General features: G+C 45.7%; 4 protein-coding genes across 6 annotated transcripts in view; 2 read left to right on the plus strand and 2 right to left on the minus strand.

The window, feature by feature from the left end:
* Nucleotides 1-1,410, minus strand: part of H3-4 (H3.4 histone, cluster member) — a gene marked incomplete at its 3' end in the record, with an annotated part of 3,631 nt that extends 2,221 nt beyond the window's left edge. The window contains exon 1 of the mRNA XM_082456325.1: nt 1-1,410. This exon is cut by the window's left edge and continues 2,221 nt beyond it.
* A 19,744-nt stretch (nt 1,411-21,154) lies between these two features.
* Nucleotides 21,155-21,910, minus strand: H2AC25 (H2A clustered histone 25; the record flags this gene model as incomplete). Its single annotated transcript, XM_082456754.1, has 1 exon — nt 21,155-21,910. The coding sequence occupies one exon, from the start codon at nt 21,908-21,910 to the stop codon at nt 21,281-21,283; it is 630 nt and encodes a 209-aa protein (XP_082312880.1). The 3' UTR covers nt 21,155-21,280.
* A 77-nt stretch (nt 21,911-21,987) lies between these two features.
* Nucleotides 21,988-35,265, plus strand: H2BC26 (H2B clustered histone 26; the record flags this gene model as incomplete). Of its 3 annotated transcripts, XM_082456755.1 has the most annotated exons (3): nt 21,988-22,364; nt 23,034-23,125; nt 24,399-35,265. In XM_082456755.1, the coding sequence occupies 3 exons, from the start codon at nt 21,988-21,990 to the stop codon at nt 24,545-24,547; spliced, it is 618 nt and encodes a 205-aa protein (XP_082312881.1). In that variant the 3' UTR covers nt 24,548-35,265. The 3 variants fall into 3 exon arrangements, 2 of the variants coding, with proteins under 2 accessions (XP_082312881.1, XP_082312882.1); XR_014262194.1 differs by lacking the exon at nt 24,399-35,265 and having other exon boundaries at nt 21,988-22,897; nt 23,034-23,057; XM_082456756.1 differs by lacking the exon at nt 23,034-23,125.
* A 13,510-nt stretch (nt 35,266-48,775) lies between these two features.
* On the plus strand, nt 48,776-54,443 carry RNF187 (ring finger protein 187; the record flags this gene model as incomplete). The annotated part of the gene is made up of 5 exons (XM_082454011.1): nt 48,776-48,793; nt 50,921-51,634; nt 52,988-53,080; nt 53,291-53,512; nt 54,113-54,443. The coding sequence occupies 5 exons, from the start codon at nt 48,776-48,778 to the stop codon at nt 54,113-54,115; spliced, it is 1,050 nt and encodes a 349-aa protein (XP_082310137.1). The 3' UTR covers nt 54,116-54,443.
* Nucleotides 54,444-64,657: the final 10,214 nt, after the last annotated feature.

A 64,657-nucleotide genomic window follows, 5' to 3' on the forward strand; every position in this document is an offset into this window, starting at 1 on the left:
ACGATGTGCCTTGGTATAGATGTTTTTGCTATTTATCCTGCTTGGTGTTCTTTGAACCTCCTGGATACGTGGTTTAGTCTCCATCATTAATTTTGGAAAATTCTCAGCCATTATTCACATATTTCTTCTATCCCTCCTCTCTTCTCCTTCTGCTATTCTAATTACATGTATGCCACACCTTTTGTAATTATCCCACAGTCCTTGGATATTCTGTTTTCTATTTATTGTTACTATTTTTTTTTTATTTTAGATGTCAGTTTGGGAGGTTTCTATTGACATTTCTTCAAGCTCACTGATTCTTTCCTAGATCATAGACAGTTGACTGATGAGCCCATCAAAGGCGGTCTTCATTTGTTAGTGTTTTCAATTTCTAACATTTCCTTTTGATTCTTTCTTAGCATTTTCATCTCTCTACGTACATTGTCTGTCTGTTCTTGTATGCTGTCTACTTTATCTATTAGAGCCCTTAACATCTTAATCACAGTTTTAAAACTGTGGTCTGATAGATAATTCCAACACCTGTGTCACATCTGAGTCTGGTTCTATGCTTGTTTATGAATTTGGACTGTGTCTTTTTTTGCCTTCTGAAATGGCTAGTATTTTTGGTTGAAAGCTGGACATGATGTACTGGGTAATAAGAACTATGGCTAATTGGCTTTGAGTGTGAGGATTTATGTTTTTCTGGATTGGAGTTGGGCTGGACTAGAGTTGGGCTGTGTTTAGTGTTGATTTTAACTCAAGGCACCAGAAGCTTTAAATTCCCCTGAGGTCCTTAGTTTTGTCTGTCCTGTTGTCTTTGAGCCTCTCTAAGAACTCTGTCTCAGATACAGTCTGCCTCTTATAGCTCTCTCAAACATGATGTGCTCTTATTATACTAGAGCCCTGTTAGGGTGGTGGTAGGCTGTGAGCAGGGGTAGTGTGCCATAATGCTGTGATTAAATCTCAATCTCTTGGTGATCTTGTGTCCCTGGGATATGACCTTCACAGGCGTTTCTTAGCTGTTTTGCCTTCTTTAGGTGAGACAAGAGGGTGAGAGGGGCTGGAGTGAGAGAAATGCCCTTCCCTGGTGGGATAAAGCTCTGCTTAAGTCTTCCCCTGTTGTGGAGAACATTCTGAGTATATTTCTTGCTTTTCTCCTCCCTTGGCCAGAACCAGGAGGGGAGTTTTCTCCTATTTTCACAAAGAGAAATTGGTGGGGTCCCTGAAAGTAAAACCAATGAATGTGTGTGTGATCTTATGATTTATTGTAAAAAGTATATATTTGGTCTTTGTTCCTGTTTCTGGCACAGAGCTCCTAAAACACCTAGAATTTCCTGTGATAAGAGCAATAAAGTTGTCTTTTGTTATCTTTATGAAGTGATTTTGGGAAGCCCCTAAGGATGGGGGCTGGTTGCCAGGGCAACCAACCATGTGATTCTAATCACCCATGTGATTCTAATCACTCCCCCCACCTCAAGGGAGGGGAGAGGGGCTGGAGGTTGAATCAATTGCCAGTGGACAATGGTTTAATCAGTCACACCTAGTACTGAAGCCTCCATAAAAACCCAAAAGGACAGTTCCAAGAGCGTCAGGGTTGGTGAACATGTGAAGATTTGGGGAGAGTGGTGCACTAGGAGAGGGCGTGGAAACTTTGCACCCCTTCCCTCATGCCTTGCCATCTGGCTGTCCCTGAGTTATATTCTTTCATAATAAACTGGTAATCTAGTTAAGTAAAATGTTCTTTTGAGCTCTGTCAGCTGCTCTAGCAATTAATTGAACCTGAGGAGGGAGTCACGGAAACCTCTGATCTATAACCAGTCAGTCAGAAGCACAGGTGACATCCTGGGGTTGTGATTGGTGTCTGAAGAGGGGGAAGTCTTTTTTAAGAGAGACGAATTTTTTTCTGAGCACGTTCCTGCCTAGTGCATTAGTAATAGGTGCTCGACCATCACTTCCAGAAAGGTACAGACAGCATGCACCTGCTCCTGACCAGCGAGCTGGCCAAGTACACTGTGTCTGAGGGCACCAAGTACACCAGCTCCAAGCAAGCATCAGAACCAATGGCTCTCTTCAGAGCTCCCTCCACTGTCAGGAGAAGAGCTGTGGCGCCCATCAGCTTTCACTCCAGTTTCCAGCAGGAAACATATCAACATAGGTGGATTCAGAAAACAAGTTTTAAATTGCTTATTAATTCCTTCTCCATTATGGGTTGAATTGTGTCCTCCCAAATTCATGTTAGAGACCTAACCGCCAGTACCTCAGAATGTGACTGTATTTGGAGACAGGGTCTTTAACAGATGTGATTAAGGTAAAATGAGGTCATTAAGGTGGGCCCTAATTTAATATAACTGATGTCCTTATTTAAAGGAGAAATTTGGACAGCTAGACATGCACAGAGGGAAGACAATGTGAGGAGAGACAGGGAGAAAATGGCTGTCTATAAAGGAGAGAGGCCTGAAACAAATACTTTCCTTGCGGCCCTGGGACGAACTGACCCTGCAGTCACTTTGATTTTGAACTTTTGGCCTCTAGAACCGTGGGACAATAAGTTTCTATTGCTTAAGCCACCCAGTATGTGGCATTCATTATATAACCCTAGAAAACTAATACACTCCTTGATAGATTTCTACTTTAACGTGTCTCCTTTCTTATATATCGCCTATGGCCATCCTGGTGGATTCACCCTTTATCCCCAAAGGGATGTAAAATGGCCTCATCCAACACACTAGCCAACACCATTTATGCAGTTTGCAATTGCAATTTGTTATTGTCGTTTTTTAATGCATTGGAATCAGTTTGCTAATATTTAAAGTAGAATTTCTGTTTCCTTATTTATAAGTGACTACGGTCTGTAATTTTTTTTTCCCCTTTGGTGGGTCATCTTTATTCATTTTAATAGCAAAATTATATTTTCTTCAGAAGGCAAAAAAAAAGGTTTTCTTTCATCCTTTATTTTGGGAGAATTTGTTTATCAGTAGAATTTTATATTTCTTAATAGTTTAGCAGTAATTTTCCTGGAGGCCTGGCATTTCTTCAATACTTCAGGCCTTAAAAATCTCTAACTCAGGGCTTTCCTGGTAGCACAGTGGTTGAGAATCTGCCTGCCAATGCAGGGGACACGGGTTCGAGCCCTGGTCTGGGAAGGTCCCACATGCCGTGGAGCAACTAGGCCCGTGAGCCACAACTGCTGAGACTGCGTGCCTGGAGCCTGTGCTCCGCAACAAGAGAGGCCGCGATAGTGAGAGGCCCGCGCACCGCGATGAAGAGCGGCCCCCACTTGCCGCAACTACAGAAAGCCCTCGCACAGAAACGAAGACGCAACACAGCCAAAAATAAATAAATAAATTAAAAAAAATCTCTAACTCATTTAAAATAACAATTTAGTTATGAAAAGTTTTATTACATATATATATATATGTCATGTAAAAGTTTTATTATAATCTTGCCGGAAGAGATAAGCTGTATCTCAAGCCAATTAAAGAATTTTCTTTTAAGAGAGATACTTAGAAAAACATGATAGAATACAGCATTAGCCTAGATTAGAAACAGTTTAATGACAGTCCCTAGGATTTTAAGTATAAGAAAACATCCAGATTAAAAAGGAAGAAGTAAAACCATCTCTATTTGCAAATCACATGATTTTTTTTTTTTTAAAGTAGAGGGAAGGATTATTTATTTATTTATTTATGGCTGTGTTGGGTCTTCGTTTCGTGCGAGGGCTTCCTCTAGTTGCGGCGAGCGGGGGCCACTCTTCATCGCGGTGCGCGGTCCTTTCACTATCGCAGCCTCTCTTTTTGCGGGGCACAGGCTCCAGACGCGCAGGCTCAGTAGTTGTGGCTCACGGGCCTAGTTGCTCCGCGGCATGTGGGATCTTCCCAGACCAGGGCTCGAACCCGTGTGCCCTGCATTGGCAGGCAGATTCTCAACCACTGCGCTACCAGGGAAGCCCCACATGATCTTATATATAGAAAATTCTTATACTTTGAAAGAATTTTCCTGCCTTCTCTCTATTTCCTTCTAGAGAAACTTTATGACTTTTTTTTTCACATAACAAAGAAAATCCTAATGGGATTATGTTGAATTTATAGATCAGTTTAGGGGAAAATGGATTTTTTTCTTCAAACTTGTTTTAATAGCCAAGGAAGCAGGTCCCTCTGTTTTATTTAAACCTTCTCTATAAACTTATCAACAAACTTTATATTTTTTGAGATCATCTTTGTTTATTTTATTTAGTATAATGAGTGAAATTTTCCCAGTAGATTTTCTACCAACTCTCATCTGGAGACAGGAAAGATAATGTATTTGTCTGAATTTCTGAGTGAACCCTTTTGTTTGTGTTTGAGTTGTTTCTCTAGGACAGTGGCTCTCAAATGTTAACATTCATCCAAACACCTGAAGAACTTTGCAAAGCAGATGGCTAGGCCTCATCCTGTTCTTATTCAGTTGGTCTGGGATGGACCCAAGAGTTTACATCCGTAACAAGTTCTCAAGTGACATTGACGATGCTGCCTCAGACCACACTTTGGATATACTGCTTTAGGCTTTCCAGGTTTTAAATACTTTCAAATACTTTGAAATGTATACCATTTGCCTAAAAAACCAAAAAAGAAACAAACGAACCAAAAAAACAAATCTTTTTTACTACATTCACTAATATTCTAGAATAAAGGTTATACTGGACTTCCTTGTCACTCAGGTAATGATTTATTTCACCATCATACATCATGCTGGGGCTTTGTTTGAGAGCTACTTGTTTTATCAAGATAAGAAATCATGAATTTATTATTATTTTACTAAATGCTTACTATTTATTAAAAAAGGTAACTATCCAATATTAGTAAATATTTATTTTAAAGAGGGAACTATCCAATATTAGCAAAAATACTTTTAGTAATGTTAAGCAAAATTCAACTGAGTAAATTTGAAGATCTAATTAGCATAGATTCATGCATCAGGCAGCATTCCATTTAGCAGATAGAAAGGAATTCCAAAGAGCTGTACAAAATGGAAGCCTTTTATAGGCAGAAGAGGGCGGGGCAAGGAAGTTATTCTAGCAAAGAGCTGATTGTTTCAGGCAAGGTCACCTTCCTTTGGGGAAAGGGAGTGGGGTGTCTATCAGGTAGATTACCTCACTAGTGCTGAACAGGTAATTCTTTTTTTTTTTTTAATTTTTATTTATTTATTTATGGCTGCGTTGGGTCTTCATTGCTGCGAGCAGGCTTTCTTTAGTTGCAGCGAGTGGGGGCTACTCTTTGTTGTGGTGCTCGGGCTTCTCATTGCGGTGCGCAGGCTTCTCATTGCAGTGGCTTCTCTTGTTGCAGAGCATGGGCTCTAGGTGCGCGGCTTCAGTAGTTGTGGCTCACAGGCTCGGTAGTTGTGGCGCACGGGCTTAGTTGCTCCATGGCATGTGGGATCTTCCCGGATCAGGGCTCGAAACCCATGTCCCCTGCATTGGCAGGCAGATTCTTAACCACTGCGCCACCAGGGAAGCCCTGAACAGGTAATTCTACATTGACTGGTTAAAGGTCACATTCTTGGGACGGGCTGAAACTGCAATTAGGTTAGGTAGTAAGTCTTAGTTTGTTGACATGGGACTTAGCACAAGTGACTCCATTTGGGGCTTGTTATTTCTTTTTTAACCAGTAATGATTATGAACTTTTTTCATCTATCAACACCGAGTCATATTTATAGATTTCCCCATGTTGAAAAGTCCCTGCCTTCCTGTGAGTAACCCAGCTTCATTCTGATGGCAAGAGTTCCACGCAGGGGCGCTATCTGAAGGGCCTCTGGAAGTATCTGTGTTCTGATTGGCTGACATCCCTAGCTGTTTTATCCAATTAGAGAGCAGAACTGTTCATGCTCATTTAAATGTTCTCTCAAATCCAATCAGATGTTCAATTTATCCGAGTCCTCATCTGAATGTAAACCATATAAATAGGACCTTCCATGCCATCCACTTTTTCAAGGACCTGTGCTGTCTCCACTGGAAGTACATTTCTGCACCTAGGAAGGCTTACCAGTGAGATGTGACTGCTGTTCTGAAGAAGGAAAGAGCAAGGCCCAGTGACTTTGTATCCCAAAGTACTCAGATACCCTCCAGGTTCACCAGCTGCAAGTGGACGCTTATTTCTAAAGCAAAGTAGATTCCAAGGGCCTCTCTATTAACCCAAACTCTCCTAAGTTATCTTTAAAACAGACTTCATATTAGTTTTCTGTTGCTGTCATAACAAATTACCTCCAATGTAGTGACTTCATTTATTATCCTGAGGTTCTGCAGTTTGGAAGTCCAGGCACACCTCACTCCTCTGTTGAGTCTCATTAGCTCAATTCAAGGTGTCTGCATGTTCCTTTCTGGGGGATAATTGTGCCCCCAGGCTCACTAGGTTTGTCCGGATGAGGTTCATTTCCCAGCTGACTGTGAGTGCTGGACTGTCTTTTCCCCTAGAACCTGCCCACATTCCTTCTCATGCTCTCCAGGTAATCCTCTCCACCGAGGGCAGGGCAGGTCCTCCTCCAGCTTCCAATCTTTCTGACTTCTGTGCTATATCTTTCTTCACTCCAGCCAGAGATAGTTCTCTGCTTTTAAGGGCTCCTGCAATTGAACTGGAAAATCCAGGATAATCTTTTTATCTTAAGGTTTGTAACTTTAATGACAGCTACAAAGTCCTGTTGGCTGTGTGACAGAACTTACTGACAGGTCCTTGGGACTAGGACATGGAGATCTTGGGAAGCGGGAGGTTGCAGTCTGCCTACCACAGACTTCTTTAGTCAAATTTTCCCTTAGGACCTATTTAGTTGTCCATTATTCAAATCACCGAGGATATGCAGTAAAAATGAAGCTCATTCTTCCACAGGTGGTAGAGTTCACATTCTCATCAGGGACATTCACAGATGGCTCGACAAAAGGGGATATAACAAAGCTGGACGTTTCTTTTTGAAAAAACTCACACATTGAAACTAGGGTGTGCCAGAGAACACTAATGAAGGAGCAGAAGGTATTATTATTTCTCTGAGTTTTTTGAGGGCAGGGGATTTTTGCCTGTTTGTATGAATGAATATGGCCATCACTGGAAACCTGTGGGAGGTTGGAGTGAGTGAACATTATGGTTACACAGGGATACAAACTATGTTCAAGGCAGAACTCATCTACTCTCAGTGGAAAGAAATGAGGACAATAATAAAATTACACACTCCTAGAACGAATGCTAAACATATAGATAGCCATGACTTTGGTTATGACCATATGATCAGGGTCAGGCCAAGTAGGGTGACCTCAAAGTCTTTGTGGCTGAGACTCAAGAAGAACCAAAATAATGTGTTAAATAGCTGAGTTCTTTTCTTTAAAAAAAAAAATGAGAAATTTCAAATATGTGCCAAGGTAGACAAAATAGTAAAATGAACTGGACTTCAGCAATTATCAGCCTAAGACTAATTTTGACTCATTTATACATCTGCCCTCCTCTCGCTTAGATTATTTTGAAAAAAAAATCCAAAATGTTGTATCATTTCATGCGTAAATATTTTGCTGAATTCTTAGACCGTCCCAGTCAGCTGAAAGAATTTGGTTTAATATTTCAGGGACATAATTAATCATACTCATCAACAAAAGACAGATCCTGACTTCTAGGTGTTTATCACCCACAAAACTTCTCAAGAGTATACTGCACAGAACTTATAAGCACGAGTGCTTTCAAAATGGCAACAGCAAAGCAATTTTATGAAACTGTTACCAGCAGCCGAACGTCTACCCAGAGTCCTGGTATATTAATTTACTAGGACTGACAAAACAAAGTACCACAGACTGGATGGTTTAAACAATAGAAATTCATATTCCCACAGTTCTGGAGGCCAGAAGCCTGAGATCAAGGTGTGGGCAGGGCTGGTTTGCCCTGAGGCCTCTCTCCTTGGCACGTAGACTCCTTCTTCTCCCTGTGTCCTCACATGGTCGTCCCTTTGTGGGGGTCTGTGTCCTAATTTCCCCTTTTTTATAAGGACACAAATCATACAGGATTAGCCCACCCCAATGACCTCAGACTTCCTTGAGACTGAACCTGCAACGCCAACTCTTCCCTTGTCTCCAGCCCAGCCTGCAGATTTCAGATTTGCCAGCCCCACAATCATGTGAGCCAATTACTTAAAATAAATCTCTCTCTTTATATAGGCCATTGGTTCTGTTTCTCTGGAGAATCCTGATTGATAAAACCTGGAATCAGCATTCTCTCTTTTCTCTTTCACCACGAGCCAAGTTCTTTTCTAAGCTTATCTTTTTATTTATTTATTTTTGGTAAAAACTTATGGAATGCAGCTAACAACATCCACTTGTGCTATTAACACTCTATATCAAAACAGGCAGTGGTATCACTAGACAAGGAGAAGTGCTGGTTTCCAGCCTCTATGAAGTTTCCTGCCATATGAGGTGGGGACCACTTTCCCTGCTCACCATTTCTTCTGTGATAATGCTGCATAAAGACAGCCTCGGTGACTTTCAGCAGCAAGCTCCAGGGCTGCTGGGCACCGTGGCTGCTGGCTCCAGGTTGCAGTTCCCACTCACTTGTTCTCTTTCTGGGCTCAGGAAGCAGCTCCTCCCTGGGATGTGCAGGTCTCGGGGTGCAGGATAGAAATGCAAGGCTGGTGGTAACTCATTGCACCAGAGGACCTTGCTCTGGAAGTGGGCACCATCCCTTCTAACCTGCCATCGCCCAGTGAGGGCCCATGATGTGCTAACTTCCTGAGCCTACCCTGACAAACTACCACAAATGGGGAGCTTACCACAGGAATTTACTCTCCCAGTTCTGGAAGCCAGAACCCAGAAACTCTAAGTGTGGGTCTTCCTGCCTCTCTCAGCTCCTGGTGGCTCTAGGAATCCCTTGGCTTGTGGCTGAATCACTCGAGCTTCTGCCACCATCGTCATCTTCTCCTTGTGTGTGTCAGTGCTCCCTCTGCTTCTCTCCTATAAAGAGACATTTAGGGCCCACTTGGGTCATCCAGGATAAACTCCTCCTCTCAAGACCCTTGATTTACTCATATCTTTTCCACACAAGGTAATATTTACAGGTTCTGGGATGAGAAAGAGAATATTTCATTGAGTGGCCAGTTTTTGAGCCCCATGTGGCTGCACCCAAGGTCATGGGACAGGGCAGTTCACCTCTGGGAGTGAGGAGTGGGGCACATGATTGGGGAACGTTTGCTGAACTCAAACTAGCACAAGCAGATTTAGTGCAAGGCAAACCTACCTACTATCATGACCAGAAACTAAAAGAAGGAAAAAGTACATTGGTGTCCTTTCTTAAATTTGTGTTGCTAAATGGAGTAATTTGGATGGAAAAAAAAAAATGCATGTAACCCAGCTGGCTATGCCAAAGAGAAAGACCATATAAGAGTTACATGGAAGGAACTTCTCTGGTGGCGCAGTGGTTAAGAATCCGCCTGCCAATGCAGGGCACACGGGTTTGAGCCCTGGTCGGGAAGATCCCACATGCCACGGAGCAACTAAGCCTGTGAGCCACAGTTACTGAGCCTGAGCTCTAGAGACCGCGAGCCACAACTACTGAAGCGCGCACACCTAGAGCTGTTGCTCCGCAACAAGAGAAGCCACCGCAATAAGAAACCCGTGCACCACAACAAAGAGTAGCCTCCGCTCGCTGCAACTTGAGAAAACCTGCGCTCAGCAACCAGGACCCAACGCAGCCAAAAATAAATAAATAAATAATTTTTAAAAAGAATTATGTGGAAGAAAGGAATGTTCTCATCATCAGTGGTGACACCAAAACCCACTGTCAGTTCATGTTGGGTAAAACCGCATGGATGGCAGAAAAACTACCAAAGTTGCAGTGGTTTTCATGAAATAATGCTAATATATTCTCTCCCTTGAATCGTTTAGTATTCACGTGTGGAACAGTCGCCAGAACCACTAGGCAGAGTCAAGCTCATGCTTTTAGAAATATTTCTCCTTTGTTTCTACAATGTCCTCACTGAGACAATCAAAGACCTGGAAATTATGGAGGACTGCCAGTGATCACAACGACTCTGAAGGTAAATCTATCTCCACAGGATGGACACATACATAACCACTGAAAGAACCGTGAACAAGAGAAACAAGATGGCTGAGTCCCAGCTCTCCACACACAGACAGATATCACAGACAAAAGCAACATTTACTTCCCTTCCCCTACAGCCAACAACATGTGTGTGCCCAGCTCTTCAATTCTGACCGTAATACTAATTTTCATGAAAAGCAAAACAAATTATCTATGGCTTGAGTGCAAAGAACAAAAACAAAATAGTTGAATTCATGTCTTAAGTCAAAAAAACCAAAATCCAATGTGTGTTTGCTAAGGTCACCAAGCAGTTCTGCAGTTCTCAGCGGACACTGAGTGTCCCACAAATTTAACTCAATTCTAACATCATCTACCTGGAGATAGTGTCAGACCTCACAGATTAAGGACTCAGATTAAAAAAATTAATTAATCAACAGTCAATGTAAGAAAGAAATAGAGAATTTTATTGAACCAACCTGAGGATTATAACCCAGAAGACAGTCTCTCAGAAAGCTCTGAGGATTGTGCCACCCATTAGAGGTCAAAGCACAATTATATAAGTTTTTGAGACAAAGTGTCATACATTAAAGAGTTATATATCAAAGTGATACATTGACAGTTTACACAGTTCAGCAAGGCAAGTGGTGGGTCATTGCGACCCCTTACAGGATTAAGGAAGGAATGTTACCTCCTAAGGAGTTACCTTGCTGGCACCAGGAGGAAATTGTTTTTGTTGCTGTTGTTTGTTTGTTTGTTTTGGTGAGTAAGCATTCCTGTGTTAAGGGGATCTAGTTAATGTATAATACAGATGCATAACGCACACTAAAAGGGAGAGAACAGGGGCTCAATTGGCAGAGAAATTTTTATGTTAAATTTTTCTTGTCCTGTCTCAAAATAATTTTGTTTCATCACTGCCCTCACTTCAGAAGCCAGTCGCAAGTCCAGGATGTCACCTGTGCTTCTGACTGACTGGTTATAGATCAGAGGTTCCAATATCCCTCTTTTGGGGTTTGATTAATTTGCAAGAGCAGCTCACAGAACTCAGGGAAACACCTTACTTACTAGATTACTGGTTTATTATTAAAGGATATAACTCAGAACAGCCAGATGGAAGAGGTGCACAGGGCAAGGCATGTGGGAAGAAGCACTGAGCTTCTGTGCCTTCTCTGGGCACACCACTGTCCCCAAGCCTCCATGTATTTACCAACCTGGAAGCTCTCTGAACTCATCCTCTTGTGTTTTTATGGTACTAGTACTCCAGTACTAGTCATGATTGAGTAACTCCTTGGCCACTGGAAATTGAGTCAACCTCCAGGCCCTCTCCCCTCCTGGAGGTGGGGGTGTGGTGGGGAGACTGAAAATTCCAACCCTCTAATCACTTGCTTGGTTCTACTGGCAACCAGCCCCCATACTCAATGAGTTTCCAAAAGTCACCTCATTAATGTAACCAAAGACACCTGTATGGTTTTCATCACAGGAAATTCTAAGTCTTTTAGGAGCTCTGTGCCAGGAACAGGGGACAAAGACCAAATATGTAATTTCTTATGTCACGATATCACACAAAACAAAACAAAAAAACCCAAATCAAAATTCCTTGATGGATCTGAAATAACTTGCTGCTGTCAGAAAGCAAAGATGCTTTCAACAATATCAGGGGCTACCCTTAAAGACAAAATAGCCGTTTTATTTGAAAGGGTCTCCCCTGGGCCACAGTTGAGAATTTGAGAATCACACAACGATAACAATGGTTAATTAGATTATGTTTAGTTTATAAAAGAAGAAAAGTTAATATATGCAATTACAAGCATACGAAAATTAAAAGACGTAAACAATATTGTGTTGAATTTTTATGGATTTTGGTTAAAGAAGAAAGCCGTTGACATATACGGGTATTTGGTCTTAGGCATATGTCTGTTAGTAACGTTTAGATGTGGACGTGTGTGTATCCCTTTAAGTAGGAAAGAGCGACCAGATATCTAAGACACTGTCTAGAACAGAGATCGCTTGGGGGCCGAACAGCGGGGAGGCGGAGATAAATGCCCTTGGGATAGCGCGAGAGGAGAGCAGGCTTTGCTGATGATGCTGAGGGGGTACTTGCGGCGCGCACAGGAACAGCGGCGTCAAGTAAACCGTCACCAGACAAGGGAGCATAGGCCGTAGCCTTTCTGTCTCGGGAATGAGAGACCCTGCGAGAAATCGGTGACATCAAGTGTGCAAAATCCGGAGAGTGTCCGAGATTCTGAGCCCGGGGAAGGATTGGAGAGGCGGGGTTCTCGGGGCGCAGGTCAGTGGCCGCAGCCGGAGGACAAGAGGTTGGATGCGTGACCAATGCCGTCAGGCCGGCGGTCTTTGAACTGACCAACCGGAAAACGTTCCCAAGTGCAAACAAGGGCAGCAAAGGCTTTGCTGTTTTATGTAGCGAGCCCTGACCACAGCACGCAGGAGCCAGAGCCTCCAAACCCACCATCCTCCCCACCGCGGGCACCAGAAGCCGCCAGCGACTGTTCCCAGCACCCTCCACTTCACGCACCGCGGTATCTCCACCCCTCCTCCCGCATACTCTTGCACCCCTGTATCCCCGCCCCCCGTAACCTGCACTCCTGCATCCCCAGCCCCTATAATCCCCTCCTCCGTACCCCCCACCACCCCCGCATCCCCGAAGCCCTATATCACCTCCTCCGTACCCCCGCAGCCCTGCATCCCCGCGCCCAGGTAATCCCCGCCCTCCGCCCCGTACCGCCGCATCCCTGCACCCCCATGCTCCAGTATCCCGCACTCCTTTATCTCTGTACCTCTGCACTTCTGCGCGCCAGTATCCCCGGCACCCTTGCATCCCTGTACCCCTGCACCCTTACCTCTGAACTCGTGCGCACACGCACCTTTTTATCTCCACCGCTCCTCTCCCCGGCCCCGCCCCCCTCCCCCCCCACCCCGGAGTCGGCCGAATCTCCCTCTCGCGCTCTGCCCTCCCAGGGCCAGCGGCATCCCATCACCTAGGACCCAAAGAGCGAGCCCCGCTGCAACGGCGCCGCTGGAGAGGCTCTGCAGAAACCTGGCTTGTGCGCCGCCCTGCCCGGCGCGTCCACTTTGCGCCCAAGGACCCACAGCTCACGCGCCGCAGCCTCCGGGAACTGGCCGGAAATGGCGACCCGAGATCCCCAAAGACATCAAGTCCACGTCCCTTTTTACGTTTCAACAAAAACAACTCTCTCCCGGGATGGTCTCTGAAGAAGCCGCGGCTTCAAAGTCCCTGCGGGAGTGTGACCCTCATCCTTGGGTTCCTAATTTTCTTTTCTTGGTAACTTCCTCCCAACCAAACCCGAAGTCGGCTCAATGACTGTTGTGGAAAAGGACACCCGGCAGCGGGTGGCGCCCAGAGGTGGGATGGCACACTTTCTCCCTGCTCTTTGGCTGTGTAGCTTTTGGAGCTCAATTCCATTCTTTCTCTGACTAGAGGGAGAAACACTCTTTTGGTTTTCTTTTTCCCTTTCATTCATCATATATTCATTTAGCACCTACTATGTGCCTGGCATAGCTCTGAGAACTTGGTTGAAAAGTGCCTTCCTGGAGTTATATCTAGTTGGGGAGGTGATGAGCCGTAGAGGGGAGATAGTGTCGTAGAGGTTTACACGCTGAGCAGAAATAGAGCACCATTGGCTTGGGGCGTGTTGCCCGGGACCGTGGAGACTTGAGAGGAAACTTGGAAGCCTTCGGAGTGGGAACCCGCTGCTCTGGAGATGGTCGGACGCCTGGGTTTGGAGGGACAGAGACTAGCTGAGGGTAGGAGGAGTTGGCGCAGGGGAAGGAGGCGTGGTCAGAGGTAAATGGAAGAGCGGCTCCTGCTGTGCCCTGAAAGATTGGGGCTTTTACTTGTAGGGCACCGCGCAGCCACTGCAGGGCCTGAGTGAAGTGACTGCCTTCAAGGGCTTTGCGCCCCTTTAATTAAGGCCTCTGAGGCCACACATGTGACGTTTTAAAGTGGAATTTCTACAAATAGGAGGGTGGTGAGTGTATCTCACACAGCGTTCATTCGTCATCAGACTTGGTGTCCAGCACACCTGTATGGGCGCTGGCTAGGCTGCTCTATTCCAAATGTGCAGGTGTCCTTGGGAATCAGGCCAGCCATGGTTTTCCTGCCCTCCAGGAGCTCAGCTTGAACGTCACCCCCCAATACCCGGCAGTGAGAGGAAGCAACCGAGCTGTTCCGTGGAAAGTAACCTGTCTGTCTCACCTGCCTGGGGGTAGCCTCCTATAGCTCTCAGGTGGAGGTACTAGAGGACATACCCTCCAAGGTCACTACAGGTCATGGTGCAGAAGGGCTCACAGGCCACATTAGAAAGCTCAAACCACGTGGTTTATTAAATTAATTTAAAACAGGCAACAAGAAGTAAGGGGGAAGAGATGGGGTGAGATGGGGTGACACAAACATAGGTGTCAGTGAGGAGGAAAGCCGCACCACCTGATCCTGGGCACACGTGGACATGTGTGTGTCCTGTTCTCCCTGCCACCTAGCCTCCCTGCTGATGGTGAGGTTATGAGGAACAGGGTCCAGGAGACACCAGGGGTCCTGGGCCAATGCATACAGGTGCAGCCACACAGGGACAGGCTCTCCTGTGGAGAGTCCCAGCAGTGGCTGCTTACGATCTGTGGAAATTGAGTGCCTCAGGGGTTCTGAATGCTTAGTAGCTATTGTATACTTAGTGATCATGAATCTTTAATGCCTCTGGTATACTTAATGATCACAAATATTTAGTGACCAGATGCCTCACATTTACTTACCTTTGTCTTGGTGTTTCCATCCCATCCATCAATTTCTGGATTATCGGCATCTTTGCTATGTTGAGTCTTCCAATCCACGAACACTGTATGTTTCTCCATTTATTTAGATCATCTTTCATTTCTTTCATCATCATTTTGTGATTTTCAGCAGCAAGTCCTGTACATGTTTTGTTAGATTTATACCTGTGTTTCATTTTTTTTGGAGTGATTTTACATGGCAATGTGTTTTTTTGTTTGTTTGTTTTTTGTTTTTAATTATTTATTTATTTATTTATTTATTTATTTATTTATTTATGGCTGTGTTGGGTCTTCGTTTCTGTGCAAGGGCTTTCTCTAGTTGCGGCAAGTGGGGGCCACTCTTCATCACGGTGCGCAGCCTCTCACTATCGCGGCCTCTCTTGTTGCGGAGCACAGGCTCCAGACGCGCAGGCTCAGTAATTGTGGCTCACGGGCCCAGCTGCTCCGCGGCATGTGGGATCTTCCAGGACCAGGGCTCGAACCCGTGTCCCCTGCATTGGCAGGCGGACTCCCAACCACTGCGCCACCAGGGAAGCCCCTGGCAATGTGTTTTTAATTTTGGTTTTCACATGCTCAGTGTTTATATATAGAAATTCAATTGATCTTTGTGTTGATCTTGCATCCTGAGACTTTACTGAATTCAGCTATCAGTTTTTGGGGTTGTTTCATAGATTTCTTGGGATTTTCTGTGTAGACAATCACGTCATCTGCAAATAGTTTTATTTTTTCTGTTCCAATCTGTATGCCTCATCTTCCTTCCTTCCATTCCTCCCTCCCTCCCCCCTTCTCTATTTCTTCTTTTTCTTTCCTTTCTTTTTTCTTTTTTCTCTTCTGGTCTTTTCTCTCCTTTCTCTTTCTCTTCCTTCCTTCCTTCCTCCCTCCTCTCTCTTTCTCTTTCTTTTCTTTCTGGCTTATTGCACCAGCTAGAACTTCCAACACTACACTGAATGAGTGGTTAGGCGGACATCCTTTCCTTGTTCCTGCTCTTAGAGGGAAAGCATCTAGTCTTTCACCATTAACTATATTGTTATCTGTCAATACTTTTTCTATGCTTTTTCTGCATCAATGGAGATGATTATATGATTTTTCTCCTCCTTCTTCTTTTTTCCCTACCTGTTGATGTGGCGGATTCCACTGAGTGACTTTTGGTAGATTTTATTCCCAAGGAGGGAAACTGAATTTTTGAGAATCTCACTTATGCTGTAGTGTTGGTAGCAGGAGATTAGTACAGAGGCAACTGAAGTAGTTCAGGTAAGAAATGATGGTGTACAAGTTTCCTGTGGCTGCTGTAACAAACTACCACAAGCTGAGGTGGGGAGGGGGTGCTAAAACAACAGAAATATTTTTCCTCCCAGTTCTGGAGGCCAGAGGTCAAGGTGTGGGCAGGGCTGTGCTCCCTCTGGAAGAGGCAGAAAGGGGAGGATCCTTCCTGCTTCTTCCAGCTCCTGGCACTCCAGGAGCCCCTTGGCTTGTGGCCACTTCACCCCAATCTCTTCCTCTGTAGTCATGTGGCCATCTCCTTGTATCTCTGTGTCTTCTCTTCTGTCTCTTGTAAGAATAGTTGTCATTGTATTTAGGGCCCATCCTAATCCAGGATGACCTTCTCATCTCAAGATCCTTGATTTAATTACACCTGCAAAGACTTTTTCCAAATAAGGTCACAGTTGCTGGCTCCAGGCCTTAGATGTGGACATATCTATTTTGGGGGGGAAGCAACCTTCAGCCCACTACAGGTGGAATCCAGGACTAGGGTGGTAGCAGCTGACATAGACAGAAAGATCTGTCTTCCTGATGTTTACCAACTTGCTATTGGTCTCCATGTGAGCAACCATGGAAAAGAACAAATGAAAGGCAGATCTGTTAGTGTATTTAGTTTACTTGAGTCGCTGGAGAATGGCAGGACCATCTACCTGACTGGGGAATGATGGGCAGGTGGTAGTGTGGGGGGGGTGTCAGGCTCAGAGTGCAGTCCAGCCATAACGAGTGGGTGGAAATCCCCAGCAGGAGCATTAAACCTGGCACTCTGGGAAGACATCTGCCATCAATGATGTTTGGACATCACTGAAGCCCATGACCTGGATGAGACTGTGAGAAAGAGGAAGGCTCTGGTCAAACCACAGAACCCGTGGTGGATGGCAACATGGCCAATTGCCACTCCTAGCATTGAGAGTGGAGGCTACTGGTCCACACATTGCGTCCAGTGGGCCTGGTGATTCGCCGAATCCCAGTTTGGGGCCTGAGCGCAGTGTGCAGGCCAGGCCTCAGGGGTCCTGAGCACTTTTTGTCTTCTTGGGACTGTGTAAGGAAGCTTGAATTAGCCATGGGGAGAGATGGTGAGAAGAACCAAAGTGTTCAGATATGTGAGAGAGGCTGCCAGACCAGCACCTTCCCAGGGACCCTCCCCCCACAATGACCCATGACTGATCGACCAACTGACCCCCCAGCTGGCCCCAAATGCCTATGAGCCAGCCTTCAGCATGTTCACTAACCACCAGCTTTCTTGGGGGTCCAGCTCAAACTGCTGACCTACAGGCCCTCTAGGACATTTGGGGCTGATCTGCCATCCTGTAGGAGAGAACAGGAAGGACATGACCCAAAGAGGTCTGCAGGTGACTGGGAGTGAGCTGAAGACAGGGCAGCTGGAGATAGAGGTGGCCTGGAGGCCCAAGGGCAGTGCTCACAGGAGTGGCTGCTGCGTCCAAAGTCGAGAGGGAGGTGAGAAGCACCAGGACCTGGTGTCCCCAGAGACCTGTGCAGGAGGCAGTAGAACTGAGCTGACCAGGAGGTGGGAGGGAGGGGAATGGGCAGAGAAAAGGATGCAGTTTTAGAGCTTTTGCTGGGCATGCATTGGAGAAAATAAAAGCCTTCATGAAGTTTTGTGAGCAATGCATGGAAACAAGACCCTGGCTGGGGGTAGGGGAGTGGTGGGGGCACTAGGCAGATTCTGATGACCAGGGCTGGGGCAGCCATGTAACAGGGTGACATAGGGGGAGAACAGCTCAGTTCAGCCCAGATCCGACGGCACTGGGAGCCAGGTGACCCAGTTCTCCAAGTTCTAATCCAGGGTCTGGGGGAGCACAGAAACTCGGGGAGAGGGGGAGGAGTCCATTTGCTTTTTCACTTGGGAGATTCTTGAATATGTTGGTGAACATATGGGAACTGATACAGTAGGGAGGAGAGACTAGATGTGCAGCAGGGGCTGGGTGCAGGCCACGCCCAGGAGAGAGGTGAGGTGGGCTATGTGACTTGGGCCAGGCTAAGCTGAGAATTCCAGAAACTGAGGACACTTTATCTGCAGTGGGCATGGATGTTTCTGAGGCTTCCCAGGCTGCATTCTTCCTCTGGGATCTCCCACCTCCTTTCTTCATCTTTCATAGAGACATGGGGAGAATGACCAAGATAATTCTGGTGAAGGGAATGTGTGACATGTGGCAGTTGGCTGGAGAAAGGGCTTGAAGCTCCATCGAGGCAGGCAGACGGAAAGGTTGTGGCCACCCAAAGGGACACCATGCCCCTCTTCCCACATGGTCTCTAAGGGATGCTACCGTGTGGCCAGGCCAGCCCCTGTCCATCCCACACTCCACCTACTGGATAGAATCGATGGAGGCACCCAGTCTCCTCCTCTTCTTTTTAGTGCATATCCATGTATTAGGTTCACATTTCTTTTTAAATCAAGGTGAAATTCACATAAACATAAACCATTCTAAAGTGAGCAATTCAGTGACGTTTAGTACATTCACAATCACCTCTTTCTAGCTCTGAAACATTTTCATCACCCCAAAAGTGAACACTCTGTATTCCTCCCTCTACCCGCCAGCCACTGGCAACCACTAATCTACTTTCTGTCTCTATGGATTTGCCTGTTACGGATGTTTCATATAAATGGGATCACGCAATATGTGACTTTTTGTGTCTGGCTTCTTTAACTTAGCACAATGTTTTTGAGGCTCATCCATGTTGTATGTGCCATTCCTTTTTATGGCTGAACAGTATTCCACTATATGGATAGACCACATTTTTGTTTATCCATTCATCTGTTATAGCATTTTGGGCTATTTCCACCTTTGGGATGTTACAAATAATGCTGCTCTGAATGTGACATGGATGTATGGGTATCTGAGTCCTTGTGTGTATCTGGGGGTGGAATTGCTGGGCCATGTGGTGCTTTCTTCTTTAAGCATGAGTCTGATGAGCTTTCTCTACCAAGGCAGGCAGCTCTGCATACTTTGTTTCTGAACCTGATAACCCTGAGAGATGATCAGATTTTAGACCAGAGCTACCCAACAGAACTTTCTGTAATGATGGAGACCTTCTATCTAATGGAGACCTACCTGTCCAATGTGGTAGCCACTAGCCATGTGTGGCTAGGGTGACTGAGAAACTGCACCTTTGTATTTAATTTTAATTAACTGAAAATTAAATAGGCCCTGTGGCTGTATTAGCTCAGCCTTAGAAGTGCCAAAAGAACTGACTACCCCTTAGAGCACCTCCCACCTCACGCTTTTTAAAATAATTAATTAATTAATTAATTAATTAATTAATTGGCTGCATTGGGTCTTCCTTGCTGCCCGCGGGCTTTCTCTAGTTGCAGCGAGCAGGGGCTGCTCTTCATTGCCGTGTGTAGGCTTCTCATTGCTGTGGCTTCTCTTGTTGCGGAGCACAGGCTCTAGGTGCACGGGCTTCAGTAGTTGCAGCACGCAGGCTCAGTGGTTGTAGCACACGGGCTTAGTTGTCCCACGGCATGTGGGATCTTCCTGGACCCGGGCTTGAACCCGTGTCCCCTGCATTGGCAGGCGGATTCTTAACCACTGTGCCACCAGGGAGGTCCTCATGCCTCCATCTTAACACTTCACTTGAGGAATTGAAAATCTGGAGCTCCATGATGATACTTGGAAAACCCAAGCTCCCTGCTCCCGAGAATCCTTTCTTTCTTAAATACCGCTGAAGGAGTTGAAGATATACAATGACCTACATGAATATCAATGCAAAGATCAAATTTAAGCTAGAATTGAAGGCTGTCACTGGAAACATAATGTATACCTCTCTAGAAGGCTCTATAATCTCTTCCTTAATTCCTTGCAATTTGTTTCACTGAACTGGGTCCCACTGGGTAATGTGGGTCCTGCTATCTCTACCTACACTGCAGGGGAGTCTGGTGTTTTTTCCATCCACATTGATAGTTCCTATCAATTTTTGGTGAGAATAGTCTCAGTGCTAGGATATTTTCTAAAGACTAGCAGATACGTGGTTAGCTCCAGATAGTGTCTAGGGAGCCCTGGTTTGAGTACATGTAATTTTAGTAAGATAACTATTTATTGTATAATATTCCTAAATTATTTTACTGGCCTGTATTTATTGTTATAATAAAAAAATTAATGGAATCACTAAGGATAATGACAGCAGGAATAGACAACATTTACTGAGCTCTTATATTGTGTTAGGGATTTTTAAACAAGGGGATTAGTATAGATTAACTCATTTAATCCCTTCACCCCATGAACTAGGTGCCATTAACATTCTCATTTCTCAGTTGATTTTGCAGGAGCATCTCTGGGACACTACAACCCCTATTTATAACAGAATGTGGAATCCATGAAGTCATCTTCTGAAATATCCACATATATATTACTTAATCTGGTCCTAACAATGTTCACTTTAAATTTACTATATTCACAAACGTAATTTTCCTCATAAACTCAAGGTACAAATTATTTTATTGACTTTAGCGATCAGTTTAAGGGGATCTCTGATTAACGTTTGACCAACCCAAATTTAACAATTTAAATTCTTTTAAATAATTATTCTATTTACCATGAGATTTTCTTTAAAAACTTACACCTACTTTCGAAGTATAATTTGACATTTTCAAATGCTGACAAACCCTTCCCAAGACCTTAGAATTCCCGGTACATTATACAATTCTGATCGCATGTTCTCTAAAAAACTAAGTCATACATTCATACATTTTAAAATGGAAATGTTTACCTATCAGACCCTCAAATGGTAAAGTTTCTTTCAAGATTAAACACTTTCAATACCAGATCAATCTACCAGATTTTCCCTGGGATTAAAAAAACTACGTATTTGGTGTCTAAATCTCAGTGATGACACTTTCCGGAACCAAAGTAGCTTGTCACCAGTGATAACAAAGGCACCTTAAAGATGAGTGGGATTGAAACCCCATGAGCTTGGTGGTGGCAAAACTCAAAACGGCCGCGTGTCAGACGGCATTCCCCGCACAAAATTAACACGAGCCCACTGTGCCCCTAGGCGCACCCAAATCATGCCTCGGGGTCGGTTTCCCGCGAGCCCTGCCTTGCGCAGGTTCGCACAGGAACGCGCTCAGAAGGACACAGCCCTCGACCAGTGCGGCTCTTTTCTAGAAGATATGGGTGGCTCTGAAAAGAGCCTTTGGTGTCACGGGGCCCCCGGGGCGCACGGCCGTTGCCGGCCCGCCTCCGCGGCCTCACTTGCCCTTGGCCTTGTGGTGGCTCTCCGTCTTCTTGGGCAGCAACACGGCCTGGATGTTGGGCAGGACGCCGCCCTGCGCGATAGTCACGCGGCCCAACAGCTTGTTGAGCTCTTCGTCGTTGCGGATAGCCAACTGCAGGTGGCGCGGGATAATGCGAGTCTTCTTGTTGTCCCGCGCCGCGTTGCCCGCCAGCTCCAGGATCTCAGCCGTCAGGTACTCCAGCACGGCTGCTAGATACACAGGCGCACCAGCACCCACACGCTCAGAATAGTTACCTTTTCGGAGTAGCCGGTGCACTCGGCCCACAGGAAACTGCAGGCCCGCGCGCGACGAGCGCGACTTCGCTTTCGCGCGCGCCTTGCCTCCCTGTTTGCCTCGGCCGGACATCTCCCAATCAGGCGCAGAATAGAAAAGAAAGCCAAAAAACAGAACCCCAGGCAACGAAGCTGTAATACTCAGGGAGTCCTTATATATGGTCTTGAGGTAGTGGAGCCGGCGCCTCCCGATTGGGTAGCGACGGTGGCCAATCAGAAAGGGAAGACGCCATCCCCTAATTTGCATGCGCCTTTTCCAGTGATGACGTTGCGCTGCCCTTGATCCTATCAGAAACTGGAAGCTCTTCATTCCTCATTTGAATACAGGACGTATAAGTTGAGTTGCTGGAGGGGTATAGTTTTTTCGGTTTGGAAAGATCTGTCGTAATGCCTGATCCGTCTAAATCAGCTCCGGCACCCAAGAAGGGGTCTAAGAAGGCCGTCACGAAGGCGCAGAAAAAGGATGGCAAAAAGCGTAAGCGCAGTCGGAAGGAAAGTTATTCCATCTACGTGTACAAGGTGTTAAAGCAGGTGCATCCGGACACCGGTATTTCTTCCAAGGCTATGGGTATCATGAACTCGTTCGTCAACGACATCTTCGAGCGCATTGCTAGCGAGGCCTCTCGTTTGGCGCACTACAACAAGCGGTCTACTATCACGTCCCGGGAGGTGCAGACGGCCGTGCGCCTGCTGCTGCCTGGTGAGCTAGCCAAACACGCCGTGTCCGAAGGTACCAAAGCCGTCACGAAGTATACCAGCTCCAAGTGAGGCACGCCCCGGCTCCCGGGAACCCAAAGGCTCTTTTCAGAGCCACCCACAAGATCGAGAAAGGGTTTCGAACACGTGAAGGGTTGTTATGTAAACGCATCCGATGTGTGCTCCTTAGCGGTTCCTTGGTTACTGGGAGGATGGTCTTGTTCTCCCTGCTCCCTGTAGACGTGTGTGCGCGTATGTATGGGAGCGGAATGAGAGAATAACTGCTGCTTACGGAGGTCGGGTATGGAATGGCGACCTAAAATAACAATGTGGGAGGCAATCAGAGACCGGGTGTCCACCCTCGTCTTCGCTCAAGGTTATTAACGCTTCACTAAACAAAGTAGGAATCCTGAACTCAAGTGTCCTTAGTGTGTGGAGAGTGCCATTTCCGGGGCTTGCGGGCATCGACTCCATGTCTAGTTTTGTGTTCGTGTGGTGTGAGCCTGTGGGTGAGGAACGCAGGTCACCTGCCCCCAGTGGGACCTCGTGCCAGTCTCTCCACCTCCGTGTCCCTGATGGGTGAACCCGAAGGACGCACTTGGTGAGGCCCTGGGGGTTGTCGCGCGGCTCTGGCGGTGGCGCCTGACGCTGCATCCCCGCCTAGACCAGACACCTTTATCCTAAGACAATGAACATTTCCGGGCGGATGTTTGCATGTCTGCATCCTTCAATCGCAGGATATTTGACAACCGAAAGGAAAACGGAAGCGTGGTGGAACGCAGCGCTCCTTGCGCAGGAGCCGGATGTAAAAAGCCGACCCCTGCTGCAGGTAGCTTTAACGGGGGGTGGGGAGGAGGACAATTTAAGAGGAAAAAAAACGTTTTTCGAAGCAAATGTAGTTTTCACACTTCAGCCACGTTATTTTCTGTGACGCACTAGTGACGCAGAACTTTCCTTTTTCTCTGAATTCATGGCATTCGTTTGGAAAGTGTCATCTTAGTTCAAGGGAAAGCGCTTTGGCATGAAGAGTCTTCACTCTGAAGAAGACATCGCCTACCTTTTTTCTTGCCTTGTTTTTTCTCATTTTTGTAAGAAGGAGATTTCAAATAATCACTTCCTTTAGCCGTTTTGAGAATTAGATTGAAAAGTCGTGTCATCATCTCAGGCAAGGAACAGACGTTCCAGTTAAAGGCTAATAATAGTGTTTTTGTGAATTATCTCCAAGGGAAGCGGGTTGTATGCCTGGTCCGGCTGGGCGGGCGGAGCTGGGGAGGAAACGTCGCCACCCCCACCGAATGTCCTCAGCCACGGCGGCTGGAAGCCCATCGGCACCCCCCTCCCCGCCCCATTCATTTTCCTACGTGGGTCCACTCTAAAAGAATTTCTAAAACCCCACACGTTTTAAAGTTGGCGTCCAAAATATTTTATGGCTAGTTCAAATAGTTGCAAGGATGCAAATCCCAAGGTAGGACATTTTACAAAACAAAATGGTCTCACATCAATCTTTTAAAGGTATCTATTGAAATAGCAATTCGATACCATAACCATAGCAACTCATGAAATACACTATTAAATTACTCGTTAACACTGAGCGATTTTAGATAATTTTTTCACCTTGAACTCATATCTCCATTCAACTTCTGCCTCAGAATTTCATCCTAATGTAAGATATATATTTTTTTACACTGTTTTATCTATCTCCTTTCTCTACAAAAAAGGATATTGAAATTTAAAAACACTTGTAGGTGACCAGAAGTCAGTGTTTAAAAATCATCTGGACAGTACACAATTGTTTAAACATAAATAAATTTTGATAGGTATATGTAAAACCGAAAATAAAACTTAAGTGACACCTGCCTCATTTAAAGAGATGGATAGTGGTCCCGCCCTTCCTCCCTCTCCCTCGTTTCTGCCTCAATTAGTTTGTGCATCTATGGGCATGTATAGAATTATTATGGTTACAATGATAGCAGTGTGCAGCATCATTTCTTTTCCTTTGTTCTCTTTTATAGATACGAGCTCTGAAACAGTATTAACAAAAATAAATACCTCGAAATGGGAATTTTGTCACAGCAGTTTAACTCATTTCTTTGCCTTCCTAGTTGTAATACAGAAATTAAACAGTGGGGCTTCCCTGGTGGCAGAGTGGTTGGGAATCCGCCTGCCAGTGCTGGGGACAAGGGTTCGGACCCTGGTCCAGGAGGATCCCACATGCCGCGGAGCAACTCAGCCCGTGCACCACAACTACTGAGCCTGTGCTCTAGAGCCCGTGAGCCACAACTACTGAAACCTACGTGACAGCTGCTGAAGCCCGCGCCTTGAGCCCGCGCTCCACAACTGGAGAGGACACCGCAGGGTGAGGCCCGTGCACCTCAGCGAGGAGTGGCACCCCGCTCACCACAACAGGAGGGAGCCTGCATGCAGCAGCGAAGACCCAATGCAGCCAAAGAATAAATAAGTAAATAGATAAGTAAAATAAATCTATTAAAAAAAAATTAAACAGCGATCTGTCATCAACAAGTCCACACCTTTAATTTTCTCAGTAGATATCTGATTCATATTAAAAACTGCAAAATTCAGTCCTCCACTTTGAAATGGGGACCTGCTGACTGGGTCCAAGCCCCCAGCCTCCTACCAAAGTAGATTGGGAGTCAGTATCTTAATGAAAACTTCTAGTCACATGAAAGTAGTCTTACAGATTCACGTGATTCTTTACCTTAATGAGCTTAAACCATAGGTCTAATAAATGAAAACTGTCTCCAGCAGAGAATGTGATAGTGCTAGCAGTAGGCAAAAGCACTGCTTAGTACCAAAAATAAAAGAAGCAAAATGAAGATTTTACAATAATTTGCAAATACAATTCTTTAAAAAATAAAATTTTCTGCGAATAATGCAAAATATCAATTAATTTCTCAGTATTGTTGACTCCTTTGGCACACAGAATTATCTTGAAGTTAAAAACGGCTGCCTCTATTTGCTGAACAGTCCAGCAGAGGTTGTACACACAGCCTCAGGTGCAGACTGGGCTCGATTTGACCATCTCCTAGGAGGGGAATCTGTTAAGGAAGAGGCAAGGTGATACAGAGTCCCTGCTATTGAGATTTTATGATTGAAAAACCTGAGAGAAATTGTATACAGAAACCATGTCTATCATATTGTTACAACAAAGAAATACATGTTCTGTTAAGTTGAAAGTCAAACTAGGGCAGTTAACCAAATACTTGAGAATACATAGAGGCAAGGAGAACTAGGACTCAGCACAATGGAATCATTCTCTGGATCTGAAATAACCAAGGTAAATGCTTAAACTAAGGACCTGGAAGGAACTGGAGGAATTTTGCAGGTATACAATCTGAAATGTATCTAGGAGACTCCTTTTTCATATCAGAAATTTCAAGTCAAATTTGTTAATTATTACGGAGTAAAGAAAGTATTTTGGAGGGGAAAAAACTGTCCTTTTAATAAGAAATTACAAATGCAAAACAGTATTTACTGTATAGGAGGTTAAATATTGATTAATGAGTGGCAGGCCCTGGAAATGATGTGTGTGAGTCCCTGAGGGAGGAGTCAGACGGCCATTGTCCACCTGAGGGAACACAGCTGTGAATCCAAATCTCACATAGCATTTTGGCTCTTGGAGACTGGGTTGTTCTCTGAAGGTGTTCTTCATGGTTTGGGAGTCACCAGCACTATGAGATATTTTTTAGAGTGAGAACAGCATGGACCCAGTAAGGCCTTGCATACCTTAGTTGTTATTAAACGTGTTATGTATTTTGCATATGGTTAACTGAATTTTTTTTTAAAGTGCTACGTTTGTTTTATTGAAAAGCTTCTTAAAAGGAGCATAAAGGAGAAGTTACAACAGACATCACAGAATTACAAAGGATCATAAAAGATTACTGTGAACAATTACACACCAATAAAATGAAAAACCTAGAAGAAATGGATGAATTTCTAGAAATATACAATCTTCCAAGGCTGAGTCAGGAAGAAATAGAAAATATGAATAGACCAATCACCAGGATTGAAACTGAGTAAGTAAAAAAACAAACAAAGCCTCCCAACAAACAAAAGCCCAGGACCAGACATTTTCACAGGTGAATTCTACCAAACATTTAGAGAAGAGTTAGCACCTATCCTTTTCAAACTATCCCAAAAAATTACAGAGTAAGAAATGCTTCTGAACTCATTCTATGAGACCAGCATCACCCTGACACTAAAACCAAAGATATCACAACAAAAGAAAATTACAGGCCAATATCACTGATGAACATAGATGCAAAAATTCCCAACAAAATATTAACAAACTGAATTCAACAAGACATTAAAAAGATCATACACTATGATCAAGTGGGATTTATCCCAGAAATGAAAGGTTGCTTCAATGTCTGCAGATCAATCAATGTGATACACCATATTAACAAACTGAAGAATAAAAATCATATGATCATCTCAATAGATGCAGAAAAAGCTTTTGACAAAAGTCAGCATCCATTTATGATAAAAACTCCCAATAAAGTGTAGGTATAGAGGGAACATACCTCAACAGAATAAAGGCCACAAGCTCACAGCTAACAAACATCATACTCAGCAGTGAAAAGCTGAAAGCATTTCTTCTAAGATCAGGAACAAGACAAGGATGTCCACTCTCACCTTTTTTATTCAACATAGTATTGGAAGTTCTAGTGACAGCAATCAGATAAGAAAAACAAATGAAAGGAGTCCAAATTATAAAGGAAGAAGTAAAAATGTCACTGTTTGCAGATGACATGATACTATACATAGAAAATCCTAAAGACACCACTAAAAAAATTACTTGAACTCATCAATGAATTCAGTAAAGTTGCAAGACACAAAATTAATATATAGAAATCTGTTGCATTTCTATACACTAACAACAAACTAGCAGAAAAAGAAATTAAAAGAATCCCATTCACAATTGCCTCAAAAAGAATAAAATACCTGGAATAAATCTAACCAAGGAGGTAAAAGATCCGTACTTGGAAAACTATAAAACACTGATGACAGAAATTGAAGATGACACAAACATATGGAAAGATATACTGTGTTCATGGATTGGAAGAATTAATATTGTTAAAATGACCAGACTACCCAAGGCTATCTGCAGATTCAATGCAATCCCTATCAAAATACCAATGGCATTTTTTTCACAGGACTAGAATAAATAATTCTAAAATTTGTATAGAAAGTCAAAAGACCCAGAGAATCCAAAGCCCTGTTGAAAAAAAGAACAAAACTGGAGGTATCATACTCCTTGACTTCAGTTTATGGTACAAAGCTACAGTAATCAAAACAGCATGGTACTGGCACAAAAGCAGGCAGATAGGTCAATGGAACTGAATGAATAGAGAGCCCAGAAATGAACCCACAATTATATGGGCAATTAATCTGTGACAAAGGAGGCAAGAATATACATTGGGGAAAAGATATCTCACACCATAGACTAAAATAAATTCAAAATGGATTAAAGACTTAAATGGATTAAGACCTGACACCATAAAACATCTAGAAGAAAACACAGGTAGTACACTCTTTGACATCAGTCTTAGCAGTATTTTTTTGAATATGTCTCCTCGGGCAAGGGCAACAAAAGCAAAAATAAACAAATGGGACTACATCAAACTAAAAAGCTTTTGAACAGTGAAGGAAACTATCAACAAAATGAAAAGACTGCCTACTGAATGGGAGAAGATGTTTGTAAACAATATATCTGCAAGGGATTAATATCCAAAGTATACAAAAAACTCATACAACTCAACATAATCCCCCCCCAACAACCCAATTAAAAAATGGGCAGAGGGCTCTAGAGCCCGTAAGCCACAGCTACTGAAGCCTGCACGCCTAGAGCCTGTGCTCCGCAACAAGAGAAGCCACCGCAATGAGAAGCCCACGCACCGCAATGAAGAGTAGCCCCTGCTCGCCACAACTAGAGAAAGCCCATGTGCAGCAACAAAGACCCAACGCAGCCAAAAATGAAATAAACTAAGTAATTCAAAACAAAACAAAACAAGTTCTTACTGTATAGCACAGGGAACTATATTCAATATCCTGTGATAAACCCATAATGGAAAAGAATATGAAAAAGAATGTATATATATGTATAACTGAATCACTTTGCTGTATAGCAGAAATTAACACAATGCTGTAAATCAACTATACTTCAACAAATTAAAAAGAAAAAAGAAAAAAAAAAAAATGAGCAGAGGACCTGAATAGATGTTTTTCCAAAGAAGACATAAAGATGGCCAACAGGCACATGAAAAGATGCTCAACGTCACTAATCATCAGGGATATGCAAACTGAAACCACAATGAGATATCACCTCAAGCTGTCAGAATTGCTATTATCAAAAAGACAACAAATAACAAGTGTTGATGAGGCTGTAGAGAACAGGGAACCCTCGTACACTCTTGGTAGGAATATAAATTGGTGCAGCCACTATGGAAAATAGAATGGAGTTTCCTCAAAAAAATTTAAAATATCAATAGAACTGCCATGTAGTACAGCAATTCCACTTCTGGGTATTTGACCAAAGAAAACAAAAACATAAATTCAAAAACACCCTGATTTTCATTTCAGCCTTATTTACAACAGCCATGATATGGAGGCAACCTAAGTGCTCATCAGTAGATGAATGGATAAACAAGATGTGGTTTATATATACAATGGAGTATTAGCCATAAAAAAGAATGAAATCTTAATATTTGCAACAATATGGATGGACCTACAGGGTATTATGCTAAGTGAAATAAGTCAGACAGATAAAGACAAATACTGTATTTCACTTATATGTGGTATGTAAAAAACAAACCAAATGAACGAACATAACCAAATAGAAACAGAGTCATAGATACAGAGAACAAATAGGTGGTTTCCAGGGAGAAGGAGGGTTGGAGGAGGAGAGAAATAAGTGAGGGAGATTAAGAGGTACAAGCTCTTAGTTACAAAATAAATGAGTCACAGATATGAAATGTACAGCATGGGGAATATAGTCAGTCAATAATTATATAATATGTTTGTATACTGACAGATGACAACTAGATTATCATGGTGATCATTTTCAAATGTTTAGAAATATGGAATCACCATGTTGTGTACCAGGAATTAACATAGTGTTGTAGGTCAATTACACTTCAGAAACAAGCAAACAAGCTCATAGAAAAAGATCAGATTTGTGGTTACCAGAGGCAGGGGTGGGGAGGGGATGGGGAATTGGATGAAGGTAGTCAAAAGGTACAAACTTCCAGTTCCTTAAACGTGTACAATGCTGTATGTCAATTACACCTCAGTAAGACTGAGGAGAAAAAAGCTCTTAAACCGTTTATGAGGCATATATTAAAAAAGTATACACTTTTTTTCGGATAAAAGAATACCAATCTAGTTTGAAGGATTATAGCTGAGTATGAGGATCTAGACCAGTACCTGTCCTCCTGCCGTTTTGATATTTCAAACAGGAATAGCGTTAGTGCTAATAAGGAGCTGCTCAAACTCAGTGCTGCTTAAATGTTTCGAGCAAGAAGCTCATGATGCTTTGCCTTGCAAACGCGGGAAGGACGGCCCCAAAAGTCGCTGCCTGGTCTGTGTTACAACACCCAGAGCCTCACCCAGCGTCATGTCCAGCACACCGCAGCCTGACCCACGAGGGGGTATGGGTAGAGGGAGAGGTTGGCATTAAGCCTTCTTGGAGGTGATCCGTGCCCCTCACCCGCAGGTCTCTCGCCACACGCAGACAGAAAGGCCTGGACTGGGTTCAACGGCTCAAGCGTCAGGGCTACACCCTCTCAGGCTTCTGGCTGGGGGGCAAGACTAACACAGCAGGTCTCTTTTTGGTGAATATGCCATTAAGAAAAGAAGCTTAGCTTTACTTCAGGAGCGCACTCCATCTCTCCCATAATCCCAACTGAACAGCAGTTCACGAGCACAACAGGTGGCACACTCTTTTTCTAAGCACGGAGACGGCTATGAAAACAGCCTTTGCTTTCTGGAGCACAGTGGCCCGCCTCACTTGGAGCTGGTGTACTTAACAGTCTTGGTACTTTCTGGCACGGCACACTGCTCATGGGGCTGCAGCAGGTGTGCAACCCTCTGTGTCTCCCTGGACCTACAAGAGCGGTTGTAGCGCGCCAGGCAGCAGGCCTCGCTGAAGCGTGAGCTGTAAGGTGTCCTTGATCCACGAGTTCATGATACCCACGGCCTTGAAAGAGATATGTGTGTTGGGAAGCACCTGCTACAGCACCTTATAGGCGTAAATGGATTAGTTCTCCTTATGGCCGCGCTTATTCTTTCGGCCGTCCTAAGCCTCTCTGACTGCCTTCTACGAGCTCTCCTTGGGCTGCGCCTCTGGCACAAATGAGGCAGCGGACATCACTATTTATTTTCCCCATATTCAAATGAAGGCTCCAAATCTCTAGAATCGGATTGGACAGCCCGCCCCGCTCTGCCTGGTCCGCAAAGAATGTATGTAAATAGTAGATGCCGGCGCTTCTTTCCTATTGGACAATAACCCAACCAATCCGAAGGCGCGTCTGCTGTGCTCATGGAGTCAGGTTGAGCATTTTTGTTCAAACCCTTTGTTGTAACGGGAGAGGGGTCTTTGTTTAGTTGCCAGTCTGGACCTGGGCAAAAAAATGAAGAAGGTAATAAAAACCCGTTTTAATCCCGTGTCTCCAGTTTTTCTGGATGGGAGACAAACGCAAGGGGACATTTCTTCCTTAGCTAAAGAGCTAGGGATGGGAAGCTTGTGCTTATTCAGCAGAGGGGTATGGCAGCTTCCAAGTGCCATTCCAATCATTTATTTCCTATCATTTCCCCCCCCCAATGGCCAAGTTGATAATTCCTTTCAGAATTCAAGAGTAAATGCGAACAGTTCTTTAGGAAGTACAGAAAATAGTACTGAAAACATACTAAGGTATACTAAGGTACTTACATTGGAAGCAACAGGGCAGATTTTTAACTGGAGGGAGGAAATGAATGAGTTTCAAAGGAAACACTAGTCCTTCATATTGTTGGTATTGTTAATACTGACTAGACAAACCCGTTTGAAGTGACAGCTATATGCTAAGCGTTTGATATGTATGGTCTCATGTGGTCTCCTAATAACTCCAAGAGTAAGATACTATTATTGTTCTCTACTTACCTATCAGAATGTAGGTTATGGAACCGTTAAAGGATAAACTGAAGTATATTAAAATTTTAAAGAGTTTGAGCAAAAATCGATTAGAATTGGGCAGCATCCAGTCTAGCTAATAGAAAGGAGCTCAGAGGGGCTGTACAAAATGAAAGGCTTTTATAGCCAGAGGGAGCAGGAACAAGGAAAATACACTAGGCAAGAAAGCAGGTGTTACTCCAAGGTTACTTACCTGAAGGGGATGGCAGGGGTCTATGAGGCCGATTACCTAACAACTAGTGCTGATCAGGCGATTCCTATTGACCCGTTTAAGATATTATTTCTAGGAAATAAGTCAAGTCTTGGTTTGGTGATGGAGAGCTTAGCATAAGAGACTCCATTTGGGGCCTGTCTTGTTTTTAACTGAAGTCACCAGTCCCCAAGTTTACTCCTTATTAAATTAATTCTTGTATATGCAAATATGAATTCACATTTCTCACTTGTTTCAGCACAGGAATACCTGGGGAGCCCATTAGAAATGCAGACGCTTGGGCCCCACCCCAAATGTATTGAGTCCGAATCTGCATTTTAAACAGATTCCTATGCACATCATAGTTTTTGAAGCACGGTTGTGGAGGTCATTTCCTGGCAACTTTTTTTTTTTCCATCCAGAGCATTATCCAAACAGGCTAGGAAACTTAATGACACCCACAAAGACGAAGTGGCTCACTGCATTCAGAGAAGTTAGCAAGGTGCTTTCAAGATACCTACACAAGCATAAGTTTGAAGAAGCCCAAATGGGATCCTATTTGCCTTAGAAGGTTTGGGTGTGAAGAAAGTGGAGGAGAGATGCCAGGGGGCCACTCTTTAGATAGCCTGTGCTTAGCTCCCTACCTGGGGCTAATAATTTACCTTCTCTGCCCCTCTACTTCCTCATCTATAAAGTGAGGATATCAATGCCTACCTAATAGGATTGCTGTGAGTGAATGTGTGTCAGGCAGATGGCGAGGTGTGGGCATATATTTAGTGCTCAAGTTCTCCTGGCTCCATTTCATCCTTTCCTTCTCAGAAGAGACCCAGCCACAGCCGGGGCTGCCTCAGCTGAGCTCCCTCTGAGCCATGGGCAGCTCCATCACATAAATATGGAGCATAAGGCTTTCTCTTGCCCACTAAAACATGGACTAAGCTGTAATCACCAGGGCAAGAGATGTGTCTTTCACTTCTAAATCTCCAAGGTGGAACATAGAGCTTGGCACATAGCATAGACACAATCAGTGTTTGTTGAATGAATATGTGTTTATTGAATGAATAAGCCCTGTGAGCTGAGGCAGTGCCCCCTGCTTGCAAATCTGTCCTCTGAGGTCCATCGGACATCTTGAGATTGTGTGTCCCCTGAGCTGCTTTGGGTATGCTCAGTATTAACTATTTTATCTGTTTACCTTAAAAATATATAGTTGATTTAACAAACGTTTCTGGAGAGCTCATTATGATCTAGGTAACCACTTAATGAATACTTAGTTCAATTTAGTGCTCATAACATCCCTTCCACGTATACACTATAATTAACTTCATTTTGCAGATGGGTGACAAAAGGCAGAAAAAAATACGTCTCAAGTGAAACAGCTGATGAGGTGGGGAACTGGCCCTGGAAGTCAGGCCAGTGGTACCAAGCTCTGCACTAACCACACCTAGATATTTTTGGTTTTGGATATTGAATTTCATTTTGAAGAGAGAATAATACATATGATGTGATGTGTAGGGAAAAAAATATTATCAAAATCAAGATGCATTGCTCTGTGTTTAAATGTAAGTTTCTAGGGAAAAACACCAGTCAGATATCTTAAAATTTCTACTGCAGTAGAAAGCTGAAAGTACTGCAGATGAAATTTCACTCAATTCCACAATCTCCAAATCAATTTTTTAAAAATAGTCTTTGAATACAAGGCACCTTAATAACAACTGTGTGCTTCTGGATCATTTATTCAAACTGTTTTTGTAACCATTATTTTTTTATACCAGAGACTTAATGACCAATGTATATAAATGATTGGTCTCACCCTGACCCCCAGCACCATTAGAAGAGGTCTGAAGCTTGATCTTGCACAGGAGATACACTCAAAGCAAACACCTCTTTCCTTTCGCCTGTAGATCTAGTTGGCACAGACTTCTCTGACTGCAAGCTGCCTTTTATTCTTAAAACTCAGTTAAGGCTCATTGGTCGTAGTTATTGAAGCTGTTAACACGTCTGTAATGTTATGGAGAAAAGACTTTCCTTCCACCCTCTTGGGTTCAATAGATGGGTCTATGAAGTAAACTGACAACAAGCAGAGTAACAGGAGAAAAGTTATACAAATTTATTCATTTTTACATATTATGTGCATGGGGGCATTGCAGGGGAAAAAAAGTGAATACCCCAAAAAGCGATGAGATTTGAGACCTTATATACCATCTTAATAGGAAAAGGGGAGAAGTAGTCATCTTAGAGGAGAGTAAATGATATTAGGAAAGATGACTGGGCCCTTAGGAGACTAGACAGGAGATATGATATCAATAGTTTGTGACAAAGTCTGTCTGGGTGAGGCATTGACTTCTAGTCTCCTATCCTGTGATGAATCAATCTTCCTGTGCTGATGAAACTCTCAGGAGGGAATTAATGGCAGTTGAATTCATTTTGAAAAAACTTTTTAGGCAGATAAGGGGAGTTCAGAGAAAGTTTTTCCCGGCATTTGCTGTTTTTCAAGTGACTTCAGCCCAAAATACTCAATATGCCAAATGCGGCATATTTTGGGGTGGTATGTCCGGAACCCCTTCAGTAGCAAAAGTATTTATCCCAGGCATCTGGCATAGAAAATCTGTGACTTGAGGTTTGGGTAGGATATGATTTGGGTATTTTGCGGAACCAGCAACATGATTTCCAGGGCCCAGAGGAAAATGAAAATGTGGGTGCCTTGTCAAAAAACTATTAAGAATTTCAAGATGGACACAACAGAGCACTGAACCAAGCACAGAGTGCTTCTCAGGGCTGCTCTAGTGTCAGCCCAGGTCACTGGACCATGAAGCTGTCTCTGGATGGCCCTTGGCCTGCAGGCCATGCAGCAGTTTGTACAACCCACAGTCCCCTCACCTTGTCTGGTTGCTGCCAGCCCCTGGAAAGCTGGTCCTTGCACTGGGTCCTGGTGAGGTTTCTTGGCTTCCTTGCGGCATAGGAAGGCTTGGAAGAAAACTTGGCGTGGGATAGGAAATGAGCATTTCGTGGAAGGGGTTTGGGTAAGAAATTGTCTTTCCATGTAGGTGCTAAGGTTTGGAAACTGCTATCCTCCCACATAGAGGCTGGTTAATGCCAGGAAATCAGAACCAGAATCTCATGGAATGAATGTTTGTGTTCCCCCTGAATTCATATGTTGAATGAGAGTAGAGCCCCCATGAATGGGATTGGTGCCGTTTTGAAAGAGACAGGAAAGAGCTTTCTTCCCCTCATCTTCCACCTCCCATTCTCCTCCTCCTGTTTTCCTTCTCCTTCTGCCTCTTCGTCTCCCCATCCCCTTCCTCCTCCCCCACCCCTCCTTCTGCAATGTAGAAGATGGCCCTCACCAGAAACCACCCACACTGGCACCCTGATCTCTCTATTCCCAGCTTCCAGAACTATGAGAACTAAAAGTCTGTTGTTTAAGCAATCCCAGTCTATGGTATTCTATCATAGCAGCCCGAATAGACAAGGGACAGTCCTCTGGATCAAGAGCAACATTTTGTATTGACAGATGGAATACTACAGTGCAGGCTTGAGGTTTTCCAGAAATAAGGAAAGAAAGAGAGAAAGAAAGGAAGGAAGGAAGGAAGGAAGGAAGGAAGGAAGGAAGGAAGGAAGGAAGGAAGGAAGGAAGGAGGGAAAGGTGAAAAAGTGACTGAAGGAAGAAAAGAGAGGGAAGGAGTGGTGGTGGGGGGGGGGGAGAAGAAGGCAAAGAAAGAACAGAAAAAGAAAGAAAAACAAAGAAACAGGATCTCCAGCTTAACAACCAGGGACAGACAGTGCTTGGGCATAATAGCCTGGAAGAGTAATTTAAAAAGGAGTTTGGATGATTTTTAAAAACCCCAAAATAAACACTTTTTTCCCCCTTGTTATCATTTCTAGAGTACAGTGCCTAGATTCCATATATACATTGAATAAATTGTTGCATGCATGATGCCAAAATCTTGGCTCTCTGTGCACTGATGCCAAAAAGAAATATGGAGACAGTTTTGGAGGAATGAGAAAAATGGCTTTAATCTTTGCCTGGCAAAGGGGATAACACAGCAGGCTAGCACCTCAAGAACTGTGCCCCCCTCCCTGGGGAATAGGGAAAGGTTATATAGCCTGGGCGTCATGGTCTGGGGTAGGTGATAAGGCTCAAAGTAATGAAGGTCTTGCATTCCTTTTCTTCTGCAAATTCATGGCCAAAGCTGGCGTCAGGCGTCAGGCAGCAACCGGGTCTGGTGTCCCTGAAGTTATCGGCCCGTGACCTTCTTTCTGAAATGAAGAGTGCTACAAGGGAGTGTAGGGGGAGAAGAAATGCCAGGTGCAAAGGGAAATTCTTATGGAGTCAGAGAGTAATCAGCTTTGTGAAGACAAGACTAGCTACAAGTGTTTTTTTAGTAGTAACAGCTGAAGAATAACCAAGATTGCTTAACTCTTTCAGACCTGTGTATGTTGTTTCCCAGCCTGTTCATTGTTTCCTTATTTTCCTTGTTTATCAGAAAAGTCTCATTTCTATTTTTGCTGCAACAAAGTCCCCACTGCTAGTTCATTCCCTCCATATTAATGGAGGAAGGGAAACGGGCTTCGTTCTTGTTTTGTCCATTTGACAAACACCAGATCTTTGGCCCAGGGGCCCATCTGTTTCCTACTTCATGCATGAAATGAGCACGTTTTATCATCCTGGATTTTTGTGATGCACGAATGAAGCCATTCTTTTCTCCTAGGGGAATGTGCAGTAAGTTCCTCATTCAGGCAAGAAGTCAAATCACTTTAAAATTCTCACAAACAAGCATTTCATATAACTGAAACATTGCAATGGCAAACACATATATTTTCCCCCCCTCCCTCAATAGAATGCTGATTCTTTCCATATCGGAATTGTAACACTTGCTATATACAGAGCTTGCTGGGAGGGAGGGAGGAATCTGCCTGGAGACAGCACCCCGCAGGTACAGAAAAGACAACACGGAGGCTTATTGAAGAAGAGTTTTAATTCTTTAGGGTTGAGCGCTGCAAGAAAGTGAGTAGTTGAAATTACAGGGCGTGCCGTGGAGCTCTGCAGAGAAAAAGTAAACCTCACAGAATGCAAGATTGCGAAGAAGGAAAAGACGGTTTAGGCAGCCTTTGTCCTTCAGCACAGCTTCCAGCGGACACCCTGAGGACAAAAGCCATCCTCCTGCCACCACCGAGGGATGCCCCGCGTGGCAAAGGGCTGGGGATCCCAGTCTCCAATGCCTTGCCCTCCGATGCGCTGGCATCCAGGGCCCTTCCGGCCGCGCGCGCGCGCGCGCGCAGGACGCAAGATAGGCAGATGCTGGCCCGCATCCTGCGCAAGATAACTGAGTGGTCTTTTCCAAACACCCGTGTTGGCCAAATGACTTCTTTGCCCATTTTATTTCAGCAAATTAGAAAAGAGTAGGGCTGAAATCTAATCCCAGAGCCAGGTGTGAATGAAGGACAGGCGACCACAACTGCAGAAGTGAGATAGGACCGCGAAACGAAACCTGAGAAGCAGCAATGGACGCACAGCTTGCGGACTATGTCATTTCCATCTCAGCGCCCACGCAGACACACAGACACACAGAGGCAGGGCACGCTCGCCCATCGGCTTCTGAGCTGCGACAGTCACACCCGGATAGACCGTGCGGACGCAGAAGGCGTCAGAGGCAAGGCTGGGGTCAGTGGGCACAGAAGGCACCCAAGCCCCCTCCCCAGCTCGAAGCTGCACCGGTACATGGGCGGTTCTAATTGTTTGTTCTTCCAGGGGAATGTCACCCCTCCCCATGCATACACCGTGTTTTTCTCTTACTTCCTATTTAACTACATTCATTAAAAGATCTTAAGGGGTGTTGAAAGTGAATCTAGCAACTTCCAGCGGTATTGAGAAAATACAGAAAACACAGACGAGATTTTATGACAATAATTTTCTTTTTTTATTGATATATTTTATATTTTTGGTATTTTCAGGAGACCTAGTCGAAGGGAAGGTGACGGAAGGTGACTGGGGGATGGGTGGGCAGACGGCCTCACCCCTGACACACACAGGGAACATCCCAGGGCTGGTCTGGGTGGTTTTGTCCAGCCCCTCCCCCCCGACCCCTCCAGCCCCCGCCCAAAAGCAGCAGCATTTCTGTGTTACGAGCGTGTCAGGAAATCACGATAATATCCAAAGACAGGGGTGAAAACATTAAGGCACAAATGTGCAAAAAATACAAGAAATTCCAAACTCACACGCCAAATTGAAGGACGCCGCAGAGGTGGTGGAATAATAGAAAGCCTTGGAAAGCTCGAGGAGGCGCCTTAGCCAATAGGTTTGTGTGAGGGGCGGGCAAGATTGAGTTTGAACCAATCCAGATGAGCCCTTTCAAATAAATACCGGAGGCCACCACTCTTTCCGATCCTGCGCGGGCAGTCCCCAGACTGTAGGCGGGAGCTGGTCTTCAGGGAAGGTTCCCCTCCACCTCCACAACCCTACCCCCCATCTGCGTCTTTGCACGGTGTGTGCCGCTTGCCATCCCTTTGAGTCCTGGCGCTGCGGCACTCCTACGCCCTTGAGCTCCTCTATCTAGCACCCTTGAAATCCTGTGTCCGCGCGTCCCTGTATCCCGCACCCTTGCACTGCTGCAGCCCCTGAGCCCCAGCGCCCTCCCGCGTGCTACTCTTTCTGTGTCCGGGAAGCCGCGTCGCGCAGGATCCCAGCGCCAGGACGGCCTGGGTGGGTGGGGGCTCTGCGGTCACCCTCCTGTGCACCATCGCCGCCCGTCGCGTCCGGGTCCTGCCCAAGGACCCTCATCGCGCGCGCCGCATCCGGGTCCTTGGGCGTGAAATGGAGCCGCTAGCAACGCGACTGGCTGTTCTGAGGCCGCCCGCGCGCGGTGTCAAGTGACTTGGGGGGGTTTTCCGAGTGTCCTTGGCTCTTCTTTCGTTGTCTTGGCGGGGAGGGGGGCGGTCCAGAATTTTGGGAGGGACGGAGCTTTTCCCACACTTTAGGAGGCGAAGAGCTGGGGGGAGGGGAGCGGAGCTGGGATGATGGCTTCGAGTTTGGAACTCTTCAATCGCAGGCCTGGATATGGTAATGAGCTCACCACCAGGTCTCCCTTAGAGAATCCCTCGAGTCAGGACCCGAGACCCCAGGCTCATCTTCCTTCGGTGTTGTCTGCAGCCTTAGATTCTGTGTACAGCATCCTTCCCAGAGTCCTATGCTGGAACACCAAATAAGTCCTCATACCTAAGCGCAAACTCTCTTTTCTAGAGAAGCAATAACCTCCTGTAATATTTTCCAATGTGGAATGGGCTTGAAAAATGATTTTCCAGGCAGGCTGGGAGTACAGTGTCCAGTGGCTGTGTTGGGTGGTGCCTTTGGTTGGCTATTTTAAACTCCTGTTCCAGGTACCCACACCTGCATGGGTTTATCAAAGGGCATATGCTACTACCTGCCTGTCCTCCTGCTTCTCATTTCACTTCTCTTCCCCATGTAGAGTAACAGCTTTCCATGAATTCTTCCTTATTAGTTATACAGGTATTGTTTTTGTGTAATTGTTTCACAATATGTGATTCTGATATGCATAGATTTACCTAGTCTTTCTTAAGGCCTCCCTTCAGATTTTCTGGGAAAGCTCTAAATCTTTTCCATGACTGCATAACTCCTGGCTGCCCAGCATGCATTCTATTGAACTCAACTTTTCCCCTGTAGATTGATATTCACTTTATTTACGTGGTTTTGTTTCTCTACAACCAAGAATTGGTTTTGCCTTAGAAGTAAGCAGTTTTAATGCTTTTTGCAACTTCCTCAGATTCTAGAAAGGGGCTGGGTGCTGTTGCTCCTGGAAAAATGGCAGATAAACTTACTCTTAGCCTCCCTTACAAGCCGGCATCTGAGCATTGGGATATTACGGAACCTGGTCACATCCCCCTTCTGTGTAAGCCCTGGCTCTGCACACAGCCACTGATGTCCACCCATAATTAGGAACTTGTCTCCCAGCCATACCCACTGCTGCCTCTCGCTCTTGGCTTTGTCTCACTTTTAAAATACAGCCAATTTAAAAAATTATTACTGTTGTTATTCAGGTATGGTGAGGCCAACAGATCAAGACATGACTGCCATTGAAAAGATAGCTGTTATACTCACAGTTCCCAAGAGGAGGGGCACAACACACCTCACAGGGCCACACTGAGAAACACCAGGGTCTGCTAGGAAGCCGGGGGAGCGAGGGGAAAACTTGAGCAAGACCCTTGTTGTTTCTACAGGAAAGACAAGATAAGGTAGGGCAAGCAGACTCAGGATTGCCTGGTTTGAGTAGTTTCAGCTGGCTCTGGGGCATAGGGCCTGTCCCTAGTTGTGTGGTACCTGCCCTGGGGTGATGAGGGCAGGTGGACAGTGGCCTGCCCATGAATGTGAGAGGAGATGCTTAGGGTGTGGGCTATGGATTGGTGAGCTCACATATGAAAGGCGTGGTGCTCCTTGGTGAATTGTTTCTGATCTCTAGGAAACATTCCCTTCAGTGCCCTATCATTCTTCCCTTCAGAGCCCTGGGAAAGAAACTCCTATTTGCTTGGGTTGGGATGATGGAATAACTTTATATGAGCTGTACATAGTGACTCAAGCCCCTAGAAATATTCTTAATATTGCTTTAAGCTTAGAAATACCATTGGGATATTTGGATTTTTTAGGATATTGAATTATTTAAAAGTTTTGACTAAAATATCTAAAAAAGTTAGCACTATATTTGCAATTAAAACATTAAATTGAGTCATTAGTTTTGACATGATTTTTGAGTTGAAAAAGTTAAAACATTGTCCAAAGTTTGTTTTTAATACTGGAGCATTAAAAGAAACTTAACATTTTCTATCTGTAAGTTTAATCATTAATTTTACAAAAATTATTCCCTTCTCCTGGAGGGTGGAGGTTGCAGCGAGCACGTTCTCCAGGAGCATCCTGGCAGTGATATGGGCTCTGGCCGTGGCTCCTGGGTATGGATAGTGGTCTCTCCTCACCTGGGTTATCTCCTGGAGTTGTGAGGTCATCTCCAAGCCCGTCAACTCCCCAGCCTAGCAGGTGACTTCGTAGGCCTTCCACTGTTCTCTTACTCATCTCCTCTCTTTCTTCCCTTGGCCTCCTGGCTAATATGTGGCTCCGTGTGGTCAGGGCTTGCCCAGAATTTACTGCCTTTCTCTGGCTGGTGCTGGTCCCAGCTCCCTGGAACCATTCTGGGTGTTTTGGAGCTTCCATTACATAGGCATAATTGATTAAATTATTGGACATTGGCAGCTGATTCAATCTCCAGCCCCTCTTCACTCCCTGGAGGTCAGGGGGTGGTACTGAAAGTTCCAACCCCCTGATTACATGATTGGTTCCCCTGGCAACCAGCTCCCATCCTTAGGGCCTTTCAAAAGTCACCTCATTAACAGAACAAATGACACCTTTATTGCTTTTATTATAGGAAATTCCAGTGGTTTCATGAGCTCTGTACCAGGAGAAGGAGGAAGACCAAATATATATTTCTTATTATAGATCACAATAGCACAGTTTGCTAGGCTCAGATTGCTTTTAGTAGAAGCTGAAGGCTGCCAATAGGAGACACCTGCCTGGGGACTCCACCAGAAGGAAGAGCTTGGAGAGAAGGCATGGCATATATCCTGAAGACATTCGGCCATTAGAGCTCTGCTGGACAAGAGCTGTATGGCACAACACCCTTTCAGGAGTGCTGTGGTGTGAATAGCACTCCCCGCCAAAATTCATGTTGAAATCCCAGGGTGATAGTGTTAGGAGGTGGGGCCTTTGGGAGGTAATTAGGTCGTGAGAGTGGTGCCCTCAGGAATGGGATTAGTGCCCTTATAAAAGAGCGCTCCCTTGCCCCTTCTGTCATCTGAGGACACAGTGGGAAGTCATCCATCAATGAATCAGGAAGTGGGCTCTCTCCAGAGCCCAAATTTGCCAGCACCTTGACACTGAACTCCCAGCCTCCAGAATTATGAGAAATAAGTGTCTGTTGCTTTTAGTCCACCCAGTCTATAGTATGATAGCAACCCGAGTGGACCGAGATGAGGAGCCAAGGAATGTACCTCCTCCATTTTCAGTTCTATGGTTCAAATTAGTTTCTGTCACTTTTGGTCCTGATACATCAAGATGAAATGGATTTCACTTCCTAGAAAATTTACTTGTGCCATTTTATTAAAGTATTACACTGGTATTTACTTGAGCTGATGCAAACTGGCCCATTTTTTTCATCCTAGATTTGAGAACCCCATGAGATAAGGCAGTAGTCATTCATTTGACTTATTTTAGTTAAGCAAGAACAGACTTGAACAATGCAATTGAGGTTTTAAAAAATCCAGGAAGAAATTTCAAATTTTATTTATTTATTTTATTTTGGTAAAAAACACATGAAATTACTCTCTCAAAAGATTTTAAGTGTATAGTACAATATTCAATTATTATTTATATTTTGCTATTTGTTCAATGATTGAGTTACTAATCATACTTCACAGCTCAAGGCTCATTACCATCATTGGTCTGTGTAACGATCATCTCTTGTTTATTTACATATATTCCCAAATATCTTCCCTGTTATGCCCATTTTCCTTGCTTGCCTGCTTTCCAGTGCACTTTTTACAAAAGTCTAATGAAGTACTGGAAATATTTTGAAGGTGTGGTATTGTGATGTATAATAAGAAATATATATTTGGTCTTTCTCCCTATTCGTAGCACAGAGCTCCTAAAACCCCTGGAACTTCCTAAGTGATGAGAATCATAAAGGTATCTTGATATTCAAAATGAACCTCTGTCGACGACACCAGACTTTGTGTTAATGAGGTGACTTTTGGAAAGTCCCTGAGGATGGGGCAGGTTGCCAGGGGAGCCAACCTAGTGAGATGGGGTTGGAAGTTTCAGTCCCACCCTGACCTCCCAGGAGGGGAGAGGGGCTAGAGGTTGAATCCATTATCAATGGCCAATGATTTAATCAATCATGACTATGTAATGAAGCCTCCATAAAAACTCAAAAGGATGGGGTTTGGAGAGCTTCCAGGTCAGTGAACACCTGGAGATTTGGGGAGAGTGGTGTGCCCAGAGAGGGCATGAAAGCTCTGCACCCTTTCCCCATATCTTGCCCTATTCATCTCTTCCACCTGGCTGTTCCCAAGTTATATGCTTTTATGATAAACCAGTAATGTAGTAGGTAAAATGTTTCTCTGTATTCTGTGAGCCACTCTAGCAAATTAATGGAACCCAAGGAGGAGGGTATGGAAACCTCTGATCTATAGTCGGTGGCTCGGAAGCATAGGTGACAACCTGGACTTGGGGAGGAACTAAAGGTTCTTGACTTTGTTTTATGGCTAAACTATTATTTTGTCTTGCTTAACTGTTTTCCTCTGTTTCTGCATTTTCTCATTTCTCTGATTAAATTAGTTCTTTGAAACTCGGGGGAGGCCTAGGAGGCTAAAGCTTTTTTACAAACAAGAGGCAGGGGACACAGGGGTCAGCTGGTGTCTCTCTCTGGGAAGGCCCCGCAGAGTCCTGCTGGGTTTCCTAAATAGAGTTTGGAGACCAGAAGAGGGAGCTCTCATGTGCTGCAATGACAGCAGAGCCCAACAGGAAGAAGAAAGAATGCTCCTCTCTTCTGACAAGGACTCAGCCAATGAAGACAAGGACTCTTTGTTTACTGTGGCCCTCCCAACTTTCTTTTCCTCTCTATAAAAGTGTTCTCCTTCCCTTGCCATGTGGGGATTTGCATGAGGCTCACCATGGTTGCAGACCCCAAGTTGCAATTCTCTGCTGATCCCGAATAAACCCATCTTTGCTGGAGAAACACTAACAGTCTATTTGTTTCAGGTTAACAGACTTCAACACTTCTTTTCATATTTTTGCTGGACCCAATTCAATCCATAACAAATGGTTAGTTCCTCTCCCCAGCCTCCATCCCCATAAATGAGTTTAAAGAAACATTTCCTTTAAGTACGGCTTATTTGGGTCCCACGCATTTCGATGTAGTAATTTCAATATAAATGATTTCTAGGGATTTCTGATATTTCTCATTTTCTATCATGTTTATATCTCAGGATCTAAAAAAAGTATAATTTGAGGTAAAAATGATCATAAATGACAAAGATGGACGTTACATTCTGATACAGTGAACACTAGATCAAGTCAACATAATCATCTTAAGCATAAACGCACTTCATATCACTTCAAAATACCAGCTAATTGCAATCCTTGTGGAAATGGGTAGATCACCATTGTCACAGATTTTGAACACCTATCACACACAGACACTGAGAAATCAAATACAAACTAAGCAGTGATATATTTTTTAAAATTAATTAATTTATTTATTTTTTGGCTGTGTTGCGTATTCTTTGCTGCATGCGGGCTTTCTGTAGTTGCGGCAGGCGGGGCCTGATCTTCGTTGAGATGCATGGGCTTCTCATTGCGGTGGCTTCTCTTGTTGCAGAGCATGGGCTCTAGGCACGCGGGCTCAGTAGTTGTGGCTCACAGGCTCTAGAGCGCGGGCTCAGTAGTTGTGGCGTATGGGTCTAGTTGCTCTGCAGTATGTGGGATCTTCCTGGACCAGGGCTCGAACCCGTGTCCCCTGCATTGGCAGGTGGATTTTTAACCACTGCACCATCAGGGAAGCCCACTGAGCAGTGCTATTGAAGAGCTCAATAATACAATTAATAACGTCAAGATGTTGGAACTATAACCAGTAAGCAGAGGACCCACTTTCCTTTTGAGCACACAGGCACCATTTGCAAAAATAACCCATCCATTCAGTCATAAGAGGAGAGCTCATTAAATTCCAAACTGTCGTGTTCTACATCTGTAGTGTAGTAAACTATAAATTACTAAGCAAATTGTAGTTACAAATTCTGTATATTTGGAAACTAAATAATGTATAGCTAGATAATATTTGGGTTAAAAAAGAGATCATATGGGGAATTAAAAATATTTAGATCCTAATAAAAAGAAATACCACCTAAAAGAATATATGTGATAGAGCTTAGCTGTACTTAAGAGTGGATACAGCTTTAAATGTATCAGGAATAAATACAGGTTTAGAAACAAGTTTTCAAGCATATTATTATGAAAACCTAGAAAAGTCTGGAAAATTATTCTCACAGATAATACCATACTTGCAATTTATATTTGCCACTCACCTTTTTTCTTTCAATACGTTTAATTTGTTGGAAACCAACAAATACCCCACCCTGATTTTTTTCCCTCTTCAGTTCTAAAATGAGACAATAATTTTCTTTGAAGCAGAAAAATACAAATGAAAATATGAAAGAGTCCTTATTTAAGGCAGTCTGGTAGTTTTGTGGAGGTACCAACCTGACGTGTGTGGCTTTCAGCCTCTTTATGTCAGACATGGAATGGACTGAACCATCCGGAACACCAATCTCAGCTTTAACACTCCGTGATTCTTTTTTTTTTGTTTTCATTAGAACATGGAAAATTTGGAGGAATATCATTCCAAATCTGACACCAATTCTGATGTTTGTGTTTTTCTCACAGGCAGTTAACTCAATTCTGTCACTACCTAACTGGAGATAGCATCAAGTCTCACAGGTTAAGGGTTCAGTTCTACAAGCCTGTCCCCAGTTCAGACTCCAATAGAAAGTTCAGGTTGTCACCTGTGCTTCTGACTGACCCCACTGTAGATCAGAGGTTTCCTTGACTTCCTCCTTGGGTTTGATTACTTTGCTAGAGCAGTTCACAGAACTCTGAGAAACATGTTACTTACAAATCACCAGTTTATCATAAAAGGATATAACTGGGGAACAGCCAGGTAGAAGAGATGCACAGGGTAAGGTATGGGGAAAGGGCACAGAGCTTCCATGCCCTCTCTGGGCATGCCACTCTCTCCAAATCTCCAGGTGTTCATCGACCTGGAAGCTCTCCAAACCCCATCCTTCTGGGTTTTTATGGAAGGTGGGACTAAAACTTCCAACCCTCTCTTACTAGATTGGTTCCCCTGGCAACCTGCTCCCATCCTCAAGAACTTTCCAAACGTTACCTCATTAACACAAACCCTGATGTCACTGACAGAGGTTCGTTTAGAAAATCAAGACAACTTTATGATTCTCATCACTTAGGAAATTCCCAGGGTTTTAGGAGCTCTGTGCTAGGAATAGGGAGGAAGGCCAAATATATATTTCTTATTATACATCACAATATCATAACCATAACGACTTCAAATTTGCTTCCTAGTAAGTTGTATTTCTTAGTCCTATTTCTGTCTTTTCTGAGAAATAAGAATTGCTTTCTATTCGTTTTCCACATGCCGGACATGAAATTTCCACAGAGTTCTATCTTCTTAATCTCAACACCCTCAGCTCTTCAATCATTTCTCCTACACACGTAGTTGAAGATCTCTTTACCATCCCCTTTTGTTTGGTTTGTGAAAACAGAACTTAAAATAGGGCAACTCGAAATGCAATAAAACACACATCAAATCATTAGGTTGATGTGCGATTACGACTTCCTGTAATGAAAACTTAAGAGAAAAACTTTTCTCTCTTCTCATCTTAGTTTCATTGGCTGAGGCCCCATAAATTAGACTGACAAAAAAAAAAACTCATCAGATCAACAAGAGAAAAATAGTTTATTAATGCATGTGGTGCACGTCACACGGGAGAAATCTCAGTGATGAGTAACTCAAAGGGATGGTTAGAACTTGGGCTTATATAACATCTTAACAAATAAATCTGTAGAGAAGTGACAAGAGAAAGGAAAAGTGTTTTAGGCTTCCAGGGGTGTCAAGCTATGGGAAGGTAAATATTTGGGGGGAAACCAATGGAAGACAAGTGTCATTAGTGCAGGTCCATCTTGGCCCTGACTTTCCATCATCTTCACAGCCAGGAGACTTCCCCAGAGAGGGCATTTATGGCAGTTTTCATTTTTCAGAAGTTTCTGCTTTTAGTCAGTTAAGGAAACTCTGGGAAGGCATCTTTCTGCAACTGTTGATCCTCATTTGCCTCCAGCTCAAAATAATCTTTATGCCAAAGTGACACATTTTGGGGTGGTATATTCTGCTACCCTTAGAATCCTTTAATTCTCTTCTAGTGGTCTATTTTTTTGTTACCTTAAAAAAAAAGAACTACTTTGTCACACTTGTAGAAAATATTCAGATTTTTTCATTATTACTAATTTAATCTCAAAACTTTATACTAATCTATTTAAAATACAATATTGAGAAATATGGAATATGGTTCAGAATCAGCAAAACTGGGAATTCTGCCCTTTCATGGTGAGGCATTCTCTTATTTAGTTTTTTTTTTTTTTTAAATAAAGCTTTGGGTTTTTTTGTTTTTTTAATTAATTTATTTACTTATTAATTTATTTATTTTCGGCTGCGTTGGGTCTTCGTTGCCGCACGCAGGCTTTCTCTAGTTGCAGCAAGGGGGGGCTACTCTTCATTGCAGAGCATGGGCTCTAGGCGCGTGGGCTTCAGTAGTTGTGGCACAGGGGCTTGGTAGGGGCTCGTGGGCTCTAGTGCACAGGCCCAGTAGTTGTGGTGCACAGCCTTAGTTGCTCCGTGACATGTGGGATCTTCCCGGACCAGGGATTAAACCCATGTCCGCTGCATTGGCAGGTGGATTCTTAACCACTTCGCCACCAGGGAAGTCCCTTATTTAGTTTTTTGATGTCTTTGATGTCAGCATCAAGATGCTCAGAGCCTGCCAAGTGTCCTACTGTATCAGTGGTATTTATGAAATGTTATTCTGAGCAATAATTCAGACCATCACCCACTCTTATTCTGCCTCCGACCTGAAAGTGGGAGTCTTCAGTTCTCTGGATGGTTCAAGAAGCAGATGAGGGAGAGAATGTACATCTCTTCTTTGCCCTCTCTTCTCCCATTCCTTGTCTCTCATCTGTAGGGTACAAAGGAAGCTGGAGGGAAAATGCCAGTTTGAGTCTGTCTTGGAGAATGGGAATTCTGCACAACACAATTTTGATTCTGCTGGTCTTAATGAAGGATAGTGTGATACCGTGATGAGACCCTCTGGTCTATAGACATTTGTGATACTATAGTATCACAGGTGATGCTTGGATTTGTGATTGGCAACTGAAGTTGCAGGGGGGCAGTCTTGTAGCACTGAGCCCTTAACCTGTGGGGTTTGATGCTATCTCCAGAAGTGTCAAAATTAAGTTAAATTGTAAACACAGAGAATTGCCTGGTGTGGGGAAAAATCCACACATTGGAGTTGGGAGCAGGTCATGGATGGGTTCTAACAATATTTGCCGTTCCTCATTTCCAAAAATCTTTCATGCACACATCTTCAAATTGATGGCTACTATAATTTGCTGAGTCATTCCCCTATTATTGGACTTTAAGCTTCCCCCCCTCCCAAATAGTGATATGACAAACATTTCTCCAAGCCAAACCAAATGATGATTTATTTCCACTTTGGGTTATTTTTATAGAACATATTTTGAGAAAAGGAATTCCAAAGGTTATGAAAAATCTGAAGATCCTTAACACATACTGCTACATTGTCTCCCAGAAGCAATATCTGCAAAATCAGGGTTTTTTTGGTTGAAACCCAGCAGGAGGGACCTCCCAGGTACAAAAGCCCCTCCATATCCCCCATTTCTTGTTTGTAGAAAAAGGCATTAGTGTCCCAGGCCTTCCCTGAGTTTGGAGGAGCAGACTCAGGCTCTAATTAGGGAAGTGATGGAATGCAGAAACAAAGGAAAAGCATTAAGCAAGAGAGCTTGAAAAATAGTTCAGCAATAAAACAGAGTCCTATTTCCTCCTCAAGGGACATAATAATAATCTGATGCAAATCCTTGAGTTGTTCTGCAGAAACTAAGACCCCCACTCAGGTGGAGGATGGTGACTACATGCTGACAAGCAGGTAGACCCAAGACTGGTTGGAACCAGTGTTGGAACCAGATGTTTAGGATTCCTGAAACATCACCTTGTTACCTCATCACCAGCCAGCCAGAAGAAAGTCCACCAGCTGCTTACCCCAAATGCTGCCTTTAAAAACCTTTCCCTAAAATCCATTGGGGAGTTTAGGCTTTTTGAGCATGAGCTGCCCATTCTCCTTGCCTGGCACCCTGCATACTTTCCTTCACCACAACTCAGTGTCAGTAGACTGATTGGCTTTGCTACGACATGGATAAGTGGACCCAAGTTTGGTTTAGTAACAGGGTCTGCCAACTTAATAGTGAAAAAAAAGTCTCACTTTATGTTTCTCTTTCTTGGTAACTGGTTAGATTGTATATTTTTTCTCATGTCTATTCAGCATTTGCGTTTTCTCTGTGCGCTGACAAATTCCATGGGGGCAGGGGGTATTTTTCCGTTGTACTTTTCTGTTCCAAATTTTATGAATTCTTTGTATATTTGTGGCTGACATTTTCCTAGTTTGGTTATTTGCCTTTAATGGTTGTGCCTGCTTATTTTTCACACTCACTGGATTATCATGGCCTTTGCTCATTGATTTTTTTTTTCCCCCCACTTTTCTCTCCACTGTGTTCCTAGTCTACCCAACAAATCAACTAGGCTCGGCCTGAAGTGCTTTTCTCCTTCTAACCATTGCTCCACAGAACTAACCTCAGTTTGCCAGTCACACTTCCGACTGCCCATTTAGTGCATTTTCAAGTCTATGCCAATGTAAACAAAGAGAATAAAGAGTGTCACTCATCACCCTGTTATAGAAAGAGGTAAGTTGCAACCCACTACAGGTGCCCACTGACAGTGTGCCCTGAGGGGAATTCAAGATGGGGGAAAGAATGATGAAACATTCTGCACTTTGGATTTACCAGGCCCCCAGACAGTTAAAATGCATATCTAAGGAATAATTTCAATGACCCCATATTCTTGCATCTTCCCATAGATAGAAAAACACTAAAATCAGTAACTTGAGATATCTGTTCTTTGTGATTAGCAGTAATCTTTTATGTATGCTTGACTACAAGTATTTCCCAGCCAAAACAATTCTTATATATACTGGCTCCTCCACTACCTCTTTGGACCAGTCCCTTCAGAGGTAAGGAGAGGCTGTGTGGATAAAGACAACCAGCTTGCCTTATCAGTAAACAAAGGATGTTGTGGCACCACAGCCACCCCAACTGTGCACCCTGAGGGGATTCAGAAAGGAGAAAAACAGGGTACTGGCCCTAGATAGTTAAGGTCCCTATCAAAGGAATGATTCCAATAAGCCCAGACTATTGCATCTTCCCATACATTAAAAAAAACACTAAATTCATTAAGATGTCTGATTTTCTTTAACAGTAACCTTTTGTTGTTCCAAACCTGGTTTTTGTTGCCAAAACTCCTATATACCTGGCTCCTGAGAGGCTCTCTTCCTGGCTTAGGTCCTTAGCAAGTCTGCCAAATAAAATGTAACTCTCAACGTTTAGGTTGTGCATTTTCTTCAGTCAACAGCTATTTCCTGGCTACAGGCCTCAGTAAGGTCCCTGAATAAAACTTAACTTTTACGTGTTTTTTGTTAAATCAACATCAGATTTAAAAAAAAACAAAAACCCCCCCACAAAACCAAAGAGCAATACCTAGGAAGATTTTGCACTTATGCGGAATAACAGATTCACTTTTAAAAAATTAAAAATTGCATCTTTTTTTAAACCACGTGCTTGGTTGTTTAAAACAACAAAAACAAAAACAAACCACCAGACCGCTCCTTCCCTAAACCTTTTTTGTTTGTCTTTTCTAAAGAAATGCTAACGAATTTCCTGGTATGGGCCTGGTGACTGGTAGCCCTGGGTCTTATCACAAGTCTTCACTCTAAATCAATGAGTTTCCTCGCCGCTGGATTCCCCGTGCCTGAGGCTCAGGGGCGAACTGGGGACCTAAAGCCTGGGCTCCAGGTCGGACGTTGGCCACCCACGTGGGGTGGCCCTCACAGGACGTGTTCCTCTGAGAGTCCACGCCGGACCTACGCACGCGGGGAAGGCCCACGCGGTTCGGTGCATGCAGAACGATTTCACGTGGGATGGTGCACACGAGGGGTCCCACGCAGGCCGTATTCCAGCCCAGTCCCCACCCCGCGTGGGCGTTGCGCCCCGGAGGAGGTGCTTGAAGCTCAGGTCCTAGCAGCTTACAAAAAGATGTTTAAAATGGACTTTTCAAATAAAACTGTTTCCCTTTCTCACACGAGTCATTTATGGGAGAAGTGACAATCCCTGTAAGATTTCAGCGTGCAAGGACATGGGTCGGCCCGCGGGGGGAGACTGAAGCGCGCCACTGTTAGCTGGGAGGGAGTGGAGTGTACACCGCTGCCAGGACCCAGGCGGAGTGTAGCAGCCTGTCAGGACCCGGGAGGCTGGAGTAGACCGCTGCCAGGACCTTGCGTGGAGCACAGCGCTGCCAGGACCCTGCGTGGTGGAGCACACCCCTGCCAGGACCTTGCGCCGGGCGCCCAGCCATCCCAGTCGCCATTCTTGTCCTTCGTCCCTGCTTTCCATCCTTGTCCGCGCATCAGCGTCCTCGGCTCTCCGGCCGCGCTTTTCCTGCGTCCCGGTCCCCGGCATTCCCCCGTGTCTCCGGCCTCGCCAGCCCAGCCACCTGTGCTCCCCGGTCTGCGTCCCTGTCTGCGCCCTCCTCGAGGGCCCCGCCGCCGCCGCCCTGGCGCTTCCCGCGGGCCCAGCCGAGGCCGCCTGCGCCCTGTGCCAGCGCGCGCCCCGCGAGCCGGTGCGCGCCGACTGCGGCCATCGCTTCTGCCGGGCGTGCGTGGTGCGATTCTGGGCGGAGGAGGACGGGCCCTTCCCGTGCCCCGAGTGCGCCGACGACTGCTGGCAGCGCGCTGTGGAGCCCGGCCGCCCGCCGCTCAGCCGCCGCCTGCTGGCGCTCGAGGAGGCTGCCGCGGCACCCGCGCGCGACGGCCCGGCCTCTGAGGCGGCGCTGCAGCTGCTGTGCCGAGCCGACGGGGGCCCGCTGTGCGCCGCTTGCCGCATGGCCGCGGGGCCCGAGCCGCCCGAGTGGGAGCCCCGCTGGAGGAAGGCGCTGCGCGGCAAGGTGCGCGCGGGCGGCGTCCCATGCGCTGCCCTTCCCCGGAGGGTGCCCTGACCCCCTTCCCATCCCCAGACTGCGCCCTGTTCCCCCTTCGTATTATCCGGTTGGCGCCCTAGTCCCCAATCTCCATCTTTTGGACGGAGCTCTGACCGCCGCCCCCCCCCCCCCCACCATACCCCAGTTGTTGCCCTGTCCCTTTTGCTTTCTCTGTACGGTGCCCAGTACCCTTTCTCCCATCCCTGAACGGTGCCTTGTTCCCCCATTCCCTACCCCCAGAGGTTGCTCCCTCTCCACTCCCCTACCTTCGGAAGGTATCCAGTCCCCCTTTCCCCAGCCCTGGACAGTGCCCTTTCTCCCCGTCGTCCCCCGCTTCCCCCCAGGATGCCCCTGCCGCCTTCTCAGTGTTGTACTGCCCTGCCCCACCCCCCATGGGCAGACAGTCCTGCTGGGGCCCCGCCCCCATGCCTTGCCCCTTTTGTGTTACTGCCCTGCCGCTGGCATGACGTCACGCTATGGTAGCCCTGCCCCAACGAGCAAAGTCCCTTCATAGGGGTCGGGACTTGAGGCTATCGGCCCCTCTGGGGTCCTGTGCACCCCGCTCCAATTCCGTCTTCTCCCGAGTCCCTTAACCTACTTTGTTCTGGAACCTTTTCCACTGTGCTTTCAGCCGTTACATGTGGCACTGGATTCTGGGTCGGAACCCGCCATCGGAGAGTCTGGTCACAGCTGGTGTCTCGGGATGTGTGTGTGGGGCTCAATTTTATTTCTTAGAGAATAAAGACAGCCAGGCCCCGGGAGTGGAAACAGTGTGGTCCCTGCCCACCAGAGGGGAGAGAGTAGCACGTTTGAGGGTACATGTGTCAGGGGTTGGGTCCTGGGGTCTCCTGGGTAAACAGTGGAGTGTAGCATCCAGGAGCTTCCTTGGGGCTAGAGCATGTGGCCAGGGGACTGGAGTTGGTCTCTCCTCCTGGTGAAGGACCCCACCTATCCAGTCAGTGCATGGAGCTGGGCAGGCCCTGGGTGTGGCCATCCTCACCCCAAAGAGACCACCCTCCATCCCTGCGCTGGGGAGAGTAACACTAGGGACCCCAATGGATGGTCTTGTGTACAGTTACCCTGTTGGATTCTTAGCACAAATATTTCTCTCAGACTGGAGAGAGCATAGTGGGTCACTAAGACCCCCATCTCTGGCACCTGCAGGGTTTTGAGGTGTCTGGTGGGCCAAGACCATGAACTGAGGCCTCTGGACCGTCGGACAGGGGATTCTGGTGGTGCAATGTCCCTCTGGACTGGGCTTAGGTGGGCCCCAGACCTTCAGAAGTGGCCACACACCCCATAACCAACATCTCTTTCCAGGAAAACAAGGGATCTGTGGAGATCATGAGGAAAGATCTGAACGATGCTCGGGACCTGCATGGCCAGGCTGAGTCCGCCGCTGCTGTGTGGAAGGCAAGTGGGGTGGGGTTGGAGTCCATGTGAACAAGGAAACGTGGCTGTGTACCCGGACCCTATTTGCCAGGGCCTTGGACCACAGCTGAGCACTGTACAGTCAGACGGTCAGGGGACTCTCCTCCCCTGAGGTGGTCGGTGGTGGGGTGGGGGCTCTCGGGGTAGCCCGAGGACACGGGTATCCCTCCCTGCCACCCACCCATCCTGTAGGGACATGTGATGGACCGGAGGAAGAAGGCCCTGACGGACTACAAGAAGCTTCGGGCCTTCTTTGCCGAGGAGGAGGGGCGCTTCCTGCAGGAAGCAGAGAAAGAGGAAGGGTCCCTGGACGACGAGGATGAGGACCCAGCGGAGAGGTTCAGGTCCCTGCTGCAGGCTGTGTCGGAGCTGGAGAGGAGGCACCGCAACCTGGGCCTCAGTATGCTGCTCCAGGTGGGCACCCTGTCCTGGTGGCCAGGGGAGTGCAGAGGGGGCACAGATTCAAGAATTAGCAAGGTGGTAGCTTACCAAGAGAGAAGCCTTAAGACCGCTGCCTGGCTTCCATTTGGGGCTGAATTTCAGGAATGAGTAATCCAGGAGACTCTCCAGCTTCCATGTGGGAAGGAACATATGCAGAGAGGGGGGACTTGCATCCCAATATTGAAGCACTGGGCCCCTGCCGTGTCCTGGGGCTCTACAGGTAGGAGCTGGCTGTGAGGTCAGGAGAGGCAGGGATCCTGGCGAGGATGGTGGTTGCCATGCCCTCATCCTGAACGTCCTCCTTTACACTGTGCCCTGAGGCTTTGCCTAAACCTGGAGATTCTGGGCTCTTTGCAACCCTGAGTCTGAGCCAGGAGCCAGGAGCCAGCAGCCTCTGTCTTCCCTCCTCTGAGCTGAGAGGTGTCATTTCACTTCTGGCAATACTGGTTAATCAGCTCCAAGTGGGTGGTGATTGTGGGTGAGGAGACGTGTGGGTCTGGTGGGGCTGCGTTCTCCAGTCACCTGGCTTCCAGGATAGAACCTAACTCACTCCTTCCCTCTCTTCCCATGCAGTGATGTGCTGCTTGCCCAGGCACCGGGCAGAGGAAGCTCGTTCCATCCCTGGCCTGAAGCAGCTCCTCCATCCGCCTCCTTCTGGACCCCCCTGTCATCCTTCAAGACACCCCAACCCTGAGTGTCTTCTCCTAGGTGTAGATGTGGGCTGCGAACTCTAAGTGCCCACCTTGAGTTGCTGAAGACAGTGCTCCTCAGAAGAGTGTTTGTGTTCCCTTTTCCTCTAGGTGTTCATGTTTCTAGGCTATAAACATTTCATTATAGAGATCTGTATTGGGGTAAGTTAACCTAAGTGTATCCCAACTCCATAAAGTTCTTTGCGCTGCCCCAAGTCTCGTCAGATTTGCCGGGGTCTCCATGAGCTGCGGTCGTCATCTCCAGGAGGCCTGGGCTGTCCAGACCTGACACCTGCCCCATTTAAATGCAGCCTGTAACGGGGCTGCTCCACCGGACATGCACACCCAGGCCCACAGACCCCCACCCATGCATTGGGCATAGCAGTTAAGGTTGAATTTGGGGTGAGTGTCAAGGGAAAGGAATGTTCAGGGTGCCTGGGTGAGGAGGGCGGGCAGATCAGACCTGTCACCTCTGCTTGCGGTCTTCCAACAGCGTATGTTGCACAAACCTACACCTACAGCTTGAGGTCTATCCGCAGAAACGTGAGAACCTTGAGGTCCTCATGGAGTCTGTGTGTCAGGGGCAGTGCAGACTTGCTGGCCATATCCTCCAGGCTCTGTCCCTGCTCTGTCTCCGAGGGTGTCTACTCAGCCGGCTCTCATTTCTCTTCTCCATCTTCCATCCCTTGGATGCCAGTGGTTTCCCAGGAACCTGCCTTAGCATCACCCTCTATCTGCCCTGTGTGCCTGCCTGTCCCTCACTGACCCAGGAGTTTTTCCTGGGGTAGGAGGAGCAATCTCAGGCTCAGGCCATCCCCAGGCTTCACCTTGGTGTTTCATTTCCCTGTACCTCTGGCTTCCCTTCATATTTCCTCTGCTGGACGAATTTAGCAAAACCTCTTAGTAGTAGTGTCATTGTGTAGATTCCTCCAAAAGACAAAACTGCAGCGCAAAGTGACAAGGTCAAGGGGTCCAAGAATTGACACAGACAGGCGTTAAGGACGGTGGTTGGGGCTGTGAGTTGTTCCCCAAAGTGCAGCTTTATGATCGATGGCCTGTTTCTGGACGAAGCCTTTCAGACTTGGAAGTCACTGGGCTTTGATGCTGCTGGCCTCTTGTGTTTCTGTGAGCTTGGGGGCGGCCCGCCTGGCTGGTAGCCGGCGCTTACAGAGCCCACTAAAGAGGGCTCGCTTCAACCAGTTTGCTTGGCATCCCTCCTCCCATCTGTCTTCTCTCCATGCCCTGGCTGGTCTCTGAGGAGGCACTGTGTCTGCACTGCCCCATGTTGGGGGTCTGTGGGTTGGACTTCTCCCTGATGAGCCCTCCACCTCCTGCTTCTGCTGAGTGAAATTGGGGAGCTGCCCCAGTTTCCCACAGCTGGAGATCCAGCTACCCGCTTTCCTCCTCTGCAGAGATCTGCTGGGAGGCCTGTCCATTCTGCTCTCAGTTGGCTGCCTGGAGACGGATGTGCTAGACAGGGCTGGGGTGCAGGCCAGAAAGGTGGTACCCCCCTGGGTGCCCTGTGCTGGGGAGAGATGGGAGGTTCTGATACCAGCATGGAGTTGCTTGCTTTCTGATGGTATGTGGATAGAATTCTCAGCGCATGAGCTGTCTCTCCCTTTCTCTCACATACTCTCTACATCAGAATGGCAAGCAGAGGGTGGGAAAAGCTGCCTGGTTATATATGGGAGAGTGATGGGTTCATCCTCTTGGCAAGCTGTAGGACCTTGGCCGAGTAACGCTAATAAATAATCCTGACCCCTCAGATCAGGGGTGCCTCTGGCCCCCTCCCTGACTCCAGTTTGAGATGCAGTGGGGACACAGGAGGGAGCTGCCGGCCTGTGTCCTGCAGGCCAGGAATGTCTCCAGCGTGGATGGCCTTTGATTCCAGGAAGATTTGGCTTCTCGCTTAGCAGCTCCTCTGAATGTCCAGTGGTGAAAGTTCTGTGTTGCCTGCTGGGCTGTACAAGCAATCCCTGCCATTTCCTCACTGAAGTCAGCTCCCACCCTCTGCTCCTGCTGACTGGTCACAGCGGCCTCTCTATTGTGGGCCCTTGTTCTCTGTGGAATAATGTTCCTCTTCCAGACACCAATGTATCCCATGGCCCCAGGCACACAAATCCTTCTATCAGGGAGGGCTCAGAGGTCACTTCCAGTAGTTGACTAGACAGTACACTGTGTGCTACCATGTGACGTGGCAACTCCAGCCCTGGGTTGGCGAGCCAAAGGGATGCCAGCATGGTTCCATGAGGTAATGTGCACGGGACGGCTACTGAATCTTGTTTGCAGCATCAAGAACCTGGAGGAGACCCAGGTCCCTGTTACTGAGGTAGCAGAAAGGTGGATATGGGGGATACCAGCATGGGGAGCAGTGCAGTAGAACTGTTTCTGCCATCATGACATGGGCACAGGGATGCCCCAACCTGATTTTCATGTCCAAGAGGTGTGGAGAACTCCAGGGAAGCTGCTCTGCTGACGACGTCCTTGATGCAGATGTAGCTTTTTCCCAGGGTATGACCTGCTGGGGAGGGTGGGGCAGACCTCACGGCTATGGCCAGTCCTGAGGCTGAGCTCTGTGCAGACCTATGGAATGATGCCCATTCTCTTGCCGTTGTTGGTAGGATGTCCCCCTAGCGCTGCCCTGCCATGGGGGAGGGGGGTTCAAGGAACACAAGAACTACACCCACAGCGGTTTGATGAGAATGCTGCCATTGCTTTTCTGCCACCAGCTGACAGGCTGAGGACTGTCTGGTGTTGGGAATGGTTTTCTCAGGTGAGATCGTTGGGCTTATAAAAATGCCTCCTCTACTCAACCAAGTGTCCCATGGCCAGAGTCAGCACAGACAGGCGGAGCAGTAGAAGATGTCTGCAGTGCCCAGACCAACGTGGTTCGTACCGAAACTGCAAGGAGCTCCTGCAAATTGTGAAGAGCCAAAAGTGACTGGAGTAAAATAACACGGCAGAGGTGTGGACAAGCAAGTGCGTAAGAGGAACCAGAGGGCTCAGAAACCCAGGAGGAGATGCTCAAACTCCTTAGTTTTTGGAGCAATCACATGTCCATAAAAGTAATGACTCACACTGTTGGGCTGATGGAGATGGGAAAGCTGCCACCATTTGTCCCGTGCACTGCTGCTCTGGGTTCTGCTGCCAGGTGTCATCAGATTTAGGGCATGATGACCCTGGACCCAGTGACCCACTCACAGGTGTTCCTTAGTCCTCTCCAGGCCCACAGGGGGATGCACACTCGGGCGTCCTCGGCACCGTTGTCTTGAGGGTGGGGAAGACGAGCGCCAGTGCCCCTCAACGGGGGAGGTGGAAGGTCAAACAGGGGATGGAGGCTATAGAGTATGCTGAAGCCCAGAGATACAGAGGAGTTTGGCACATAGAGACATAGTGGAGCTTAGGGCACAGAGCTGTGGCACCATGCTGCAAACAAAGTGAAGTATAAAACAGCACTGTTTACCTAAACTTAATGTGTGCACATAGAACACTTCATGGAAGAATGCTTCAAAGTGATAAATGGAACCCATTAGGGTAGTTTCCTACTGGAGTGGGGAATCCTATTGGAGTGGGGAATAGCAACAAACAAAAGGTAAAGAACCAAGGTGACACACAGCACTGTGGGGTGGAAAATGGGAAGGGGAGATTCTTTGGTCATCCTGAGACCACCCTAACTCAGGACTTGACGTTAGGGAAGAAAGTTCGATTCCACGGTACTTCAAGTCATTTTGGGGTTTCTATAGTAGCTAGCTAGTTCTGTAACTAGCTCCCTATCAAATCTGGGTGTCTGGGTGTGTGTGAAAGGAGCCCTAGAAGTTTGGGAACATTAAGGTGGTATGCATGCTGGAAAAAGTTGGAGGCCCGTATATATGAACAAAGAATACTTATTTTAATGTGCAAGCACGCTGGTTCAATCTTACATTCTCAGTGGGTGTCTGGCCATCCACCTCATTCAAATTTCAGGGGACCTTCCTCCAGATTCTCATTTTGAGACTTCCGGAGGCTGTGCCCTGCTACCTTGGAGTGTCTTCATTTCTTTTTACTTGTTTACCGAGCTCCAGTGATGGCAGCTTCGAAGCCCTCTGCCCTGGACCTCTGTGCTTCATTCTCCCTCGGGTGTGGGAGGAGTGGAGTCAACTGTTCTCACATCGTGTTCAAAAATGGCCTCAGTGCACACCTAGTGTTTTCTCAAGGGAAGGCTGGTGCCTGGGAGGGGATGAAATGCCACAAACTAGGTAACAGCTGAACTTACTCAGAAAGTGAGGTTCCCACAGGTATCATGCTGGGCAGAGGGAAGCACTCTGTGGGTGCCACAGAGGCACCCTGACTCCTCTTCAAGTCAGGTGGTACAAAGTTGAGGTGCTTCATTTCCTAATTGAATCTTAGTCAATTTGGAGATGGATAATTTAAATGAGACAAAAATCCTTAAGGCTTTTTTTTTTTTTTTTTAAAGATAACCTTTTGGACTCTAGGGTTTTATTAAACCTTCGTTCCTGAAGAAGGATGTGCTAATGAGCCACTTCTACTAGACAAACAAGTCTTCAAGTATTTGTAAAACTATTTAGAAATGAAAAAAATGTGCAGTAAACATTGTCATCAATACAACAAATGATCATCGAGTAAGTCAGTCAGAATTAAACTTTCACAGGCCACGGTAACAATTAAGGAAGAAAGGAGTCTGCGGAAAAGGCAGCCACGAGAGGTTGCTCGGGTTGTCTTGTGAAAAACAAAAGAGTAGGCAGATTTGAAAAGAAGTCAACAGAAAACCGAACACATTGGTCATAGATACAAAGACTCCTCACGTCTCCTATTTGTCAGTACAAGACTCTCCTTTTGTAAAATTTCTCAATCCCACATCTTGGATCAACCACTGATTTCGTTCAGTGACCGAGAATGGTGTCTCTTCCTCCGCACGAGCAACCTCTCCTGGTTGCTTTTGCCACAGACTCCTTTCTTCGTTAATTGTAAAGATTTCATCCTCACGCTTAGGCTGCCGTACACCACTCGTCTGCCTCTGGAGAGCGAGCAGGTCTGCGGGGGCTTCCCCGGCACCTTGACCCGGGGCTAGGCTGAGCTCAGGGCTGACCGCGCCTCTGCGGAGATCTGGCCATCCACGCGTTCCGCCACCTCCAGAGGTCTGGCGCCCACCAGTAAGGCGACATTCTTGGCCAAGGCCAGCCTGTCGTGGGTTCGGTGTTTCTGCGGCTCCTGGAAGGCCACTCTCGGCCGCAGCCCGGCGGGGCATCTCGCGCTCCCCCTGTCCCGTAGGGGCCACCAGCATCGGAGGAAACCTGAGAGTGAATGGGGATCTCAGGAGTGTGGCCTAGCCAAAACGCCCATTCCCCTGCCTTCCAGCCGGCAGAGGCAACCTGGCAGCCCTCGGCCCCCGTAGACAGGACAGTCAGCAAGGAAGCGCATACACGAGCGCACAAAGCACAACACTGCGTTCTGCGCCCTGACTCCCGGGCCGCATGCAAATGAAGCGACTTTTCAGGGCTCGTCTGATTGGACAAGCCACAGGGCTGGTAGCGGAGGAGCCAGTGGGGCTACGAAGCTGCAGAGCGCCTTTATCCTATTGGTGGTCGCAGCATGCGGCAGCGTGCTCCCCGAGTATAAAAGCTACCGGCCGGCGCTTCACTCAAAGTCTGGTTGTCAAAGCAGGGAGGTGCGCGCCACCTGCTGTTGGCCATCCGCAGCGGCCAGGAGCTCAACAAGCTGCTAGGGCACGAGCCCATCGAGCAGGATGGTGTCCTGCCCAGTATCTAGGCCGTCCTGCTGCAACACCAAAGGCTCTTTTCAGAGGCACTCACGTAGCCAGGAAAAGAGCTATGATATATCATTTCCTCTTTCCTCTGCCCTTATCCTTTCTTGCCTCTGTGCAACTGAAGTCTGAGAGTCAAGGTTAGTTCACGAGCTGGCAATGGCCCTGGCCCTTAAGTAGGAAAGGTGCCTATCACCGTTGGCCACAGCAGGCACCTTGGACCTGGGCCATGGAAGCACGTTTTGTGCCTTAGTCCTCTGCGAGAATGCTGTGTGGGGTCGGAGGCACACATGGATATGTTGTATCAGGGGTATGGAACAGGTTTCCCGGGGGCCCCGTCTGAGGGATACCTTCTGTGGCCCAGAGCCCTCTGGTCTGCAGCAGGCACCGAGCACCTGGGCAGAAGTCATCTCTGGGAAAAAGCTTGGCTCAGTGTGGGCTCCACCCTCCTACTGCTTCACACAGACCTTTACCGCCAATGCTTCTTTCAATGACCCCATCTAGGACATAAAACTTTCTGTTAGCTTGTGATGGGGTTCAGGACACACTACAGATGAACGTGGCACCTTGGCATATTGAATATCTTAAGCTGAGGAGTTTGAGAAAATGGCAGAAGAAGGAAGGTCACTCTGACCTCCCCCCACCTCACCCTTCTCCCATAGACCATAAATCCACACTTGAGACGTGCCCTCCCAATACCCAGAGGAAAGGAGCATCCTTATCTCCAAAGACAAAGGGACTCCGACGAGAATCTGAACAAACAGGCCTTGCTAAGTTTCCTGCAGTTCACTACACTTACCTCATCTTCCTTGCCTGTCATATTTACCCACAACTATCTACTCTTCATCAAACTCAGCATAAAATACTCAGGTCTAAGGAAAACCTTTCCCGCCTCTTTCACTCACTTGCCTTCTTTTCCCCATCACGTTGTAAATTATACAACTAAGAACCCTAACTAGGTAGAGCTGGTGCTTCAAAGCAACCATGGCCTGAAGGAAGTATGGCACAAATGACCCCAGAGGTGAGACCTAATCCAGTCTCCTGGAGTCTTGGCCCAGTACTGCCTGTGGAGTCCATGTGCCCTGTTGGGATGAGGGAGGCAAAGCAAGGGGGGCGAAAGGTAAGGCCAGAAAATGTGTGAGCTAACAAGATGGTCTTTTGTGCAGAAGGGCCACAGTTGTCTCTACTAGGATGCAGAAACTGCCGTCCAGGCAACCTTCCTCTGTTCTGCTGATTTCCAGTCCCTGGTCACACAAGTGTCTGAGCTCTTCCAGAATCTTCCCCTCACTTGGGATGTGTGTTGGCTGATTCTGAATTTCGACAGAGCCTGAGAAGTTTGTACGTGCCTGTTTGCTAGTGTGTGGAATTAGCTAAGAAAGAGAGATGGTGGGGCAGCTTTCCTGAGTCCCTGGACAGCTCCTCACTGGAATCAGATGATGCTTCTTTTACCCCCTCCTTCCAGGCCCAGGGGTGGGGACTGCTCTCCCATTGCTAGTGTCTGGGGACCTCAGTGTCCCTTGTCCAGTCCCTTATCCATCTAAAGATTAGGAACATGCACTTCCATTACAGCCTCTTCACCTACTCCACTGGGATGAAGTGCTTCTTGGAATCCTGTCTGATTCATCAGGAAACTCTCTTTGAATGTGTATAATTTAGGAAACTTTTAGGTATATTAAAATAGTGTGGGTGTAATTTTTTCTTTCTCCTTTTATTTATAATTTATTTTTCAAAATGTATGGCTCACTTTAGTTTTACCTGTTAGTAAAAGAGTTTTGTAGCTGTATTGTGCTTTTGTGTGTGTATGTGTGTGCATGTGTCTGTCATCAGGGGAAATTTTTTATTTTGACTGCATAAAATTTAGAAAATTTTAAAGAACACTATGTTAAACAAAACAATAAAGCATAAAAAATACTTATGGCTGCTTTAATTTACAATTTCTTCATATAGTTACATAACTATAGTGCCTTGTATCTGCATTGTCCTTGTGTGTGGGTGTGTCATTAAGGGAAATCTTTATTTTGACTGGAAAAAAAATTTAGAAATAGTTAAACAGCAAATATTATTTAAACAAAATAACAAAATATAAAAATACAAGAAAAAACATATGATAGCAAAATGTCAACTGCCCTAAATTAATCTATGAATGTAAGGGTTAAACTAATAAAAACATTATGAAGTTTGAATGCTGTTGTTGTTTGCATTTCTTTTTTTGCCTTGTTTTTAAAAAACCTATCAAATTTTATTTAGGAATTCCCTGGTGGTCAAGTGGTTAGGACTCTGTGCTTCCACTGCTGGGGGCCCGATTTCCATCCCTGGTTGGGGAACTAAGATCTCACAAGCTGTGTGGCGTGGCCAAAAAATAATTTTATTCAGGTAAATTTATATATACATTTATAGTAACAGCTATTAGCATACAAATTGGTTTTTATTATTTAAACATCTCTACCATGTCAAATTTCACTGATGATTGTAGTAAATAGCAATTCTTTATTAAAATTTAATAAAGACCTATGTATTTCTAGAGGGTCTCATGACCTGGAACTATGTACTCATATGAATTATATTAAACAATGTTTTTATTTTAAAAATACTATCTTACAATTATAGTACTATATCAAACTTCAATAAGAACTTTTGCAGCATCAATTAAATAATAGAAGGGAAACTAAAGAGAGGAATCAAAATGACTTTAGGGAAGAAAGCACAGGCAGGTGTTCTGCTGTAGTTGAGGGTGTCCAGGGCCTGGCTGCTGTGAAGTTGAGCCAAACCTGCTGGTGGCCTTGGGTCCCAGAGTGCTCTCAGCATGACCCTTCTCTCTCCTGGGGACCCAAGGGACCCCCTGTTCCTTCTGGGCGTCTGTGGGCTGTAGGTGGAGCAGGAGGAGCATAAGGCCCACTTGGGAACTTGGACTTGAATTTAGCCAGCGTTTCCCTGGCTGATCATTCTCTTTCCTCAGCCTGTGGAGCTTTCTCTCCATCAACAGAACTACCATCCTGCTTTCCTGAACTCTTTTCTCATACAAGAGTTTCTTCTTTTGATAGGAGGAAGTGGTTCTCTCAAGTTCTGCGCTCACGTCTTTAGTCAACTTCTTGTAGAGTTGCTGATCTGACATGTGGAGTTCAGGCTCCTGCACACTTTAGGAAGTTTCTTCTCAGTTTCTACAGAGTGTGCTCCCTCCTCATTTGACTTTCTCTCAATTTGTGTGACATCTTCTTCTTGTAATTCAGGCTGATTTTGAAGCTTCAGCTGGAGCTTCTGAATCTCACTTTCAAGCTGTGAATTTTCAAGCTGCAAAGTTGCTCTCTCAGTTTGGAGACTTGTTACTTGTCTTATAAGCTCTTCAATCCCTTGGTTTTCTTCCAACAATTCTCTGGATAGTTCTTTTTCTCTTTTGGGCCTACCTAAAGGGCCATGTGTGTTACTGTCATCAATGATACCTTTCTGATTGACTTCTGATGGAGGAACAGGGCAAACACCATTTTTTGCTCTCTTTCCCTCTACTTCTGAGTTTCCATCATCTGGGTGACCTCTAATAAGGTTAAGAAAACAGATCATCTTCAGATGGTCTGGCCAGTGTCTTTAATTGGCTCACTTGATCTATAACAGCTTGTTGCATCCATACATTTGAGAGCTCCAGTCTTCTTTTCTCCTCTGTCGTTTCCTGCATTCTCTGCTTCCATCTTGTAATTTCTTTGTTGAGCCATTCTGGACTTTCTGAAGATCAGTGTTATTGTTAGAATTGTATGTTATTTTCTTCCCAGGTTGTTCTCCATTACCATGTGATGCTTGGCACCATTACAGTAAAGAATTTGCTTACAATGGAAATGGATGTTAGTAGTGTATGAGGGTTAGAAACTACAGGGTTTCAAGAGATAATAGTGTTGCTTGTTGCTTGAAGGTCTGGACGAACCTCCCCTTCTACCCTTAGGTTTTCTCACAGGTAAAATAGGACTATTACAGGTACTCGTACAATGGATAACAAGGCCTTGAGCCTTGTAATATTCTATTATGGGCTTTATACCTTGAAGGGCTTCTTTTACTATAGGCTATTGATTAATTCAGTTTGAGAGATCTATTTGAATCTTGATGAGAGGTGTGCTGTGAATTTTGCCAATATCAGTTGAAGGTTTGGAACAAATGATCAGTGTTTCAGAATCAACCCTAGTACACTCAGAGATGGAGCAAATAAAAGATGTCAAAGGGAAATTTAATTCACCTGGTTGGCTGCTTTTATGATCTGTCAAATTCTAGAATTATTTCCCCCTTTGTAAGAAAGAAGTTTTGGCATATTTCTCTAAAGGCCCAGCCTAATAAATGAGTAGAAGCAGAGGAACTAATGAAAAAATGGTGTATTATCTCTTAAGGGCCTAAACAAGTGGGTGGGTTCATAGACAGGAACATTTGAGGTTCATTAGAGACTTCCACTATTTGAACTGTTCAGTACTCTGAGGCAGGGGTGCGTCATTTTTCTTAAATGTTGTTTTACTGTATTTATTGAGATGCAGTTGTGAGCAAAGTAAAATCATGAAGATTATTTTTTTAAACCAGCCATAAAATCTGTAGAGACACATAGTAGCTTACTGTTTGCCTGGAGTTGGAGTGGAAACAGGGATTGGCTGCACTGAGCAGGAGTTTCTTTCTGGGTGGTGGAAAATATTCTAAAATTGC

The sequence above is a fragment of the Balaenoptera physalus genome (assembly GCF_965194825.1).
Source record: "Balaenoptera physalus genome assembly, chromosome: 3".
Lineage (NCBI taxonomy): Eukaryota > Metazoa > Chordata > Mammalia > Artiodactyla > Balaenopteridae > Balaenoptera > Balaenoptera physalus.